Genomic DNA, 60,948 nt, shown 5'->3' with positions numbered 1-60,948 from the left:
TCTCAGCCCATGCCCAGTCAGCCTACATGTGCAGGCCAGTAAAAACAGCTGTGGAAGTAGCTCTCTCCAAATTCATTAACAGGCATTAATTATGCACTCGTCTATGGCATTGCAGTGTCTCAGGGAAACCCGAAGGGGAGGAGGAAGCAGCCCCTGACTTTGGGCAGCTTATCATCATGCGGTAGTGAGGCGTCCATACCCAAAGAATGAGAAGGAAAATCCTGAGATGTTAGATAAGCAAGTGCCTCCTGGAGAGGTAGGGGCTGTACAGAAATGCTGAGGGAACCTCGATTAAGAGAAGGAACTGCGGAAGGAACTGCAGAGATGCAGGGTGACATCATCCCTTCACTTATTAAATTGCCACTAAATCCTTATCCCCTGCCTGCTTCTTCTTGGGGCAAATCATTCTTCTTTGTTTCAGAGAGAAGTTAAGAGCACCTCTGCCCTCCCCTGCCTGGGTAATCCATCACATCAACCACAGAGACCTTAGCTTTCTAACACCATTTGGGGAGATCTGCTTGGCATAAAAAAACATATCTTCCCTGCATGAGATGAGGAGAGATTTCAGCTTTCTTCCCACCTCCTGTGGGGTACATCTGGCCCACAGTCCCTGATCATTGTTTGCAGAGCTTTAATCCAAACGTGTACATTGTTTTTTGAATGGCAAAAGACTGGGCCAACAATAACCACAGGACTTGATCTGCTCCGTTCATCTGGAGGGCAGGGTTATTATATGAAGCTCCCTTCCAGCCAGTCTGATGTGCTCTTTGTTTCCTGGGGAGCCAGGATCATTGCCTTTGAAACTTTGCTTACAGCGCACCCTCCCCTGGAATCCCTTACCCCATTCCTTTCCAAATCCTACCTGTTCTTGAATGCCCTCTTACACGGGTGACTTTGTATCCGCACTGATTTTTTGAAACTTCATTCATATTGAAGTTCATTAGGAATTGCTTTTTTTGTATTATTAGGAATTGCTATTTTGTCTTTCTAACTTATCTCCCGAAATGTATTTTAAGCTTTTTGAAGTCAGAGAACTTGTAGCATGCAGCACAGTTGGCAGGCATAGAGCAAGTTCTCAAAGATCTCAAGAAAGTCTCTTGATTCCAGACTCCTAAAATGACTCATTTTCAATATATACAATTATTCCTATGCTCCAATGAAACATTTCTATATGATGCCCAGGTTGTTGTGGAAATCATACCAAAGAGTGGCTAAGAACATAGGACTGTCTTGTTTATAATGGTTCTAGGAAATGAGCCAGATTTTCCCTTGTAGGAGGTGGATTGCCTCACTAGTGCTTACCTAAACACGGTGCCCCCCCTCCACCTGCCATCGACACTTCCTACCACCTTCTTTCTCATAATAAAATGAGAGATAATAAAATGTCACATCTTCCTCATTTTATATATTTGGAAGCTCTGCTATTAGGTGCATACACATGTGTAATTGTTACGTCTTCCTGATAAATTGATACTTTTATCATTATGAAGTCAACTTCATCTGATATTACTGCCACTTGGCCTTATTATGCGTACTCTTTGCATGGTGTGTCTTTTTCCATTCTTTCACTTTACTTTTGCTTGCAACCTATCTATCTTTACAGTTACAGTGTATCTCTTGTAGACAGTGTGTATTTAGGTCTTGTTTTTTTAAAATCCATTATGACAACCCCTGCCTTTAATTGGGATGTTTAGTCCATGAATACTTAATATAATTTTTCTTATGGTTGGATTTAGGCCTACTATTTTCTACAGGCACACTTCAGAGATATTGTGGGTTGGGTTCCAGACCACTGCAATAAAGCAAATATCATAATAAAGTGAGTCATGCTAATGTTTTGGCTTGTGGATATAAAGGTTAAGTTTACACTATACTGTAGTCCATTAAGTATGCAGTAGCATTATGTCTAAAAAAACAATATATGTACACTCATTTAAAAAATACTGTATTGCTAAAAAATGCTAACCATCATCTGAGCTTTCAGTGAGTCGTAGTATAACATCAGAGATCACTGATAACAGATCACTATAAGAAATATGATAATAATGAAAAAGTTTGAAATATTGCAAGAATTACCAAAATGTGACACAGAGATACAAAGTGAGCAAATACTGTTGGAAAAATGACACCTGTAGACTTGCTCAATGCAGGGTTGCCACCAACCTTCAATTTGTAAAAAGCACAATATTTGCAAAGTACAGTGAAGTGAAGCATAATAAAATGAGGTCTGCCTGTAATAATGACAGTTCATATATTCTTTGCTAGGCACAGTGCTAAATGTTCCACAAGCATGATCTCATTCAGCCCTCTCCAAAACCTTTAAATTCAGTATAACTATTACTCTCATTATGCCAGTGAATTAGTGAGACCTAAAATGATCAAGTGATTTGTCTCTCAGTCACAGAGCTGAAAGTGTATGGAAGAAGGACTAAAGTCTGGATGTGCCTCAGTTTAAGGCCTCTTTTCTTTTAAGCTTAGAGTGGATATGGGTTTTACTTATCCTTCCCTGTAGACAAAGCATGGTATCATAGTTCACAGCCATGTAAATATATACCCTGAATATTTACTTTCCTGATTCCCTTGTCTCCTTCCTAAGTAGAGAGAATATCTAGGTCCAAGTGGCCCCTGCAGTGCCAGGAGCCCAAAATGGGGGGAATCTCTGTGGATGGTGAAGACTTGCTTTCATCTGAGAGACAGGGGGGTCTGACTGCAGCCCTCATTGTTGCCAACTTCTGGTATGAGGTTGGGCAAGTCATTGTGCCTTATTTTTTTTTTTTACCTCTGCTTCCTCGTCAGTAAGTCTGGAGGAACTCTGAGATCTTTCCCTAAACTACTTAGCCTAATTCTCAGGTTTATTTTTGGTGCCAGGAACTAGAAAGAAGACTCTTGGCAAAGTTTTGCTTGTGGACCATGAATTTAACAGTATCCATGGTAACTGTCCTTGATATCTTTAATACCCAGATATCTTCCAATAACTTAAATCATAAAACCAGGATCTCTCATTCTTAATACAGGATTTTTCAATCTCTGACTCCATCTACAGCCTGCCTCCTTCCCACATCTGTCATGTTCCACTTAGTGCTATTGGCCTATCTGTCATTGCTTGGGAGAGCCAGGATCCTGGCTGGGTCACTTTTTGGTTTTCGAGCTCTAATTCTTATAGATGAAGCAAACTTAAGGGTGCAGTATCCATCCGTCTTGGTAGCCTGTGCTCTGGAGTTGAGTGGTTGACCTTTCCACCTAACAGAAAAAAAAATCTACCTGCTTAACCTATTCAGGATGGGCAGAAAAGGTGTTTACTTTTCCAGTTCCCTCATGGGGCTCGGTTTCCATGCCTGCACTTCAGTCACCACTTGCAGCCCTAGACTCACAACACAGTAGGCTGGATGTGGGCCTGTTCTCTGAGGACTTCATCAATCCACAGGTGTTCATTAAGTACATCAAAGAATTAAAATCCTGACTGAAATGACTCCCTGTCACCAGCATTGTGTCAGTTTCTGGAATCAAGAGGCCCATCTCCCCCCTTCCTCACCCCCACATTGTTGTTGTTGTTTTTAAGATTTATTTATTTATTTATTTGTTTATACTTATTTTTGGCTGTGTCGGGTCTTAGTTGCGGCACAAAGGATCTTCACTGAAGCGTGCGGGATCTTTCATTACGGCTCACCGGCTTCTCTCTAGTTGTGGCGTGCGGGTTTTCTCTCTCCAGTTGTGGTGCGCAGTCTCCAGAGTGCATGGGCTCTGTAGTTTGTGGCACACAGGCTCTCTAGTTGGGGCACGCGAGCTCGGTAGTTGTGGTGTGCGGGCTTAGTTGTCCCGCGGCATGTGGGATCCTAGTTCCTTGGCCAGGGATTGACCCGCGTCCTCTGCATTGGAAGGCAGATTCTTTACCACTGGAAAATGACAGTTTGGGCCAGAGCTGGTGGAGGCCTTCGACTTCCTGATCTTTCCAGAAATGGTTCTCATAGGTGGAGTGTAAACTGTACTTTCCTTTTGACTCACTGTGTAACTGTGGGAAATGAATTCAACCTTTCAGTGGTCCTTGCGTGAATGATAGGTGCCCAGGTGTTGCCTCTCATAATTTTGTGACAGTGAAGACCCTTCAGATATTAGGAGAGTCTTAGAGAAAGTGACCTTACAAGGGTGACATTTCTGGTCACTGCTTAAAATGATAACAATATTTAAATAGGACTTTCTGGTTTGTCATCAATTTATGGCCTCAATTTGCTCCGAGCCCACACTCTCCAGGTCATTCTGGGGATGTCTAAATCAGATATTGACATTTTACGGTCTGTGTGCTAGACATGGCAAGGACTGGATTTTCCCACATGAGGGGCCAGGTGTTGCCACTTTTGCTGATGACTTCTAAGTGTCTTTTCCCTCTTCACACTTCTGCTGCTTCCCAGCTCTGATCCACAGTTGCTAACCTAGACCTGCTGGGGGTTGGAGTCGCCAAACAAGAAGAGAAAGCCCTTATCTTGGCAAAACTTTTGAAAAGTTTCCACTTCCTTATCTAAAGAGGGAAAATATTCTTGCCTTAGAAGGAAGACTTAAGCTTTCCCAGGACTGCTAAAGCAACCGTCGGTGAATAATTAAATGCTGTCAAATTCTCACAGCAGGAATTTCCCAGAAGGGCAAAATGTATGCCACTTAACTTCTCTAGGCCTTAATTTTCTCATCCTTAAAATGAGGCAATAGGAGGCACAGGGGATCCAAGGTTCTTTCCTATCTCAACAGTCTGATTCTGTCTTTTTACTATTATTGTGTTCAATTATCATTGTCAAAGCTGGTATACTTAAAATTATTTATTTTATTACCTTTTTTTCCCCCTAAACAAAGTAATCTCCAAGCTCCTCTCCTTCCCCTTCTCACACTTTACTTAATAAAGTACTTTATAAAGTACTAAGATTAGTACAAGCCCATGACTTCTGTCATGTTCTAGGTCAGCAGAAGACAGGAGGATTTCATCCTCCTAGGGAACTATTTCAGGTCTCATCACTGACTTGAGTTTTCCTTGGTATATATAGTATCATGGAAGAATTTTTATTTCTAGCTAACACATCTCCTCTATGCTAAAGACCCACCCAAATATTCTAGCTTTATCTTCTCAACAGAGTCCTATTCTTATATTTCCAGCTACCCATAGGAAATTTTCACTTGAGAAGAACATCTCACTCTAAGTCAATCAACAGGTATTTCTGAGCAGCTATTATAAATCCAACATTATGAGTAATCTAGAAGGTGCATTAGACATCACCCTTGCTCTTAAGGATCTTAAATTGAAAGTGGGGAGAAAAAACTAAAGTACATCCAGTCAGGAAACGCTTGTTGAGGGCCTCTTTGTGTGGGAAAACATGAAGCCTGATGGGTAGTGTGGCAATATATCTCAATTTTCCAGGAACTGTCCTACTTATATATGTATTAGGATAATTATTAATCAACCCTCTGACCTTCCGAAGCATCCTAGTTTGGGTGAAAAATTATAAGCTTGCCTTAATGTTGGGGAATGACAGGGCCTTGGTATCCTCACCCATGGGAGTTAGAACAACAGAGACGACTACCAAAGCAACTGAGAACCGTGAAGATTAGTGCTTTGTTAACACGGGAAAGCCGCTGTCACACCCTGGGCATTTTTTAGTTTGGATGAGGCAGTTCCTTGCATGACCTGAGATATTTGTATAGGCTATATTGTGTTGTTGGTTAATGTAATGCAAAGGGTTATTTTCTCCAGGTTAAAATTCTGCTCAGCATTTATGTCTCTGAGATGGGCTTAACCTATTGCTGAGACGTGTCAGATCTTTTATTTATGGGAAATAGACCAAGAAGAAGCCTTAAGGAATGGGCAAGAAGGAAATGGCAGCAGCTTTTGTACCCACATAACGAAAAGGGGCGTGGGGTCTCATCAGCTCAATTCAATACCACGCCCGGGCATCTACTCCAAGCCAAACACTGGCTTTTACTCAATAGGGCAGAAGGAATTTTATGAGCAAAGCCTAGAGGTAAGAGGTAGTGTGGGGAATGTGGGGACCGCCAGACAACTTGGCATCGGTGGGATGTGAGTCAGCGGGTAGCAGGGAATGTGGCTATGGAGGTAGGCAGAAGCTAGATGCTGGAGAACCTACATCAAGAAGCAAAGTGCTTTTTAAGTTTGGAAATGAAATGGTACCTCAGATAGAGCTCCATCCCTAGGGCTCTCACTGCTCCGGCAGCCACCACTTTTGCAGCAACGTGATCTGGTTTTCAGGGTTTCTGATGATCCCTGAAAACCCTCTCTACCCGCTCCGGGACACTGTTCACATACGTGCTGCTCATATTTTCAGACTCAACAGTGCTGATGAGATTGTTTCTGGAGATCCAGGACAAGCAGTGCTAACCAGGAGGGAATAACCAGCCTGGGGCAGACAGCCCCATGTTTGATGTCACCTCCAAGTGCTACAGTGGAACTGGAGCAGGAAGGACCATTGATTCACTGGGTCAAGGCAGTGGTGTTTGTGTTCTTCCTGAATGTGCCACAGTCGCAGACAGTGCTGGGCTGGCACTGAGGATCCTGCTGGTTCTTCCATGGTTCCTCCAGTTGGTGGACTTGGATGGCCCCAAAGGCCACATGACCCAGCACGGTGCACCACCCCCAAGCTGCTGGAACCTGGAGTCCCTCCCACTCTGAACTGCAGTGTACCAGTCAGGTGATCATATTTACCCTGGCAACACACCTTCTCAGCAGCAGAAGTGAGCAGTATGGTTTGGTGCGTAAACACAGGAAGTTTAAAAAAAAAAAAAAAAAAAAGCTCACACCAGTTTGGACTGAGCCGGTAGAATCCACCAAAAAGGCGAAATGTAAAACTAGCAGGAAGAACTGTCTCCAATCATGTGAGAGAGACACGCCAACAGAAATTTTGTTCAAATAATAGAATTATTAACAGCTAGACGACCAAGAACTTCTAAAATTGAACGCAGATGCTTGTTTTCCAGTTCGCTAGACACAAACACTAAGCATGCTATTTGTAAGAAACCTCCCTTTTAGGTACAGGGGAGGTTTTCCTTAAAGTTTTATGAAACTTTTTCCCTTCGTTATTTCACTTAGACATGTTTCCTTAATTAGTATTTTTTCTTCTCCATTGCAAGAATCTAACCAGTGTTCATTTGGTGAAGAATTAATGATGAACTATGGGAGTATGGAGAGGTGTTCCCTTCCTTTGAGGGCCATATAGATGCCAAGATGGAAACCATCTTGAACAGAGAAAGTCCATGGGGTTGTTGGTACTTGCAGCTTGTGCTGGGTCCCGTGGGTGCTGATCACTTTCATCCAAAATGTTTTGAGGAGTATGTTCTGAGCTGGACACTTGAGAATATATGCTTATGACTATTTTTAACTGTGACTCAGAGGAGAGAACTGCATGGTAACAGCCTGCTTTATGAAGTTTTAATCCATGTTTCACTGTCACTATGACAGTCTCTGGTGACATGAGGGGCTTGGTCCAGAATGTAAATCAATGTACTACTTCCTTCAAGGAGGAAGTCAGGCTTTGAAAAACCCATCAGCTGAACCACAGTGTGCTTCACGAGGTGGTTGATGTGCGGTGTGGCGCAAGCCCCTTCTGATGTGGGAGACTGCACTTTGACACGTGCTGACATACACATTACTGTCACTTAGGTCACCATTTAAAAAAAAATAAATTTATTTATTTATTTTTGGCTACGTTGGGTCTTCATTGCTGCGTGCGGGCTTTCTCTAGTCGCATCGAGCGGGGGCTACTCTTTGTTGCCATGCACAGGCTTATCTTTGTGGTGGCTTCTCTTGTTGCAGAGCAGGGGCTCTAGGTGCGCGGGCTTCAGTAGTTGTGGCGCGTGGGCTCAGTAGTTGTGGCCACGGGCTTAGTTGCTCCACGGCATGTGGGATCTTCCCAGACCAGGGCTCGAACCCGTCTCCTCTGCATTGGCAGGCAGATTCTTAACCACTGCGCCACCAGGGAAGTCCCAGGTCATCTTTCTAATCTATAACTCTTAATCTGTCTTGATAGATTTTTTTGAAGTAGAGTTGATTTACAGTGTTGTGCCACTCTCTGCTGTACAGCAAAGTGACTCAGTTATACACGTATATACATTCTTTTTTTAAATATTCTTTTCCATTATGGTTTATCCCAGGAGACTGGATATAGTTCCCTGTGCTGTACAGTGGGACCTTGTAGTTTATCCATTCTAAATGTAATAGTTTGCATCTGCTAATCCCAAACTCCCAGTCCATTCTTCTCACTCCCTATAACTATTAATCTGTCTTAATTAAAAAAAAATACATTTTGTAACAATTTCAAACTTCAAAAAAGTTGCAAGAATAGAACAAAGAACTGTGTGTCTTTCACACAGACCCTTCCAAGTTTCACTCATGATGTGCTTGGTAGCAAACATACCAGTTCTCCACCACATGATCTAGTCTGTTTAGATCTTGAGTTTCATGCCCTTGACCTGTATGAAGATTACATTTCCTAGAATGACCCTCGGCTTAGGTTTATCCCGTGCTTCTTCATGATTAGCCCCAGGTTATGCACTGAGAGCAGGATTGTCATGAAAGTGACATTGTGTTCTTATTGTACCCTGTCAAATGGCCTGTGATGTCACTTTGTCCCGTTAACTTTGTGTCCCGGTGGTATCTCTGATCATTTGATTAAGAGAGTGTCTGTCCAATTTCTCCACTGGAAAGTTACTTTTTTCTTTTGTAATTAATACATATCATGTAAATATCCCATTACTCATTCCACTTTCACATTCCACTTTCACTTTTTTTCACTTTTCACATTCACACATTCACTTTCACTTCCACTTTTGTTTTAGCACCCATTGATGTTTCTGTGCCTGGATTTATTACCGTGATGTTTGCCAAATGGTAATTTTCTAATTGTATCCTTCTTACACATTTACTAGTTGGCATTCTATTGCAAGGAAGAATTCTCATCTCCCATTTGTAAATGTATCTGTTTATAAACAAATGAGTTATTGTTCATTATAATCTAGTATTCAATGGGTTATTATCTGTTATTTTCATTAATTACTTTGATGCTCAAATTGACCCAGATTTTGACAGTAGGAGCTCTGCAAAACAGGCTTCTGTGTCATTTTGACATGTGCCCATCACTCTTGAGCACTGCCTTCACAACAAGCTGTTCCTGGCTTCTCGTGTACTTTCCCTGCCCCAGCTCTGGATCAGCCAGTTCTCTAAGGAACCTTGGTTCCTTTTCATGCAGAATGATATTTAGAAGCCAAGATCTGGGTGCTAAGTGTGCACAGTGCTACTGGAGTGTTGCTTCTCCCAGGCCCTCCCAGTGGACAGAGCTAGGAAATACATGTATTTTTATACACACACTCAGGCATACACACATATGTATGTATGCATGCATACCTTTCCTTCTTTACTTCTGTCTGTTTCTCTGGGTCCCATTATCCTTAATATGCTTATTTGCTCAATCCACTGTATGTAGCCATCCTCCCTAACTACATGAGGCTGCCTTTCCACGCTGCTCTGATGCTATCCTTGTAAAGGTCATCATTCCTAGCTGTTGCAAGCCACCCTGTCACCTTGCTTTAATACCATCCTTGCCCAGGCCCTGTTAACCTCCTGTTTGTGCCTGCCCAATGATTGTTGGACTGAATTAGGAAGGAAGGGAAGAAAAGAAAATTTTTGTTTGTTTCTTTTTTTTTTTTAATTAAAAAAAATTTATTTATTTATTTGGCTGCACTGGGTTTTAGTTGCAGCACATAGGATCTTCGTTGCCACGTGTGGGATCTTTAGTTGCAGCATGTGGGATCTTCAGTTGCGGCCTGTGGGTTCTTAGTTGTGGCACACAGGATCTAATTCCCTGACCAGAGATCGAACCCGTGCCCCCTGCATTGGGAGCATGGAGTCTGAACCACTGGACCACCAGGGAAGTCCCAAATTTTTGGTTCTTAATTAGAAGAAAAAGTAAGCAAAGGCTAAATGGAAATTATCTGCAACGATTACTTTTTTGTTCACTAGTACACTCCAGGATTTAAGCTATAAGACAGCCCATCTACCTTTATGGTACGACTATTGACATAAAAGGGTCTTAAGTGCCTCTGAGTCTGCTTCAGGACTGTAATTATGAGCAGGAGGTAGGGAAGAGGCAGATGCTTCTGCCTTCTGTGCTCTATTTTGGCCTTGGCTGTAACAGCAGGGATAGGGCTGTCAGCATAGAATGCTTGTCAGCTGGTCTAGGCATGCATCATGCCTAATGAAAGAAGAAAAAAAAAAAACGATTGATTTTTCAGTGGTTCTCACCAAGAGGTTATACTTTTCAGCTTCAAGGTGGCCTTGACCTCTGCTGAAATAAGCACCAGAAAAATGAATGTGTTCCCATAGTTGGTAATGACTGTTACCTAATTATGAGTTCACATTTCCTGTCACTTGGGCAATAAGTAATTGCCATTCCTTCCAAGTTGATTGCAAGCTCCTTGAGGGCAAAGTGCAGGATGGTTACTTATGAAATCTCCCACAGAGACTTGCAGTTAGTGGCCGATTAGTAGCTGATGACTCAAGGTTTGATTCTCCCCACCGTTCACCCAGCCAGACCATTAACCGTAATACTGGGCAAAGACTCACACCTATTTTTCTGTAGTGGTTTCGTCACCTCCATTGTTCACATGTTAGAAATTATTCAAATCTGTAAACTTCTGAACTGATGAGGGAGGCAAAAGCGGAAGTCAGCCCTTTTGAATTTCATCTTCTCATCCTCCCTGCGTCCTCGCCTCCCTCCCTGCCCCCGATTCAAAGGCTGGCAGAAGTTGATGCAAGAATGACCTTGATCTAGATAAGAAAAATGGCTCTGCTGCTGAATTGTGCTTCTTCAAGTTCAGAGCCGGCCGAGTGGCAGGACATCCAGGCTTGGGACCGCAGTCGGAGCCCTGGTTGTAGGCTGGCTTCTGCTGGGCACTCTCTTGTTCAGCTTTCATCAGGTCTCCTAACCTCCCTGGGCCTCATTGTCTGCATCTGTAAAACTGGAGGTTGGATCTCATGATCTCTTTACAGCCTCTGGTTCTACAGTTGTCTTACTCGGGCCTTGTGAAATACTGTGTTTCATGGCCACATCCTGAACGATAGCACAAAGGTAGCAAAGTGACAAGGAAAACTGAGAGTAAAAGTGTAGTTTATGATAACACTAGAAAGACCATTCTCCGAAAACTCAAACCTAAACCTCTTTTTCTCAGTGTGTGTGTATGTATATTTGCTTGCAATTACAGGAAGAACTATAGAAAGCCGCTTACAGCTGTTGCTGGAGATTATTTTTAAATTTATATGGAAAACCAATCCCTAGAATAGCTAAAACAATTGTGAAAAAGAAGAATAACGTAGGAAGACTCACTACCTGACTCACTACCTATTAGGTCTGACCATACAGCTAGAGCGATCAAGGCTGTATGGTATTGGTGGACGGATAGACAAATCCATCAGTGGAACAGAATAAAGAACCCAGAAATAAACCACACAAATATGCCCAACTGCTTTTCAATGAAGATGCAAATTAATTCAATGGAGGGAAGAAAGCCTCTTCAGCCACTGGTGCTGAAACAAGTGGATGTCTATAAGCAAAAAGAATGAACTCTGAGCTAAGCCTCTCATCTTATATAACAGTTAACTCAAAATGAATCATGTATTTAAATTTAAAATGTGAAACTATACAAATTTTAAAGGAAAACATAGGGGGAAATCTTTGGGATCTTGGGCTAGTCAGAGAATTCTTAGACTTGACACCAAAAGCGTGATTCCATAAAAGGGAAAACTGATAAACTGATAAAAAGTAAAAAATTTTGCTCTGGGAGAGTCCATGTGAAGAGGGTGAAAAGGCAACCTATAGATTAAGAGGAGATATTTTCAAACTACACATCTGACAAATAGTAATACCACCAAAATCTGATAGGTTGTGGAGAAACTGGATACATCACCAGTGGCATTGTAAAATGGGGCAGCCACTCTGGGAGACACCTTGGCAGCTTCTCATAAAACTAAACGCGGGACTGCCATCTGACCCTGTAGTTTCACTGGGCATTTACCCCAGATCAATGAAAATTTATGTTTGCAGAAAAACCTGTACATGAATATTCATGACTGCTTTATTCCTAATAGCCCCAAATTAGAAACAACGGAACTGCTCTTCAATGTATTAATGGTTAACCAAACTGTGGGACATCTATACCATGGGATAACACTCAGCAATAAAAAGGAACACATTTGATCCGTGGGACAAGTTGGCTGAATCTCCGGGGAAGTAGGCTGAGTGGAAAAAGACAGTCCCCAAAGATTACATACTATATGATTCCATTTATACAACATTCTCGAAATGACAAAATTATAGAGAGGGAGAACCGAAGAGTGGTTGCCAGGGCCGAGGACCTGGGTGCGGTGAGAGGACGGAGAGGGAAGAGGCGGCATGCCTATAAAAGGACATGAGAGATCCTTGTGGTGGTGGAAAGGTTCTGTTTTGACTGCACCAATGTCAGCATCCTGAGTGGGACATTGTATTATAGTTTTGCCAGATGTTCCTACTGGGGGAAACTCAGTAAGAAGTACATGGGCTCTCTCTATTATTTTTTAAAATTTCATGCGAATCTACAATTATCTCAAAATAACAAAGTTTAATTTAAAATAAAGAAACATTGGCTTCTCTGTCTGGGCTCAGTTTGATACAAGTAAATGGAGTTAAAAAATGTAGAATTTGGGAAAAGAAAAGACTAAAATAACCCTTGGAGGGATTATAAATCACTTGGTGACAGTGATATGTCTTTTTCTTTCTATATTCCCCAGAGTACTTGGCCCCAATCGTAAGCTTACCCATAGAAGCACTCAGTAATGTTGTTTTATGTATCACTGTTAGTATGGAGTAGAAGTTGCCTTGTCAAGCAGTTTAATTTTTGTATGTAAATGTAAGACACGCACGTACCGTAATAAGCAACTTAGATGTGGTTGTGTGTGAATAAGCCGATGATTTTTTGTGAAAGGTGATAATTAACCTTGATAACATAAACAAAACATAACTAAAGTCCTTTTGCATAATATGGGGTTAAATCGTTGTGTTTTCCTCCCATAGAGGGTGTTTGCTTGTTTGTTAGCTTGCTTTTGTTTTATTTTACAAGATATCCTTGACCTACGTTCACTAGCATAGGAAGCAGGGGTAGTGAACTGTGCTCTAAGGCACAGGTTCTCGCCTCTATTTCTGGAGCCCAGGGCTCTTAGGAAGTGTGTCTCAGGAGTCTGGGGTGGGGGGACATGGCTGTGGTTCCCTGCTTCCAGCAGTATCCACCTCAGGCAGCTCTCTCTCTTGTCTATTTTGCAAATTGGGTTCTTGTAAGATTTGGTTTAAGAACAGATTCCAGTGCTTCGTAAAACCCCGTCGTTCGCCGTTTTGCAGGGCTGAGGTTGCAGCTGGAACCCAGTGTCTCCAAATCCCCCTTCTGGGGAGATTGTGGAGAGGCTGAGCAGATAAGGGTGAGAGTGCTGTGAAGGGGTGAAAGCACCAGTGGCATCTGGCATTACTCTTTCTCTCCTGCTGCAGTCACTGCCAGCAGTGTTGTGCATTTAGTGTTGCCTTTGCCCTGGCTGGGACAGAACACACCACCTGCAGAAGCTCTGAGGCAGAAGCTCCCCATTTCAAAGCAGAAAAATGAACCAGTGTGAGAGGGAAGTTTGCAGAGAAAATACTTTTTGATTTTTCTTTTCAGTCTGTGTGTTGTGTATGTGTGTGTGTGTGTGTGTGTGTGTGTGTGTAGTAGAAGAAGTAACACACAAGTAACGTAAGTCATGAAGGACCCAAGGTGTGAGGTCATCGATCAGTTGATGAGAAAAGCAGCTGGGGACTGGAGAAGTCAAACCAACAAATGCTTCTTGCATGCAGAATGTGCAAAGCAGTGTGCAAAAAAGAATTTATGAAAATATTTGGGGGATATTTCAGCATTTGTTTTAATAGGTAATTGATTAATGGTGAATAATGAATATTAAAATAAACTTTAATAAAATGGTGTGATAAGAAGATCAGCAAAATGTCACTTGGCTAATTCCACATTCAAATGGGACCAATATGTCCACCAGAGGGCAACCAACTAGGTGGCCCTGGGAGTGAGCCCAGCAGGTGGGGAGTCATTTTCTGTTTTCAGTGCAGGTTGTGATGTGTGGTGTAGCTATGTTCTCTGAAGAGGGATGAACCCGGGGAAGCTTAACCCACATCTGGTGGTGGAGAGCTCCCCTTGGATGTATCGGGGCTTCGTAAAACTTTTTCAAGTCCCTGCGGCACTAACATTGGGGTCCTCTCCACACTGCCGCCCCTCCTCCAGCACTGGGTGATGGTAAATGCCAGCCATAGGAGGTGACAAAACTTAAAACAAAGAGCATGTGTGTCCACATCACAAAGGTGGCCATCGGGGAGGAAGAGGGGATCTTCAGGGCTGAGGCCTGGAGCATTTTGGAGATGAATTTCTACTTCTTTGGTCTCCTGTGGTGCTTAAGGCCTCTTGAACTTGCTGGGCTGGAGAGAGAGGAGCTGAGACCCTGTAGTTTGCAGAATTCCTGGGAGCACTTAAGTGGTACTTTCTGGGGACTGGGGCTTGGAATACTGCGAGATTCAGCCTGTGTCTCAGTCCACAATGAACAACTTTCTCCGGGAGCTTGGTGATGCCCTATTTTTGGGCACAAGGGTTGGGGTGGAGAGGTAGTAGGACATAAGCCCAAACCATTAATAACCCCTTTCCTTTTAAATTCTCTACTCTTAAGAGTGAATTGGCTGGAGTTTCCACAGGGCTTTTGGCCATCAGTACTACAATTAGGAAACAAAACCTAACCAACAAAAACACATCTAAACCACAGACAAAATCACCACTCTGTTATAACCCATCCACCCAAAAGCACTATCCAGCCAGAACTGATTCTGGCCCATGACTGGCCAGGGCTTTCTGAGCTCCCTGAGGGTCTGAGAAGATCCCAAAGGCCCAGGATAGGTAAGCCCGACAGGCCTGGTACAGTAGGGTTGGCCCAGCTGCTGGTTTACACGAGTGCTCCCGGGTCATTCAGAGCGCCCCTATTCATTCTCAAAAGCATCCCAGTTTGGATGATAAAATTATATGGTCTTTAAACAAACAAACTAAAAAGCTGACTCCAGGCCTCAGCTGAGGGTCTACAAGTCACCTCTGAAGTCTCACTCTTTCTATGTGACCCTTCAATCGGGGTCAGCAAACTACGGCCAGCAGGTCAAGTCCAGCCCTTGGCCTGTTTGTGTATGACCCACAGCAGAGAACGGTTTTTACGTTAAACATTTTTTTTAAAAAGAAGAATATGTGACACAGATCAAATATGATCTTCAAAGCCTAAAATATTTACTATCTGGCCCTTTATAGAAAAAGGTTGCCGAGCCCTGATCTAGCCGCCTGATCTTGCGTTTGGCGTAGAGGGCCAGGGGCCTGGATTATCATTGTCTTTGGCTCCAAAGAAAAGAGTATTGTGTATCCCCATCCTACCTTGGCCAAACTCAAGTCTGGCAGAGGGCCTGGTGCAGGGGAAGTGCATCAGTGTCTGTGGAATGAGTGTCAGCTACCAGAGAACCCCACGTGGACAAGACCTCTGTTGAGATTCCCTGTCTCCTCTCCAAGGGTGGGTGATGGCAAAAGGGGAGGAACAAGGGTTGGGGCGTCCTGTGCTACGGGTGAAAGGCAGTGCTGGCCCCGAATCTAGCCCGTCTCCTTGAACACATGGGGAGCTACGGGGCCCTTTGGTGGTTTCCTTCGTCAATCACGTCCTGCTGTCCAGCTGGGCCCTAGGATGCCCAAATCATTTAACGTTGACCTTTATGCTTTCGTGTGGTCAGTGGTCCTTGCCATGTGCCTTTTGTGTATAAAGATGCGTGTGTTCACCCCTCCCCTGGGGATCGCATCTTTCTAGCCTGAGGAACTTCTTTTCAGAATCACCATTTTAGTCTCAGTTCTGTGAGAAAGACTCCAGTTTGGGGTGACACTTCTTGGAAAAAGAAAAAGAGACCCGCGTGCGCAGTCCTCTCAGCTGTCACCGACTGGCTCTGTGACTTTCGGGAAAACACTGAGGACCTTCAACTCTTCACCCGTAAAAAGAGCTCCCTGACAGCGCTTACAGTGCGAACACTGATGGCTTTGTGAAGTCCAAGCTGTTGTCTGGAATGCTCTTCATTCCTGTGATCCTTACAAAGAATGCAAATAGTGTATGTGGCACTTCTTCCAAGTTTATATTTAGAACTGTTTTAAAAACAAACATGTTGGCCAACTCTGAGAAGTACTCAGGGCACCGCCAGAGCCCCTGGTTACCTTATTCCTGCCGAAAACACTCAGAGCCCCGTCAGAGCAGTTGACAGGGGGCGGCAGGGTCAAGGCCAGAACCCAGGCTTTCTGACTGCTGATACCTCTGGTAGCACCACCCACCACTTTACACGGCTCCCAGAGGACTCACCTGAAACATGTCTCTTACAGGGTTGGGTAGAAACAGCACCTAGAACCAGCCTTGCACACAAGCAATAAATGTTCCACTGAATTATTTGGATATTTGCTATTCTGGGGACATTGCTCTAGAAAAGTGGTTTGGTGGTTTTTTTGTTTTGTTTCCTTTTTACTCCAGACATCTCTGTGATGTCTGTCTCACAAGTTAGAATTATGTAATGATTATGAAAACCACATTGAATCACAAGTAGACATTCATAAAACCAGTGTTATTTTTTTCCCCTTCCCATTTCTGTGGAGGCAAAAACGTGGGCAGTGTTTGCCACGCTTGAGAAAGGCAGTCATGCATGTAGCTCACTTTGGGCGCTTACTGACTGGGTGCTAAGATTTTAAAAGCTCTGACGTTCCACGACAGAACCACCACTGCCTTTTCCGGCGTGGCCGAGACTGATTGGCAGGAAACACATGGCAGCAGTTCACCTCCCCTGCATCCCATCTTCTGAACTTGGATATAAAACATCTCTGAAATCTTACTTAGGGTGAATGTCCTGTACCCAGTGGAGACAGGGCCCCACCAGGAGCTGCGTGGTTTTGCCGCTTGCCGAGTTTGTCTGATCAAGCAGTGCAAAGCTATGAGAGCTGCTTACAGTTTTCCCACTGCTGCGTATACACCAAGTCAAAAATATGCTTCAAGAGCAAGTGACAGGGTAGGAAGAGACCTGCCCTTGGATCATTAAAAATGATTCAGAACAACACGGGCCCCTGTACCACTTCCCTAGCAATCACTCTCTTAGGTGTACCCAGCCTTGGCTGCTGTACAACTTAGAAAGCAATTACCCCCCTCCCTCTGAACCTTACAGCTTTTCTACTTAGCCATTGATTGTGTCCTGTCCCTTTTGGAAACCGGCATTCCAGATGTGGAAATACACAGACTGAAAATGTTCCTCCCCAGCCTCTGACTCTAAGAAGAGAGTCAGTTTTAAAACAGGACACTTTCAGTTTTGTTTTCAACCTTTATTACATTTTTGCATTTGAGATTCAGACAAACCACTCTCTTACACCACACAAAAGGCATCCATTCTTGTGATTTTAAAGTGCATTTCCCCTTTAACTTTGTGTACAAAAATATGTATTTTTTTAAAACCTGTGGAACTTTCTCAACAAGGCACTTTTAGGCATGAAAATGAAGATGAGTCTCCGTTTCTACATTCACATACATAGAAGGAAGAGTGAACCACCACCATCACAGCTGCATTCTTGGAGTCTTCATGGGTCCAGCCAACTCGAGGAACTGATAAACAAGACTGTAGAAACATTCACAACCTTACAACCTAGGCTGCAACGCTTTACAACCATAACAAGGAAAAGCTGCCCGTCAGCACAGCTGTCCTTCCCCGTCCAGAGGTGTCCCGCTTCAGGAAGCGAAGATACGCTGGCAAGTCGTCTTTGATGACCCTGGGAGATCCCACTGTGTGTGTAACTTAGCCCCAATGTCAGTGATCATTTCGGGAGAGACAGGCCATCAGGACCTCCCAGAGCCGACAGCCATGTGCTTTCTCCAGCACACCACATCCATTCGAGGGATTTAACATGTGGAAAACAGGAAAGACACCGAGGTTTTCACTCACTGTCCATTGAGAGGGAAGACCTAGCCAACGGCACTTCTGAAAAGTAAGCAAACACTTTTTTGGTTTATAAACATATATATACAAGCCATTTAATGTCCCAGTGACTACAAGTAACGCTTCTTTTAAAAAAAGCAAATTATATGCAAAGATCAAAACCACAAAACATTCTTTTAGCAGTTCAAGATTTACATCTTTAAGAAACATTGAGAGAGTAATGTTTTGCCACCATTAAAATTAAATCTTAGAGAGAAATAAACTCTGCCTTGACTCTGAAATTGTTTTAATTTCTGGAGAACTACATAACTCCATTGTTTCTCACCAGCTCTCCTATAACAAGAATACTTTAAAAAAGCAAACAAACTCGCCCAAATGCTTCACATCTTCCAAGAAACACTGAAAGCTTATTGTTTAAAATCTGTCTTTAGATAGTCTAGCTTATTTATTGCACCTAATTTGCAAATGCTCCCCAGGACATAGCGGGGAATAAATATGAAACAGAAATGGAGCTGCCTCCCCATCCATGGACAGCTGCACCAGCAGCAGAAGGCTGGTCCTTTGGGGGCAAGTTGGGAAGGGGGCCACGTGTCATCATAACCAAGAGCTGTCTGAGGGTCAAACCTACAGGTCAGGCTGCATTCATATCTCCAACTAAGAAACCTGTCACTTTCCAAGGGGAGGGGGAAGGGTAAGCTGGGACGAAGTGAGAGAGTGGCATGGACATAGATACACTACCAAACGTAAGGTAGATAGCTAGTGGGAAGCAGCTGCATAGCACAGGGAGATCAGCTCGGTGCTTTGTGTCTACCTAGAGGGGTGGGATAGGGAGGGTGGGAGGGAGACACAAGAGGGAGGACATACGGGGATGTATGTACATGTATAGCTGATTCACTTTGTTATAAAGCAGAAACTAACACATCATTGTAAAGCAATTATACTCCAATAAAGATGTTAAAAAAAAAAAAAGGACAGCTGCACAACTCATTGGTGAGCCTATTTTTGGCTAGGTAAATGAATCATGGACACAAACAATATTAAAGTATTTCAGTTGAAAGAAAGCATACAACACATAAACTTGGGGGTAGAAAATGATTGTGGCCTTGAATTATCCACGTGCACAATCTCCTTTGCATGGAAAATTCCCTTTCTCCCTGCTCTTTGTCTGCTGTTGACCTGCTGTTATCAGTTCTGATTGGGTTTTTTTCCCCACCTTTGTTTAGTACCGGTTGTAAGAATTATCAATTGAGTTTCAAGCTGTTTCCACTGGAAGAAAAAAAAAGCTGTTTTCCTTAATTAAAATGGTGACATTATGACCTTGCAAGTGAGAAAAAAAAAAGAAACCGGTCACTTTCTGCAGTGTGTCACCTGTCTACTGCCGGTGAGCTATGAACAAGGAGAAGGCCCAAAGGAGGAGCAGGTCCTGAGGCCATCTGTTGATTTCCTGGGACAGAACCGCCCCAAAAGGAGACAGACTGATTGGTAAAGAGGAGACTATTTTTCAGATGCTACAACCTCACTGCATGACCATGCTGACAGGGACCTCGGGCGGGCACTTGCTTTAGTCAGAGAAGCGTCTTTGCCAGCAGGTGAGGACTTGCCTGGTGGGGTGAGCAACCCAGGTGCACCAGCAGGGGGCTTGCAAGCAGTGCCCCTGGCAGGAAAGCAGGGGTCAGCTGGGAGGAAAGAGGGCTGGGGGAGCGTTTGTGGTGTTTTAAAAGACATACTTATCACTGAATTACCATATTTCAAATTCTGACACGGGAATGCCTTAAGATCCTTATTACTGAAAACCATACAGAAGTCACTTGAGGCATTTTTCTTACGAACAGGGAACGATCTTGATACCTTCGGTCTGTTAATAGGGAAAGGACAGTACACCTTGTACCCTTCATAAACTGGAGGAGGATGGTGGGACTTCCTAAAGCAAAATAAATTCATGACCTATATAAGATCAGTTTTGCTTCCCATGGTGTAGATTTACACTATTACATAATAGTTCTGATCACCTGATTTGTAACACAGGGAGTACTGTCTGTGTACCTGATGTAAGACATGCTTAGATAAATCCCAGTTCTGCCCAATGTCAGCATAAAATAAAAAATGTGACTGTCCCATAAATTATCATGTAACCCCCAGTGCTGCCCACCTAGGAGAGACATAAAAAATAAAGCAGTAGATTGCAGACTAGTCATAGCCAGTTTTAGGAACAAGAACTCCGTGGAACACCACTTAAGAGCATTTAAAAAGTCAAAACTTTTTAAAGTTCAAGAAAGAAAAAACCCAACCACAAAACTTTAGGAGCCAAGACACTCCAGACCTGCTTGATGCTAATTTACAAAGCCACAGAAGCTGGGAGGTCTCTTCCAACTGATCTGGATAATGCAAGTGAAAGAAGACTCTTTGCTTGCAGAGTCCAGGAGCTGTGCCCCCAAATCCAGGTAGTGGGGCATCCCTCTTCCTTCCTCCCTGAGGAAGACCTCACTTTAGTAAGGTCAGGCAAAAGAAAAATGAGGCAGTCATTTAGCTAAGCTCCAAAAACAAAAACAGAACAGAAAAGACCCCAACCTTCTACAAATACACATGTAAAAATATTTTTAAACACCCCCAAGGACCAACCAATTTTGCCCAAGAAAAATCACAGGGTTTGGGGGTCCATCTGACAAGGAAAGTCCCAGGAGTCTCACAACAGTATGAACCAACAGACTTTTAATGCTTTAGTCCAATGTGGTTAAGAACAAATAATATCTGATATTTCAGAGTTGGCAAACAGCGAAAACGACATCTGAGAACTCGGTGAGGTTCTTCTCCCCTATCCCTTTACGTACCCACACACCATAGGTAAGAACAACCAAGTCAAAGTACGTGGGGGCTTGTAAGGTGCTGTTTACAACGTGGAGGTTGTAAATCACAGTCAAGATACAACCAAGCACTTCCTGAAGGTGCCGAGGATACATTTAATCTGCAAATCCAAACGTCCTGAGCACAGCATAAAAGATGACTCTCCAGGAAAAGAGATCCTAAAATCCTTTCATGAAGAAAGAGACACGGGCAAACCAGCTTGGCAAGTTACAGCAAGTCTTGTAATTGAGCCCTCGGGTGACTCAGGGTAAGAGTGCTTAGAAAGTTCCCCCCAGCGCCAAGAGGTGGAGCTAAAAGTGTCCACCTCCTGACTGTCCTGCCTGGCACCAGCCTGCCATGGCTGGTGACAGCGCACAGCAGCCGGTTGACTTTTCATAGCTGGTGTGTCGTCCTCTGCTGGGATATCTAAGTGGGGTCAGCAAAAGGAAATGCCTGTCTGTGTCATGAGCTGATCTGCCTTTATTATCTTTTCCTGAACTGCAGATGAACTGTGGAAGAAAATCAAACACACAGAGATAAAGTGTGAAGCCCACGTAGACACGGGGCAGCTGCAACAGGCGGGGAGGCCCTGGGTGGGCGGGAAAGACCACAGGAAGAGGGGGCCGGGGGGACTGACTTCCCACACCCGAGGGGAGAGGGGCTCCTCGTCACTGAGCCACCATCCTCCGGCCTGGCCAGCGCTCCCTGCAGGCCTGGGTCCTGTCCAGACTGTTTCCAGCACCATCCTGCTCGGACCCTCACTGCCACCACGCGGGTGCCAAACAGACCGCACACCCATCTCCTCTGAGTGTGAACCCAGTTCTGTGATCTAAGCCTGGCTGGCTTGCCTGCTTGAAGAAAAAAAGTGACTAGGATCCTTTTCGAAAACTGTGTCTGATGGCAGTTCAGCTTTTCTCTGGGCTTCCATCTCCATCCTGGGGTGATGCAGCTCGGCTCCTCTGCACCCACTCAGCCCGGCTCCATCCCAGGCCGTCACTAATAGTAGGGCCCAAGCTTCTCGTATCCTAAATAACTAGGCCACTCTGGAAACAGACCATAGGAACACCGAGGGCTTCCAAACTGGTCAAAAGCTATTCCAAAATCTGGTCCATTTGGTGGCTGGGCTGTTCCCTGGGTGGATTTCAACTCTGCCCGGATGATCCTATAGTTTTTGCCTTTATTGCTGTCCCAGTATGTCTGTCCATTGCACTCATAGCACACGGCAAACTCCATCCTCTCATAAGACTGAATTTTTTCAGGCAAGCTGATTTCAAAGGAGAACGTGTCCTTGTCTGAACCTGCGTACGTGTCCTTCACGTACCAACAGGGAAAGTCTGTGAAGCTTTTCCAGGTGTCGAATGTCATTCTGACTTTCACCATCTTCTCAAATGCGAGGTTCTGCACCTTCACCGTGCCTGCAATGGCTCTGTCCTTCAAGACGCAGTTCTCCAGGCAGACGTGTTCGGTCCGAAGCCGATTTCTGAAGTCCAGGTAGTCTGCAGAGGGCTGCGAGAAATCCAGCACAAAGCTCTCGCTCTCCGCTGTTGTCAGACTCACAATGCTGTCCAGGAGCTCGGTGATGTTCAGTGGAATATCTAACGGGTCATCAAACTCGGAGAACACTTTGACCATTGTCAGGGCCAGCCCTTGGTTGTCTGCAAAGGACACCCGCTTCTTCACCTTCTTCTCCTGGACGGTCGGGGCCACCGTCCCACTGGCTTCATTCTTGCCGCTCAGCTGAATACAAGGCCTCAGGGGTTTGCTTGACTTCTGGGAGATCTGGAAGGCAAACCGCTCTCTGCGCAAGGAGGGGGCCATGCAGCTGTACCTGCACTCAATGTCCACAGCCATCACGGGGCTAGAGCAGGCTAGAACCCTGGCCAAGGGGAAGAAAAGAAACAGCAAGGAGGTCAGACAGATGTTCAGGCTCATCCCCCCGACAGGGACCAGCGAACTACATTTGCCTTCATCTTTGCCCACGTGGCTACAGCTCAATATCACCTCAGGTGTGGTCCAGTGTGACCTTGGTTTCAGGGGAGATTAAGAGTGTAAAGTGGGGGGCGGGGGGAAGAGGCCCAAGGTTAAAACAAACACAGAAGTATGGAACCACTGGTTTTAAAACTAGTTCATGGGTTTCCCTGTCAGGGCTTGTCGGGGCCGTCAGTATACTGATGGGCCATGGAGAATAATGAAAACAGCGTGCTGTTTGCCGAATTTCCTAAACTTATCCCAAACAACGAAAGTCTTTTTTTTTTTTTGGTGGAGCACCTTGCTGAATGCAGTTTGGTAAATACTGCTTTCCTCCGATAAAAAGAAATTAATTCCTCCCACAAATATTGATTGGTGTTTGCTATGTGCCAGGCATGGTGCCAGAGACTGGGAATCAGGAGTGAAGACAGACCCACACTTGCTTTCATTCAATGTACAGTAGATTTTTATATTCTAGTATATCTTACTTTTAAAAAGTGCCAGCAATTTAGTATTTTTAAATCTTTCGTATCAGTGAAGAATTGTGTTTTTCTACAGTGAAAGTAGCCTCTATAAAAATAAAAAGCAAAGAGAATCATGCTAAAGATTAATTAAATCTGACTTCATAAAAACAATGTTTTTCTATAAGTGAAAAATATAAGTAAAACCAAAACACCGAAGACTGGGAAAACATTTTCCAAAAAGCACGGCAGCGAAGTTTTAATACTTTTATAAAGAGTTCTTATAAAACAATAACAAAGTCAAATATTCCATGTAGAAAAATGAGCAAGGAGCATGAATAGACAATTCATGAAAAAAATTTAAAAGTGGCTCATAAATATGCAAAGTGTCCAGCATTACAAGTAACTTAAGAAACTTAGATTAGAAGACAATGCCTGTTTTTACCTAGTGAGTTAGGAAAGAATTTTAAAAGATGATACAAATACCTGTATTAGTCTTAATGGTCACAACCTTTCTAAATCATCATTTTCGGTTCTAATATCACATACAGGTATTAATCTTGGAAATAATTAAAAATGCGCGAAGGTTAATGTACTAAAATGTTCAGTGCAACATTATGGAGGGAAAAGGGGTGAGAAAGTAAACTAAATGACCAATAACAGGTATCCAGTTAAATCAAGTGCGCCATATCCATGTGATACAATTTAATATCATTAAAACCATTATATGGAAAAAGACTTAAATGGCATAAAAATTTATAATATATGATTAATGTAGAAAATGGAGAAGATAAATTGTACATAGAGACTAGACTTGTAGGGAAAAATATTACGTATATGCACAGAAAAAAAGACTAGTGATATAATTAAAACTGTCAGAATTTTCCAGGTGATGGGATTTCAGGAAATTTCTGTTTTCCTGCTTTGTACTTTCTAATATTTTCTAAAATAATAGACCTTCTCTAATCAAGAAAACAAAATGAATCTAATAAAACACCTCAAATATCTTAAGATTCTTGTAAGGCCCAAAACCCACCCAACGCTATTGCCTCACTAAAGCCAAGCCATTTTTATTCTAATTACCATGGCAAATTGATATTCTGATTTGACAGTTCCAATGGGCTAACTGAGGAAGTCGGCGATGAAATCAGGATTAAAGTCTCTAGCCTGAGAATCACACAGATCTCGATTAGTTGCGAAACACATCTCCCCTCACTACGGCAGAGGTGTCAGTGTGTGGTGGTGTGCTGGGGTACCAGCTCTCAGGCCTCCCGATCCCTACCCCCGCACCCCCGCCCCGGGAGGTGCTGTGGGGTGATGGCGGTAGTTCAGGAGAAGGACAGGCAAAATGCCGCTCATCATCTGACAAGAGTGGGGACCACTGGTCCAACAAATAGTATCAGTCCAATAAATAATATCTCATTTTCAACTTCTGATTTCGTTTAATCAAATATATTTTAAAAATGAGAAAGGATGAAGACGTATTGGGCTTGATCCCATTTTCAAAAACAACCACCAAAAAACCCAGCACTTCCCCAGGATGCAGGAATCACTTAGTGGTGACCAAGTGGGGAAACACAGACGTTCAGAGACAAAACAATAATAATACAAATACCTGTATTAGTCTGAAAAGGCCCAACCTTTCTAAATGTTCTTATCTTAACTTATAGCCATAATGTAGTTATCTAAACATGCATTTTAAAGGGTATCTTATCCTTTAAATAAGGATATTTAAATATCCTTTAAACATCTTATCCTTTAAATATCCTTAAATAGCCTTATAGTTTCTCCTCTAACAAAGTTAAACAAGTAAAAATTTTAGGAGCAAATTGGCTATTATCTTTTCTTTCGTTTTTTAAATTTATCTATTCTTTTATTTATTTATTTTTGGCTGCGTTGGGTCTTCGTTGCTGCGCGCGGGCTTTCTCTAGTTGCCCCGAGCAAGGGCTACTCTTTGTTGTGGTGCGTGGGCTTCTCATTTCTCTTGTTGCAGAGCATGGGCTATAGGCGCGTGTGCTTCAGTAGTTGTGGCACATGGGCTCAGTAGTTGTGGTTCGCGGGCTCTAGAGCGTAGGCTCAGTAGTTGTGGTGCACGGGCCCAGTTGCTCCGCGGCATGTGGGATCTTCCCGGACCAGCACTCAAACCCGTGTCCCCTGCGTTGGCAGGTGGATTCTTAACCACTGCGCCACGAAGGAAGTCCCTATTATCTTTTCTTATACCCATTCAATTGTTCTGGAAAGGAAAGTTCTGACTGAACTGGGCAAGACAACTTTTTTTAAAAAAGTCAGAGGGTCCAACATAAAAAAACAAAACAAAACCCTATACTTACAAAGTAGTTGAATTTTTCTTTTCCCCTGTTCATTGCAAAACTTTGTTAGAATGCACTGGAATCACATGTTCAGTTCTACTTTTAATACAGGTAGTTTTTGCTTTTTAAATTAAATGTTAATTAAAAATAACCAAACAGCAGGCAAAGTCTTGCATCCCAGCCCCCCACCCCCACTCTGCCCACCCCTGACAACCTGGGTGTGAACTGAGGAAGGAGGGGTTCCTCCTCTGTTGTAGCCGCTTCCTCCCTGCCTGAGTCAGCACAAGGTCAACTGCAAGCTCTCTACGAGTGTCCCGCAGGCCTGCAAACCATCCTCAGGCATGCTTTCCAGAACCACCTTAAAACAGCTCATTAGAAAATGACTGGGAAACTCTCAAGCTATTGTGGAAACAATTCTAAAACAAGGAGATCAGGCAAAGAATCTGCACACTTGCAGTGGACTGCAGTCATTCTCAAGGTCTAATCCTGCAGGTTAGAAAGGCTTAGTTGAAGGCCTTGGTAAAGTTTCAGTGTTTGGACCCAGCAGTATAAACATGCCCCTGAGATCCCTTTTATCACCAAGCTTTAAGAACTGGGGGTGAGGAGGTGAAGCTGGAGTCGGAGCCAGAGGTAATTAAACAATTCCACTGGCACTTTCTGGAGCCGAATTGGTTTTGCAGCATTCTCCATGGAGGGCAAAAGGAAGGTGAACCACCTGGCGGCCCAGGCATTCCTCCCAGGCTCCTGCTCCAGGCCCATTGCACAAGCACCCCTACCCAGAATCCCTTCACTTTTTTGGTGTCACCAGCACTGGAGGGGAGGTCACTAACCCCAGTGGCTTCAGTAGAGGGTGCAATCTGACTCTTGGCTCCCTTGCCTATCCTCACAGGTGCATTCCAGCTTTTATTAACCAGATTGGTCTCCAAGAACTGGTGCACTGAAGTGCTGGTTTGGTGTAAGCCTTCCTGATCATCTGCTCAGAAATTCCCGCATGGACCGTGACAGGGATGACCAACACCCAGACGTACTCCTAGCCACGGAGACATGCAAGGTAATAGTTTCCTAAATCCCTGAAAGGAAGGCACCTGGACAAGTGTTTTGTCCTCAAATGGCATGAAAATTATCAGTTTCAACACAGGACGCATCAGGCTGTACCTCAGGGCCCCTCTTATGACAGACTCTTAGGCCGCTCTGCCTTTCTCATGCCCAAGCCAGGGAATGTGAGTCACCAAGGTTGGTCTGGAGAAAAACCAGAATGAGATGTGGACACACAGTTTAACCAGCACAGCATGACATGGGACCTGGATACCAGTTTGTTGCAGGACCGTGTCATGAGAATGTGAGTAGCTGTTACTCAGACCAGAACGGATTCTCAAAACCTTTGCTTCCAAATAGATGCCTAGGAGATCAATTTTGCCCCATGAGAGACTGGACATGCACCAAGGGTAGATTTCAGTGTTTCTGGTCAAAAGAGGGCAAACCCTAACACGCCATGCAAAGACAGAACATGGAATAGTTTTGCATAAATGCTTTCCGTGTTCCTCTAGTGACAAACAACAGACCCTCTCAGCCAGGGTTAGATATTGTGGTGATTCTTCTCTAAAAACTATCGACTTGTACAGAAAAGAACCCCACGACCTTCACAGTTTCAGGCGGCTGAGCTACTGACTCTCTGGCTGTGCCTTTTATAGGAAGCAAATCTTTCTTTTGTATTGAGGCCAACACATTGCCCCCTCCATTCTCTTGTACTCTGATAAGAAAAGACAGAAAAATCAGACGCACCAAGAACCCAACAGGAACACTGAAACAGCATTAAGTAAGCATTCGCAACCAGGTTACCAGGTATAATTTTTTAAAAGACGCGGCCACTTACTCCTTCGGCATTTCTTTATTCCCTCCCAAAAGGCTTGGCTGCCACAGTATGAGTAAAATTGGCATCTTTCCCTTGGTACTCAGACCATGGGGCCCTTATTCACAGCCCTAGAAGCCACTTGGACTCCTCTATTCTGTCACCATCATCCAAAGCATCTTTGAGATAAATATCTGTGGATGAGGCGGCATATTATAGGAAAGAGATAAGTTAAAATGGCAGTATCTGCCATCTAAAAATGTTCAATGTGAAACACAGTGCACTGGCCTAGGAATACCTGCACATGGCTGTGCCACTTGGGGCAAGTCACTCAACCTCTCTGGGCTTGAGCTTTCTCCTCTGAGATCCCTTCCAGCTCTGACATTCCTGGTTGCTAATACTGCCTGATGGTTCTCTTCTCCCTAACTTTTCCCTAAATACCTCAACTTCACTTTTGTAGTCAGTCCTCCAGCTGTCTTCACTTTAGTCTTGGCTCCTGGATAACCCTGCCAAGTGAACTATTTCCTCTTCTCTGCACCCCAGCCCCCAAAGCCCTAACACTCTCTTCTCCTGGACCCTGGGTCTCCCAAGGAGGCCTGACCACGCAGACCACAGGCTCCAACATCTTCTAGCAACCCTCCAAGTCCTCAAATCTGTCCTCAACTTTCTCCTCCTCTGCGGAAAACAATACCAGGACAGAGCCCAAATCTTCTAGTATGTTCTGGGCCCCCTACCCCCTCTTTTGCACTGAGTCCCTTCCACACCCCTTTCTCTGGATTCAAAAGGGTGGCACGAACAGGACACAGGCCAGAGCGTCCTGCCCTCCGTGTCCTGGTCCCGCCAGGTCCGGGCTGCACCCCGCCCCCAACCCTTCCCCGAGGTCCTTCGCCTGTCCGGAACCCACCTGTTGGGCGGCGGGGAAGCCCCCTTTCCAGCTGGCTCGCTGCATCGGAATGCCCGGAGGGAGGTGGCAGGGGAGGCTGCCGCCACCAGACTACGTGAGCCTCGGTGTGTCCGGGAGGCAGGCCTTGGGCTGGGTTCCCGGAGTTGTGACCGGCAGGGGGAGGAAGACGACGAGGAGGAGGAGCCCTAGTTATCACACCGGGGCGGGGCAGCAGGGCCACCCGAGGCGGAGCGGCGCCACGAGAGCGTCCCCGCGCGGCCACCTCGCCCCCGCTGGCCCGGGACAGCCCGTCTGGGGACCGGGAACCGGAGGTGGCTCTGCTCCGGGAGGCCCCGGCCGCCACAACGTCCTGTGTCCCGTCGCCCTCGGCGGCCTGAGAGATCACCAAGTGTGTTTCCCTACGTTGTACCGGGAAATCGAGGCCGGGGGAGAGACGAAGCGACTTTCCCTTGTGCTGAGACCCCATCGCTCAACTCCGGGGACACTCTCTAGAAGTGTCGGGTCCCAGGTGGAAAAGCCTTGTGTCAGGTTCGAACTCGTCACAATAGGGATTAAGAGTATCTGAAGTCCCAGCCCCCGGGCCGCCCGTCGCGGCCGGGACCCCCACCTCGGTGCATCACGTGGGTCCGGCCAGGCTCCATCCCACCTCTGGTCCCTGGACTGCCCTCCCCACGTGGAAGCAACAGCCTCCTTGAGCCCTTCTAAAGTGTCCCACTCCCAGAGTGTAATTGCAAGTTGGACGGAGAAAGTGTAGGTGGCACGACCAAAGAGGGCGCGCGCCCTCGCCGCCGTCTCCGCGGCCGGGCAGCCGGCCTTGCGGGCTTGGGAGGGACGTACCTGGTACAGCTCATAAGCCCCGAGATGCGGAGGCGCCAGCCCGCGGCAGCATCCGCGCCGGGGTGGCAGGGGCAGCGGCGGCGACGGCAGGAGCGGGGGCCGGGGCTCAGGTCGGCACCCTTCGCGGGCAGCCGCATCCGTCCGTGCGCGAGAGCTGCCCGCCCGCCTCCTCCCTGCGGCCCCTCACACGGGACTCGGTCTCCCAGCCGCCGCACGGCTCCCTTTAACTTTGCGACCACTTCTCTCCACTCGGGATGTTATCCTAGACCCCCTTTCACGTGAACGCCCCCCACAGCCAATGGGCGCGCCCGGGACGCGCGCCGTCGACCAATGGCCGTGGAGCCGCGGTCCTCTAGAGCACCGCCGCGCCACGTGATCGGCTGCGCGCCCGGAGTGATAGGGCTGGCGTCCAGGGCCTGCGAAGAGGGCGGTGGGTCATAATTTCATCAGAAGCCCGAGGACCGGCGCCAGGGGGCAGAGGCACTTTCCTACAGCCTAGCATCCCGTTACAGCAAGAGGGCTGGACGCCGGCGGCTGGCAGAGTTCCCTCTCCCTAGGCAAAGTCCTAGCCGGGCAAAGTCATTCTACACCCGCGGACCTGGTTGCAGTTGCATTCAGCCGTCCCGCCCGCCCCGCCTTTGTCTTACACTTCAGCTACCGGGGGTTCGCAGATGACAGTTACTTCCCCCATCACACGTGGAGCTCAGAGGAGCCCCAAGAGAATGCCAAATGCGTTCCCCTCCGTTTTAGGTGGAGCCTTTTCGGGATCAGTATCCCCAGCTCCAGCGATAGTGTCGAAAGTAAGTAATTACTGAACGCTTGCTTTGTGCCCATCACGGTCCAGGTGTTACTGTGAAAGGAATACAGTAAAATCCTTTTTATGAAGTTGTTATTGGGGCAAAGGACCAATACCCATCTCACAGAATACCGCATGTATAGTTGAGGGTTTCTCAGGTAGGTATATTTTCGAGGAAACTACCTGAATTGAATCTGTATGAACAGATTCAGCCTGTACCACAGGGCCTCAGTGATCTCTGTGCTATGCCTTGAGATCTGTAGAGAATGAGGAGCTTAGAAGAGAGCTTAGAAGCCCTTCCTCCCATATGATATCAATTTAAATATGCATGTATATAGTCATATATATCATCTCCTTGGTGATCAGCTCTGCGCTAGCCACTTTAGGGATGAGAATCCCAGTTTTCCAGTTTTAATGAATTTTGGAAATTAATATAGGATTGCCAGCTTTCTAAGGTGCCAAGTAAAGACACTAAAACAAACAAATCCTACCATCTTCTGTTACCATCTTTTATTTTTAAAAGAAGTACTCTTTAACAGCAATAACAATAAAATGCAGGAAGGGCATAATCTCAGAGTAGAGGCTAGTCCTTCACATTGCATATGTTTAGCTTTATGAAAATTCATTACATTGACTATGGCATATGGGAATTTCTGCAGTAAGAGATTTTAAAGCAGCTTCTAATTTTACTAGGAATGTAAGACAAAAACGCTAGTCCACTACAATAATCCAGTTGAAGCCTTCAGCTCCATAGAGAGCTTCCCCAGACTCAGTCTTCCTGTCTGAAGGGTGATCATTAGTCCTCTTCCTTCTCTTTCAATGGACAAATCTGATAAAGGACCACCTGTGAAATTAGCTATTGGTAGGCGATTGGCAAATAAAGTTTGTGCAATATTCCCTTTGCCGACTCTAAACCCCCTTTTATTAGCTGATGAGTAGGTTGAAGATTTATGATGCCAAGTGCTGGCTACGTTTCTCAAGTGGAGGGAGCATGCTGGAGGAGTGGGCAGAGATAAAAAGCCAACAGGTATTGCAAAATGCATGCAGGCAAAGGGCGATCTGAACCAAACTGGGAAGGAGTTGGGACAAGTAAATACAATTTTAGTGTTAGGTTTTGGAAGCATCTTCCTTACATAGATCTAGGAAATCATCCCTGTGGTTTAGGTGACTATTTCAGTCCAGGAGAGTGGGGCTAAACTTAGTTGTGGCACACCCCAGTCTTGGTAGGTAGGAGTGTAGCGTCTATGAGTTTACAAAGAGCGCAGTCTTTGCGATCAGGATAGAGCTGGGATGCAAGCTCTGGAGAACTGTTCCAGTAGAATTCACAGCAGTCCCGAGTTCCAGAACCTGAGAGCTGGACTGGCCCTTAGACACAGTCTTGCTTCACCCTTTCATGTTATAGCCACAAAGAGGGAAACTGAAAATGGAAAATTTCAACCTGTTAGTCAAGGCATACCAAGTTCCTTTTCTAATATCTGGCTTTGAATTGTAGCCTTAATTTCATTTAATAAGACAACCCTCCTCCCCGCAAAAACCAGGAAGCCTAACAGTGGCTAAGCGTAGCTAATGATCATTTTACCATAAGCTGTTGTTTTTCATGGCTGTTAGTAGCACTGTCTTCTTCTTGCACTTGGGCTCATCTGTGACTTTTTCAGTTCTCTCTTACACATTTGTTCATTCATTCAACAGCACACTATTAACTACCGTAAACCTGGGTGCTGGAAATGGAAAAATGAGTGAAATATTATCTTACTCTCGAGAAGCTCTTAAGCTAATATATAATGATGTGGGATGAATGTGTGAAAGGCAAATCTCTCTTAGGGGAGCTAAGAGGAAGACTGTGCATGTCTGGCAGTGGGGCAGGGGAGGGGAAAGTCTGAGAAGGCTGACCTTTGAGAAGTGACCGTTGAGCAGGATCCTGAAGGGGGAGTTAGAGTTTAGGGGTAATGGGAAGAGAGCATGGCAGGAATTGGAAATGGCACAGAGTTCTATACGTTCCCCCAAAGAATTTCCACGCCATTGATTAAAAATTAGATCCTCTTTCTGGCTTAAACATTGGACGCTGCTTCCTTCTGCATGTGTAAACAGCAGCTTTTTTGCTCATCCAGAAAGTTTGAAAATATATTGTTAATGCCTTATCTCCTCCTCAACTGAAAACATTTCAAAAACAGCTCAAATCATGCAAGATTCTGGAAGAGAAATCTTTTTCTTTCTTTTTTTCTTCTTCAAATTCTAACATTGCTTCTCTTTGAATGAAAGTGATTGCAAAGTGAATCTAAATAAAAATAACCAGCATCAAGTCAGAACTAAAGAAGAGAACATTCTTTTGCTAGATCAGAATAGAAAGTGGGGAAGACTGTTTCCAAACTGCTTAAATCCATTTATATTTAGACGAGTGGAGTTGTTTGCACCTGTCAGAGCTGCAGACGTGCTCTGGGTGCATCATGTTACCTGGGGCCCTCTGCTCCTCTTTCAGACTTGACTGAAAGGGACTTGCTAGGTCATGTTTTATGGGACAGGCAGAGGAATACGAGCCAAGGGATTCTGTAAGCCTCTGTCTATGGAGAATGTGTCCTTAGCATGGGGAGAAGAGCTTGAGTAATTTACATGTCAAAGCTCCTAGAGCCCATCAGTGATTTACACGGTTGAGGGCTTCTGAGTTTCTATATGATGCTGATGTAGGGACCACTCCTTTAAAAGTTACATATACAGAGCAGCTTTTATTCCCTAGCTTTATATCTTGTGCAGTGCTCTGTATGATCCAGATATATCTTTAATTTGTATCGTGTATTATTCTTATGAATATAAAACGGATACAAAATCACTGTAGACACTGTATTTTGTGGAAAATACAGAAAAATATAGAGGTGAAAACAGAATCAGTACCACCCAGCCATAACTACCAGCGTAACTCACTGTCTTTTCTTTCAGTATTTATTCTGTGCATAGTAGTATAGTATAGGATCATAGTATTGATATATATAAAATTTAATATCTTAACTTTTTAATCATGACTGCTCATTTTGAGTGTATTAGTATTATTATAATTTTTCTGACATGCTTTTTAATGACTGCATAATAGTCCTTCATATAAAGAGACTATAATTTATTTTCTTATTGTGGGATACTTAGATTTTTTCCCAAATTTTCTCTATTGTAAATAAACTTTGATAAGATCTTCATATTTAAATCTTTGTCCACAGCCCCGATTATTTCTTATAAGTCTGTTTCCGACAGGGTACAGACGTTCTTCAGACTCTTGATTTGTATCGTCAGACCATTTTTAGGAAGATCAGTATTGACTTTTTATTCACTACTGGAGCAGTTTAAGAGTTAAGTAATCCTAATTAGGTCTTGGTTTGTGGACTTTGGACAAATTATACCTCATCTTACAAAAAAGCCATATGAGAATTTTCACTAATGAATCATATACTCTGTGCCTGGCTGAAAATAGCTACACACTTGTAGCTTTGAGTCTCAAAATACACAGCCAATTTGTCTTATGAATGGGGACTTCATAACCCATATTATTAACTTAAATGATATTAAGTGGTGGCTGGTCAGAGAGAAAGGCAGAGGCTGAGAACATGGGGTACCACTTTGCCACAGGCTTAAAAGGAATTAGGCAGGACCCAGTATGTATTTATATTCTTTGCTGATTCATCCCCCGTTTGTGACTGGTGTGATCATAAATTATATTTGAACATATAACTATATACATGTGATGCAACCTGTACCATCCGGAATATCATGACAAGTGGCATGCGCTTTTGTGAGAATGACATGTCAAGCTGCTTCGAGGGTTACGACAGGCCGCTTGGCCTTGTGTGCCTTGGATCTTCGGCCTGTTCGGCTGCACACCTCCGCCTCAGATACTGCAAGCACTTGGGGCTTTTGTGTAGATAATTGTATTTTGGCTGGTTCCATCCTGATCTTTACAAAACTGCCTGCATTGTCCTCTTAGAAACAGGCAATGATATAATTTGTATAAAGAAAACAGTGACTCACTAGAGGGATGAGGAAAAAAGACTATTTAGGTACAATAATTTCTAAATGTACACACTATGTTTTCCCACAACTTTACATTCCTATCACTCCTCTTTTTGTTTGAAATTTAGAGTCAGAAGCTGAACTGACTTCATGGTTTTCCCTCTGATCATTTGATATCCTCTAGAGAATTACAACTTAAAGACTGCATTCTTCCTTCTCGAAACTCATGGTAACGATCTCTCCACACAGAGCCACAGGCTGCCGGGGCAGTTAAAGCTAGGAAGTCACCACATGTTGAGAATATTCTGTCTCTGCCCTCTGCCTTGCGTGCGTTCCCAAGGAGACACAAATCTCAGGGAGCAGTGGGAGAGCCATCGTCTAACGTTGTTAGTTCACCTACTGCATAATAAAATGCAGGGGACAATAGTGCGTTTGTTGTAAAGGCTACTCAAGCTTGTTATAAAATTACACTTCACCAAAAACAACAACCTGATAACTATTTGTATGTCTTACTTGGCAAGCAGCCAGGACCATAAAATATACAAAGCCAAACTTTGACATCTAAGCCTTGGAAATTGATATGACCATATAGTAAACCTTAGCAAAGATATCTGGCATGATTCCTATTTTCTTCTGTTAATACTTTGGTCGTCTTCAAATGCAGAGCCCCTAATAAGTAGGGTCTCTTGTCTCCTATTTTTCTTATTAATCCAAAAGGTGTAATAACTTAAGCTTTCTTCCCTGATTTTGACCCTGGGTCTTTTTCCTTCCTTCTTTCTTTCTTTTTTGGTATCACTTTTTAGTTTGTAAAAATCTAGAAATTTATCTCTCCTAAGATTAGTCAAGAAGCATTTCTCTTTCTTATAAAGCAGCATTATCCATCAACTTTCAGGAACAATCCAAAGTCATAGGTGATGAGAAGAAGGAACATATTACAAAATATAAGAGAAGGTTTCTGGTTTAACTTCCTGTAAAGATTCCTAGGAAGACGCATAAAAATATAAAAACTCATATAACTCTCATGCCCTAGACACAGTAAAATGTAGTTGGTTAAGAGCTCGGTCATCTGGCGGTCCTGGATTTGAATACTGACTGCCACAATGAGCCGTGGACCTTGGAAAAATTACTACCCAACTTCGTGCTTCTGTTTTCCCATCTGTAAAATGGGAATACTAATGCCTGCCTGGCAGGGTTACTCGGAAGATTTCCGAGAACACTTTATGTGTAACCAGGATGACTCATTGCGCAAAACCCAAGTGCAATGAAAGTCACATTTCTGGATTATTCTAAATACAGTAAAATCTGGATCTGAACCCTCTACTTACCAAGTCCAGTAAGAAGCTTAAATATCGGTTGTTGTGTGCAGCTCCTCAAAACTGGGAACAGGCCCTTTGTTCTTAGGCTCTGTGGTCACTGCCTGCTCCGTTTGCAGCCCACCTGCTGTGGAGGTCACATCCTCACCACCCACCCACTGCAGCTGCTGTTCAGGCAGGCTTCGGTGAGGCCCCCTTGCAGGCCTGGCGTGAAGGTCCTGCACTCCCGGATCTCAGCTTTTTCCCTGTGAGCAGGATGTCAGCTTCCATCACCTGTGGAAACTTCAGATCCCACAGATCCCAGGCTCTGGGATTCACCTCCTCTTCAGGGTGGATCTTTCTGCAAACCCATAGAAGTACCAGGCACTATGCCCTCCCAGTCTTAGACAGTTCTGAACCCTTTCTGTAGGAGCCAGAATTCCCAAACAAAGGTTGTATGGGGGCTATTTCTGCAGATGCTCCTGAAACTCGAAGGAACTGTTAGCACCTTGTTAGGGCTAAGAGTCAAGACTTTAGGGAAAAAAAGACCTACCCTTTTCTCTGGTGTAAGGTGTTGCGATATGTGAGAATAAGCCACAAACGTATATGCTGACATATTTGTAAACTACCAAGCCCATGGTAGATATTCCAAGGACATCACTGGTTTGCCAAATACTCCCTCATTTGAGGGTAGGTGAACAGAAACAACTAAGATATAGCTTAGGAAAAGGGGAAAGGGATATCCCTAAAGACTTGGGAAAGGAGCAGACCTCTGAAACAGGCTTACTACAGGAAACAAAAGAAAAATTTAAGGTATCTTTGATTACAAAAAGACATGGTCTTTGTAAATTACATAAAAAACTCAGATGAAAAGTTACAAGCTGATTTTTTTTTAAATGTGCATTTATCCTGTATGGTTCATTGCTTTCTTAGATAGTTCTGCCATATAATAATTTTTGTAGTAAACCTTTAGTAAAGTATAGCATACACTTTGAAAAGTCAACAAATTTTAAGTGTATAGATTAATGAATTCTCATTATATCCATCCACTAGCACCACAGAAACCCCTTTTATTCCCAATTCTTGTCACTCTTCCCCACAGGGGTAAGAATTATACTGACTTCTAACACCATAGCAAGATGGTTTCTTACAAAGCAAAACATACTTTTATCATGCAATCCAGCAATCATGCTTCTTGGTATTTACCAAAAAAATTGAAAGTTGAAAAATTATGTCCACACAAAAACCTGCACACGATTTTTATAGCAGCTTTATTCATAATTGCTCAAACTTGGAAGCAACCAACATGTCCTGTAGTAGGTAAGCAGGTAAATAAACTATGGTACATCCAGGTGATGGAATATTATTCAGCACTTAAAAGAAATGAGCTGTCAAGCCATGAAAAGACATAGTGGAAACTCAAATGCATGTTACTAGTGAAAGAAGCCAATCTGAAAAGGCTACATGCTAGATGATTCCAACTATATGACATTCTAGAAAGGAGAAGACTATGGAGACAGTAGAAAGGTCAGTGGTTGCCGTGGGTGGATCAGGTGAAATGAAGAGACAGAGCACAGAGCATTTTTAGGGCAGTAAAAATACCCCGTATGACATTATAATAATGGTGGTATGTGATAGCACATTTGTCTAAACCCATAGAATGTACAACACTAAGCGTGAACCCTAAGTTAAACACCCTATTCATTCTGGTTGATTGTACTATGTCAACATTGACTGTACTGTGTCAAATGTACCAAAAATGGGACATTTTTTCATCCTTGGTAAAAAATGTACCATTCTGATGGAGTGATGTTGATAATGGGGGAAGCTGTGCATGTGTGGGGTGGGGATGTATGGGAGCTCTCTGTACTTTCGTCTCAATTTTGTTGTACACCTAAAAGTTCTTTAAAAAAAATAAGATTTTTTAAAAAGTTAATAACATGAGATATGAAGAGAGATGAGATACGAATGGATGGCGAAAATGCAATCAAACAGTTAAACTCCATTGTGGAAGTGGAAATAAGTAAAACTGACAGTGTATAAGATGGAATCAGTGAGGGACTTCCCTGGCAGTCCAGTGGTTAGGACTCTGCGCTTTCACTGCGGACGGCCTGGGTTTGATCTTTGATTGGGGAACTAAGATCCCACAAGCCATGCGGCTCAGCCAAAGAAAAGAAAGAAAAAGGAAAATCGAATCAGTGATTTGGAGGTTAATCTTGACAAGTCTACCAGAATGTATAGGAAAAGAACATTGAGTTAGAAATGATAACAGAAGAAGGAAGAATTGTTGAAAACAGAAATAGATACTATGAAAGAGAATGGGAATCCAATTGAAGAATTATAGCACTATTAACGAAAACCCCAGAACAGTAGAAAAAGAAGTTATAAAAACTTTTCTTGAAGAAAACGTTTCCAAGCTGGAAAGAGACCAGAGTATATATAGATTGAATGGGCTCACATATTTCAGATAAATCAATTTTAAAAGACCCACATCTAGACACATACTTAAAACATTTTTGAATTCCAAGGACAAAAAAAAAAAGGTGCTACAAGTATCCAGGTAGGAAATAACACCCTCTGGAAAACAAATTATTGATGGAAGAAAAAACACCAGACTGACTTCTGACCTCTTTGTAGTAACAATACTAACTGTCAGAAAACCATGAAGAAGCATCTAAAAGAATTTTATACTCATATACATTTTTATATGTGTACATGACCTCTCTTCCTAACACTTCCCAATTTCCTTACCAGATTTTCCCTGACATTACAAAATATACCAATGGGACTGAGTAGTACTCAGAAAGAGTTCTAGCTTATCCACCATGCTGATTTAGTTCCTTGGTGAGGTTCTCACACTACAGGTAAAAGTCTATTTTGTGCCCCTCGCTTCTCCTTGGTTTTAATAATCATCTTATCTGGCAGTGGGAGTGTTATTTGCTGCTGAGAAAAGAGGTCTGTCTCCCAGTGACGTGTTGAACCTTCCCTCTCCCACTCCAAGGGTGGTCTATCGTTTTCCTTACCAGTGGGAATTTACACTTTGTGGGCGTAGTGTTTGCTCAGGTGGAAGAGCTTCACATAAGTCTTGGCTCCTTAATTTCACTCCAAATGCCGAGACTTTCATTTATAAATTATATTGAAAAATCGTAGACTACTGGAGTTAAAAGGACTTTGTGTTTTCTAGTTCAGCACCCTCTGTTTACAGGTGAGAAAGCGAAAAACCAGAAAGGTGCCATCGCTTGTGTAAATTCATACATCCATCTTCTGTTTGACTTGGGCAAACTAGGCTCCTGGTCTCTCTGCATCCCCCTCCAGGCAGACTGATGGGCAAGATCTATTGAAGGGCTCACGTGAGCCAGTCTTTACAATGAGGGAGGGGCTCCTGTAGGCCAGTGGTCAAAGCCCACGGAATGGCCAAGTGTGAAGCTAACGACCACTACTCAAAAGGCCAGTGAGTTTCCAACAATCAGTGGAGACACAACTTCAACATGGCACGTTGAAGTAACCAAAAACCAAAGGTATTCAGTACGGAAGAATCTGAGGACACAGGCGACATGCCTCCAGCCAGTTCTCCGAGTTCTTCCAAGTCTTAACTTTCAAGAGCTGTGGTAACAAGAACGTTTCCTTTCTAAACAAGCAGACTTGACTCATGGTACCTGACATCCTATCTTCAAACACTGACCAAAGTCAAGGGTCAGGATCAGAGCCTGCACTTGTGGATCCCATAGCCTTTCGATTTGGTGCTTGGGTGAGTCAGGAACTCATTAGACTGTACAAGTGGGAAGCCCCACTCCAACTAGCTTAATCAAACAAACAAAAAGAAGAAGTAAATTGGTTCATATAACCAAATACCAGGAAGGCAGGGGTGGGCTTGTTTCTAGGATAAACTCGGCATCATGGGGAACATGCCTGCTGGCTTCTGGGGGCTAACGCCAACCCCACTTAGAGTACGGAAAGGAAGGAGGGAATCTCACCTGATGCCAGCATACAACTGTACACTGGAGGACCCACAACTGTAGTCAGAGAGGTGGCCCAGCCCGGCTCCATGCCCACTTCTCTGGGGAGGAGCATTTTCTGTCACTAAATTAAAGAGAACAGGCCAGAAATAGGTACAAGTCTGATGTAAACAATAGCCATTGTTTCTATCATTACCTGTAGCGGGTTTGAGAATGTGGAGAAGATAGCATGCGCTGTCTTTCTGATGTTACTGCCACCTTGGATTTCCAAGAAGGAAAGAAAGAAATGAGTAATTCCCTTCCTTTGTCGTCCCCTTCACCACCATCACCAAGCGCGCGTCGGGAAGGTACGGGATGCTGTCTCCTGGTCAGGAAGCGCTGCTGAAGAGTGCAGGAGCTCAGCACCTGTGCTGGGTAATGAGCGTCTGCAGGGCTTTGGGGAGGATTTCTATCCTCTAGCAAGAGCCACTTCCAGGGGTCTTGGTGACGCTCTCTCCCCTCCCCCAGATAAGATATTCACCAGCAGGGAGAGCAGGAGAACAGGTTTACTTGGTGCCAGGCAAGAAACAGACTCAACGTGGGGTCGTTTCAGACAAGGCAGAGACATCGACGCTGGAGTTTCCGAGATGATGTCCTTCTGCCTTGTGTGGGTGGTGGTGCAGTCCCGGTGACCCAGGTTAACCCTTGGCTCCATCACCGTCCAGCTGGCTGGTGCAACTCTAGCAAAGTGACAGCTGTGACCTCCACGGGGGAAAGCCTTCTCGCCAGCTCCTCGGCTTCATTTCTGTTTCTTATACTCCACAGGCCCAATCTAAACAGTAAGGACTTTCCTTCATTGAGCATTCCCTCAGTACCAGGCACTTACATACTTTGTACCAGTGTCCCAAAAGGTAGGTAGTTCTGTTATCCCCTTTTTATAGGTAAGAGGCTCAGAGAAGTTAAGTAACTTGCCTAAGATCACACAGCAGCCAATAGCCGAGTCTTGATTCAAAGTCAAATCTGTCTAACTTCCAAAGTCCAGGCTCTTTCCAGCACACCAGGCTGCAGCTCACAGCAACCAGATGAAAGAGGCTGAGAGCCCCACCTCAGGGATTTCTTGTCTTGCTCCCCCAGTCTGCTAAATTGAATTTTAGGGTCTTCACCGGGGCCCCAGCGGAATAAATTGTGAATTTTGCAAGCATAGCCCTTAATTTAATTTGGCCGCCAGGACAACTCCCTCATTCACAGGCAGGCAGTGAGGAAAGGATGATTGGATTACTGTGGCTGGAGGAGGAGAGGATTGCAGTCCCCCTGGCCAGCTACAGCACAGGGGCAGGAAGGAAATCTGGGGAGGTGGGGCAGGAAACCGTAGGGCTGGAGAAAAGAGAGGAAGAGAGGGTACACATGGGGAGGAAGGTTTCGGAGGCTTATGCGGGGTAAAGGGGAAAGGCCACACAATGGAGGAACAGATGCCAAAAATCCCTGTTTTTGGGAAAAAGCCAGACACAGAAAAAAGTTCTCCTACCCCAAACAATTCTCAAGTCCACCCCACATCCTGAGACAGCATACAAAAATAAGTAAACGAAACAAACTGCTAGAAATGCACTGAAGCTAGAAAATTCCATAGTAACCTCGAAGGGGTTAATCTATCTATTCAACCCGGCTTTGTGACAGTTGTTCAGGCTGGGTGACTACCTTGGGGCAGGGCTGCTAGTAATCTGCCAGCTTTTCTGGCTTTGTCACAACCTGGGGACACAGGGCTGCAGTGGGTGAAAGGGGTGTCACACTTGAGTCTGTGGTGTGTGGTTGGGAGAGGAGGCTCCGGGTGACTGACCCCACCCTCTCATCTCTGGGCCCCCTTCCGTGGCTCCCAGCCAGGACTGGCACTTGTCACACTGCATCTGAAATGAGTGACTCTTGCAAGACGTCAAGAGAGGGGTGGTCACCGGGGAGGGGGACAGTTTGCCAGTGGGTCGTCTTGGACATGAGTTTTATGTTCTCCCGACCTTTGTGCCTTGAGGACTCCTGAGATCTGAAAATAGACCATTTTCTCAAGGGGGTCACATAGCCTTAAAGACACCCTGCCAAAACAAAAATTAACTTTAATTCTAATTCACTCCAATTTAAAACATGAATGTGTGCCATCTGGAATTTTTATGAATAAGAAGAAACGTTGTAGAAGCAAGTAATGGAAATTTCAAGGCGCCAAAAAACACTGGGGAGTTATAAGTTAGGGCTATAAGGATTCTGAAAAAACCTTCACTGGGATAAGTGTTTCTAGTGCTTTTCTGATCACTGCCGGCTGTGGAACAACGTCACAGAGGGACTTCCAGACCCTACACTCATGCTGCCTCCTGGCAGGGAAGCCCACCTCACCCTTTCCTGGGGAAGGTAGAACACCAACTGTGATCACCCTCCTTATAACAGCACTCAGGGGCCTGAGATTTCCCAAGCCACTTTCTCTATTTGCCAAACACTTAAAGGTATTTAATTTCATTTTAATTGCAAATGTATTCAATACCTGTTTGTTTAAATCAGACTTTTTGATTAAGGGACAGACAAAACTGGATAGAGGAAAAACCAGGAAAAGAAAATCATTTTATATTTAGGGAAACATTGGAGAAAAAATGTGATAATGTAAAGAAACAGGGCTTCCCTGGTGGCGCAGTGGTTGAGAGTCTGCCTGCCGATGCAGGGGGACACGGGTTCGTGCCCCGGTCCGGGAAGATCCCACATGCCGCGGAGCGGCTGGGCCCGTGAGCCATGGCCGCTGAGCCTGCGCGTCCGGAGCCTGTGCTCCGCAATGGGAGAGGCCACAACAGTGAGAGGCCCGCGTACCGCAAAAACAAAAAAAACAAACAAAAAAAAAAACACAGGAAAACAAAGAAGATATATGCTATTGTTCTCCAAAGTGCCTTGGGTGAAACACTAGTCCCAAGAGAAATTCATCACTAAAAGTTTTCTGGGATCAAACAAATCCGGAGATTTTGACAAAGTGTCACCCTCTTTGGAGATTCACAGTGCTTGGGACATATTGAAGGCTGACAAATCCCGCAGTGCGGAAATCTGGCTGTTTATTTAACCTGGCACTTCCGGAACTGCCCTGAGAGCTCGTGTTTCCTGCAAAGTTGTATTTGACTGTATGGAAAGGAGTAAAGACAAAAAAAAAATGAACATAAGTGAGCATAACTGAAACTTTAGAAAGAAATTCTAACGGAATGGGAACATGTATTATGCGTGATTTAATTCTATGTAATATTAGCCCTCCATCTGGAGCAAGGACGGGAATAGTTCCAACAGACATGCACTGAACCCCTGTTCCTAGAACAGGACAATCAGGATGCCTTCTTTCACCCAAGCACAGAATCAAGTGACTGCAAGAAACAGAACCAGATGGAAGAGATTAAATCGACCAGTTCAAGGCTTATCGGTAAGGAATGAAGGCTTACAATGCAGACACATAAAGACGGGACGCGGGCTTCCCTGGTGGCGCAGTGGATAAGAATCCGCCTGCCAATGCAGGGAACACAGGTTCAATCTCTGGTCTGGGAAGATCCCACATGCCGCGGAGCAACTAAGCCCGTGCGCCACAACTACTGAGCCTGCGCTCTAGAGCCTGTGCTCCGCAGCAAGAGAAGCCACCGCAGTGAGAAGCCTGCGCACCGCAACTAAGAGTAGCCCCCCTCGCCGCAACTAGAGAAAGCCCGCGTGCAGCAACGAAGAGCAGCCCCCCCCCCAAAGAAAGACGAGATGCAGTGCTTCACTTGAGATCAGCCCTAGTCCTAGAAATACAGCCACCCACGTTAATGTTTTGTGTGGGTTTGAAAGGAAAAACTCTTACTTCTTTTAAAAATAGAGGAGTGTGGACAGAAACATAGAAGAGAAGGCCATGTAAAGACAGAGGCAGATATTGGAGTGATGCAGCCACAAGTTCGGAAACACCTAGAGCCACCAGAAACTGGAAGAAGCAGGAAAGGGTCCTCCCCTAGAGCCTTCAGAGGGAGCGTATAACAGCCGACACCTTGATTTTGGACTCTAGCCTCCAGAACTGTGAGAAAATATATTTCTATTGCTTGAAGACAAAAAAGAAAAATAGGGTAGTTTTTATCTTTGTAGCATCAAAATTCACTCATTCATCCATTCATTCATTCAGTACAATTGATTGATTGCCTGTACGTGTCAGTCAGGGCTGAGGATGCAGGGTGAGCGAGTCGGGCTCCCTGCTGTGTTGGCTTTCACCATTGGGCAGAGGAGAGATGGAAACGACTACAGGCCAGTGGGATGGGTTCTTTGATAACGTGATGACTAGGGCTGCTGGACTGAACCCAGGATGCAATTTTAATTGAACCCAGCATATCCACTTTGATCCCTAGAGCAGTTAAATGGTGCTTTCTTTTTTTTTTAATGGTGCTTTCTTAGTGGCTGAAACAACCCAACACATGGTTGGTTGTTTGTAAAACCAAACATTAACTACTGCGCTTGGTAATATATCTCTTCTGCTACAGGCCCTGGAAGCAGATATCAGACAACACTCTGGAAGATGCTAAAAAACATCCAAAGCTAAAATGTGGAAATTAGGATATCAGTTGTTTTTTTCTTAATTTTTAAAAAATTGAAGTATAGTTGATTTACATTTCAGGTATACAGCAAAGTGATTTGGTTATACGTATATGTATAGTCTTTTCCAGATTCTTTTCCATTATAGGTTATGACAAGGTACTAAATGTAGCTCCTTGTGCTATACAGTAGGTCCTTGTTGTTTATGTATTTTATAAATAGTAGTGAGTATATATTAACCCCACATTCCCAATTTATCCGTCCCCCACTTTCCCCTTTGGTAACCATAAGTTTGTTTTCTGTGTCTATTTCTGTTTTGTAAATAAGTTCATTTGTATCATTTTTTTAGATTCCACATATAAGTGATATCATATGATATGTGTCTTTCTCTGACTTACTTCACTTAGTATGATAATCTCTAGGTCCATCTATATTGCCACAGATGGCATTATTTCATTCTTTTTTATGGCTGAGTAATATTCCTGTGTGTGTGTGTGTGTGTGTGTGTGTGTGTGTGTGTGTGTGTGTGTGTTTTATATACCACATCTTCTTTATCCATTGTCAATGGACATTCAGTTTGCTTCCATTTCTTGCCTATTGTGAATAGTGCTGCTATGAACATTGGGGTGTAGCTTTGGCACTGCCCTGCTTCTTAACTTCTGTCAAATATGTCAGATGCCGCGGTTGTTTGTGTGGATCACAGGAGCACTGGCCAGAATGGCAAATGGCTTTCAATTGCTTATTATATAAATGGGAAAATAGAAAACTACTCACGAAACCCCTTTCTGGTGAAGGAAGATTTCTATCAAGTTACCTGTGTCAGCCAAAGATGTGTTTGGGGAATTCGACCCCTTCAGAAAGGGAACATATATAGTCTCCTTGTTCCTGGCCACATTTTAATGTTGGCTGCATTTTAGCCTGTAAAGTTTCTCTACACAAATACTGTCCGTTTTAATACAGCATTAATTGCAGTAATGGGCAGGGCACTTGAGTCAATCCCACCACCACCACTCAGCCTCATCCTCTAAAACAGACAATAAGCTATTCCGCAACCATAAAGTTCTCTGAGTGTGCGTGCTACCCTGAGGACCTGCAGACAACGAGAAGCAGCCTGAGCGTCACCAAGGCACCTCGCCATCCAGCAGCCACCAGCAATCCCTGGGAACTGCAGCTTCAAAGGTTGCCATTTCCATCCATCCACCTCTTGATGGTACTGCCATTAACACATTGGGAGCTGAACCCCAGCCTATTTCTGAAGGACCCAGATGAAGTGTCTATTCTAGTTTAGCGTGAATGTACTGACAAAAGCTGTGCACAGAGCCTGGCAGCCTTCCCCACACTTTTCCTTCCTCTAATAGTATCTTCCTTACCCTCCTGCATTCAACTGAAACGTCACAAGCTCAGAGAGGTCTCCGGACCACCCGACACCCTAGATCCTTCTTGCCCGTACCCTTCACAGCAGTTCTCACCATGTGTAATTATTTCTCTTCTATTTATTTTCTTGTTGGCGCTCTGTCCTCTCCAACTAGAAAGCGAGTCTTAGAAGGGAAAACCGTGTCTCCTCACCTCACTCTGCCTTTCCCAGAGCACAGACAGGGCCTGTTGACTGGATAAAAAAGAATAATGAGACAAAACTATCAGAGACAATTTTGTATGGAAAAGCAAAAGGAAGATTCCCTGCTGGTTTTGTTCACGGACGCTCATGTATTTTTGTTCTCTCTTATCAAACAACTGACAACTTCTGGCTGTAACTGGATCAAAATGTTGGGCAGTCTGCAGCAAAGACAGCCATCTGGGCTCCTGAGTGCCAACCAGAGCCAGGTGGGCACATCTATTTCAGGGAGTGCCTTCCACTTTGCTGTGCTGAACTAGGTGTCAATAGAGAGTCAGGGATGGAATGTATTTTTTAAAAAATAGTAGCTGACAGTAGTGTCACCAGAATCAAGAGGGGCCCAGAGCTGAGGGTAGTCTGTCTGCAAGGCAGGCAGGCAGGGGTCAGGAAGTCTGTGAGAGTTTAAGGGCAGGTAGCAGAAAGCAGAATGCCACACACTGTCTTAAAGATTCTTGGTCCCTAGAGTAGCACTCCCTCCTGCATCTGGGCATCTTCTGGGGCCCAAGTGGCAGGAACTAAGAGAAATGGTTAAGGTCCTCTAGCCGAGAACATCCAGTTGGCCACATTTAGCTAAAGGTAAGGAGGAGATGTGAGCTTAAGAGTGGAGGACAGAGAATCAGCAGCTACAGATGAGCAAATATTTTCATACCCTCAGAAAAGCAGCAGGTCCAGCAACTAGATTAACATCCATCCATCCATCCATCCGTCCAACCATCTGTTATCCAGTTGGTGTATTGTAATGGATCCACAGCATTATGCCAGACCGTGGGGAGAGAGAGGCAACTCAATGTTGCCTTTGAGGAGTTCATGGTCTAGTGGGGGAAACAGGCATTTAAACAGATAAATACAACACGGTGATCTGCACTGTAATGGAATCTGTACCAGGAACTGGGAACACAGAGGAGGAAACTCCTTTCTCCCCACCTGTGCCAAGGAGGTGGAATTTGAGCTGATCCTTGAAAGAGGACGTGGAGTTTTCCAGGAGGAGAACATGGGGTGGATACTTTTAGACAGAGAAAGAAAAGCAGCTAGATGTGGGAGAATCTGTGTTGAGGGATGTACAGACGTGTCATGTGGATGAGATGTGAGGCATGGAGGAGAGCTGTGTGGGGTCAGGGGAGTGGGGGACTGCACTAGGGGTTGGCCTGGTGGTGGGAGCCCTCGTGTGCCTCGCCAGGAAGCTTGAGTCCCATCTTCTGGTCATTGGGAAGTCTCTGGAAAAGAACAGCATGACTAGATTTTGGGTTGTTTTACACACAAGTAGACAAATCTGGGTGGAAGAAAGTGTCTAGACGAACACAGAAATGGAAAGTTGGCTTGATAACAGGTCATGAGAGATGCTCGGCCAAAGGAATCTAGACCAAGCATCCAGATCTCCAGTACCTTCAGAGACCAGATAGTAACACATGTGTGAAGTCTCTGGGTTTGATTGTTCTGTCTAAAGAATTCAAATTCAAAATGTCAAGAATGCGCTTTGCCAAACCAGTCACATGAGCGGTGATACGACTTTGTGAGCCTGTGATCCCTGCTGTGGAGAATGGGGCGTCGGAGATGGCTTTTCACGAGGGGAACTGTAGCAGATGCTGTGGGCGCTCTCTGCTCAGAACCCATTGGTTCACCCTGGGGGTCGTCTGCTCCCTCCAAGCTGATGGCTTCCTGCCTCTTTCTGCCTGAGAGCATCCCCTGGCCAGGGAACCATACCTGGCCACACACAGGGCCAGCGAGAAGTGTCAGGGCGTTACTGCCCCATGAACAACCTTCAACCAGTGAAGGACAGGAGTAGCTAGATAAGCACCCCCCAATTCCTTACTCCTTGATGGGCCAGTGCTGAAGTCTACAGTTTCTCAAAGGGTCCCCAGCAGGACTTAGTCTCAATTGCCCATAGCAGTACTTCACTCATTAATGCCACTTCATTGGCTGTTTCAGGAGGGGTTACCTGGAAGACAGACCCGGAAGTGGAGATCTGCCTGCAGGAAGTTTATTGGGGAATTCCCTTGAGACCGACACCTACGAGGAAGAGAGGAGGCAGGATTGGGTAGAAGGAGGTGTTGAACTGCAGGGCACCTACAGCCTCAGAAGATCCCATAGTCAGCTCCAGAGCAAAGAGAGCCCTTCAGAGTTGACCCACTTGAGATCAGGATGGGGGATGGGCCAGTATATCCTCACATTGACTAGTCAGTGGATGTAGGCTGCCCCCAGGGGAGGATCGGGGTTGCGGCTGCTCTCCTCTGCCCAGAGCAGTTCCCAGGGAGGGACTCAGCTAAGAGCCATCAGCTACCAATCCCCCTAGTAGCTGGGAGGCTGAGCGTCTCAGGCCTGAGGGGGGATCTGGGCAGGGAGCCACAGCGCCCACTATGTCTGGTGTCCTCCCTTCCCTGCCTTTCGTCTCACTCTCTCACCATCCTGAGGTCGTCTCCCAAATCAACCACCTGCACCCAGATTCATGTCTCAGGGTCTGCTTTGAGGGAAACCCAAACAAAGACAGGAGTCGTAGGAGCTGCACATTTGTTTCCGAAACCCAATCTGGTAGCAGTGTGTAAAATAGGTTGGAGGGCTGAGAGACTGCCTACATGGACCAGAGGAAAGATGACATCAGTCATCCATGTGAGGGGGATTAAATTAAGAGGATGCCTAAGGGAAATACGCTCAGTGAAAGTGAAGCTGGCTCAGTGAAAATAACGTATGCAAAGAACGGAATGGTATGCAGATGAGAGAAGTTAATTTGGTTTTGGAAATTTTGCACTGGAGCGGCTGGTGAGCTGTCTGAGTCATGTTGTCTATCAGGCGAGTAGATATTCAGGTCGAAAGAGATAAACAGAAGAGTTGGGTACATGGCAGTGGTGGTTGAAACAATGGAAGATATTGTTAAGGGAGAGAGTATAGACAGAGAGAAACCAACTAACGATCTCTGAGCGTATACAATGTACCAGACGCTATGCTCGGGCAAAGTGCAGATCCGTAGAAAAAACTAACATCTACAAGATTAAAAAGAAGGAGGCAGACAGTTGAGAATAGCACTCAGTGATGGCAAAACAGCAGCTCCACCAACCTCCACTCTTTCTTGCTCCACCTACCGCAGACATCACTCATCGATCACCAGGATTTTCTCCAGAGAGCTTGGATTTGCCTCAGCATCCTTCCCAAGACCAGGAAGCAGCACTCATCAATCAGATTTGACCCTTGAAAGAAAAACTCTGCTATCCTTGACATCATGGAAGCCAAGAGAAGAAAGGCTTGCCCAAAGAAGAGGGTGGGTGGGAGCCATGTTCAGTACTAGAGAGGCAGATGAGAACAAAGCCTGAAAAAAGCCAGCTAAGTGAAGTGGAGGTCCTGAGACTGTGGAGAACAGTTTTAGGAGCAGCAGGGCAGCAGCCTGAGTTCAGGACTCAAGCAGACGCTAGCATTTTCATCTGTTCTCTGCTCAAGGGAGCACAGCACTCGGAGCAGGAAATCATCGAGTTCCTAGTAACCCACTGTGATGCTGTATTCTTTATCTCGAGAAATAAAAGCAATTAGATTTCAGGAAGCAGTTAACAATTACATCTTCTGTCTGGATAAAATTTTACTTAATTTTCCAAACCTGTTTTAAGAATACAATACACCCCTTATTTCTCAGAGACATTAGATTGGCCCATAAGCTGTATGCATTTTGTTTGCATGTTCCATGATTGCATTGGGTGGATGTTGGAAAGGGTTTTAAAAAAGCCCCTAGTGGCTGCTGATGTGGGAAGAGCATTTGTCAGCGATATCTTCTGCTTTCTATATTTATGACATTTGACATAAAACACAGAAGATAAAACCAGAGACGGCGTGGAGATGGCTCGCAGGAGAAAATGAATAAGGGGCTCAGCCCCAGGAATCATCCCAGCTCTGGCTCTAATCTAGGTTTGACCTTGGGCCAGTTGCTTCACCTCTGTAGTCCTTTGTTTCTTCATCTAGAAAATGAGAGTCCCGGCCCCGGGCACTCTAGTTCAGAGAAAGACTATGATTCATCTCTGGCCAACGCACCTTTACCCGCAAATTCATCTGGTGGAGTCCTCATCAATAATTTATACACACCTGCAGGACAGCTCTGCATTATCAAGTTTCTCTGGCTTGTTCTGCTTTCAGCTGAAATAAAACCCCCTGTCCTCTGCCATCTGAAGACACCACCCAAAGTCTGCAATTTTACAGGTCAGAGTTGATGGCATCTAAGGTGCTTTCAAAGTCTGACATTTCTAGGAAGGGACCATCCATATTAATTAAGTGCTGGATTCTCAGGATTCCTTAGTATTCTAAAATATGGGCAAGCTCGCTCATCTGTGTACGCATGAGGAATTTGGATATAAGTGCAGATCTGGTTACTGTATCAATTGGGCCACATCCAAAGGCCACAGTGCTCTGCTGCCTGAAATTCAAGTGTTCTTACACAAAATGTTGATGAATAAACTCCTGGCCAAAACCATTAAAGTCACTGGGTAAACTTAAATGAAAGAACAGGGTATTATGTTGTTGTTAATGATAAATCAGATGTCAGGGTTTCCTGCTGGCCCACGCATTTCTTTGAATCCTGTGCTATGAATCGCTGTGAAAGGATCCAGAGCAAGGAAAGAAGGGAAGCATCTAGGCTTCCTCCAGAGATGCGCTTCCTTCAGAGCTGTGCCTTAGCCCAGGGAGAGGTGAGCTCTCGGCTCCTGGTCCTTGGACTTGTCTTCTGCTTCTCTGCCCTCTCTTTGCATTCTTGTTCCTAGGGTCTGCTTCCTCTGGCCGTCCCTCAAAGGTTGGTTCCTTAGGATTCTGTCATCGCCCTCTTCCTTCATTACGGTGTTACTCTTCCAAGACTCACTCATTTTCTGGACTTAAAATGCCCGTGTTGCTGATGAGACCTGTACATCCTCCTGGTCCCCAAGCATCCCCACCGGGAACACAAGTGGAAAAGCATGAGTTCACCTGCCCTCCACACAACTTGAAATCTAAGCTCTGTGAACGGCACCACCCAGCCTTCCTGTTTTCTGACCTAGAAACCTGAATCCACCTCAGCCTTCTCTCTTAACCTCTAACCGGTGACCGGGTCCTTTCTGAGCCACTTCCCTTCTTTCCGCTGTTTTCCCTCCATGTCAGCTGCTCCTGCCTTGCTTTGTGCTCTCATCATCCCTCAGCTGAGCTCTTTCCCCAGTACTGATTGACCTTGACCTTGAGACACACACACACACACACACACACACACACACACACACACACACACACACACACACACCCGTCCTCTCCATTGGTCAGAGTGAGCTTTGTCAAAAGAAAATCAGATCATGGTCTCCTCTCGCTGTGTCCTTCCTTGGCCCCACAGACAGGATCCTTCATTTCCAACCCCTGGAATGTCTTGCATCTTCCTGTGGCCGTTTCACACCTCTTTGCCTCATCTGCTGCTGCCTCTGCCTGGAGAGCCTGCTCCTTTTTCTGCCTGGTGGGCTGTTATTCATCCCTCAAGATGCAGCTCAAGTTGTACGTCTTCACCCAGCTTCACCGCAGCCCACCCTCTTCTCCACAAGCCACACTGTGTCTCATTCTTGTCTCCAGCACGTACTGGGGGTCCTCATGTGATGGGACTCAGACAGTGGCTGCAACTGGAATCATCTGAAGACTTGCTCACCCCCACGTCTGGCACGTGGGCTGGGAGGTCTCTAACAGCTGGGGCTCCTCAGGAGGCCTCTCTCTCTTTCTCTGTGTTTCTCTGTGGGAAAGTAGTGTGACTTCTTACACGACAGCTCAGAATTCAGAAGGTGTATGGAGAGAGACAGACAGAAAGAGAGAGAGAACCAGGCAGAAGCCAGTGAGACTTTGATGACCCACCCTCAGAAGCCTCACAGCATCACTTCTGCAACATTCCCTTGGTCAAGCCGTCACGAAGACCTGCCCAGGGAAAGGGGAGATGACAGAGACTCCATCTCTTGATGGGAGCATGGCAAGATTCTGGAAGAGCACATGGGTCTAGAAATATTGTTGTCAGCATTTTTGGAAAGTACCATCTACCACACTCTGTTAACAAGACTTCATCCTACTGTGAGTTCTTCGTGGTCGGAATTCCTTTGAACAAACACTCTAGTCACTAACCCTTCTGCGTATCTATGACTGATGGACTTTGATGCTGGAAAATGCCATCCAGAGTCACTGTGAGATACCTGAATAACTGCTGAACCACCAGAGTTCAGAGTCACCCATGGATGCTATTCAGTTGCTCACCACTTGGAACTGAGAGAATTAGGGAGGCATTTGGGTTCCCAGTGGATTTTGCCACAAAGCAACTCTATGGCCTTGGGCAGCCCGTGGGTTGTGGATTCCTCATGTAAAAACCGGAGCCTGACCTACATCCTGCCTGGAACCAATCTGTGGTTTGATTGGTATAAACGTGATTCTACCAAGTCCCAACAGTTACCACAGAGACATTTTCCACTCTGTGGTTCTTTACCTGGATTGTATATGCCCTTCTTTCCTTGTGGGAACCGAAGGAACCAGAGGCCTGCTAACCATGGATGCCTGGCCTAGGCAGAGACAGGGAGAAACCAACCCAAGGAGAGGAGCCACTGGAGGGAGAGGAAAGATAGGGAATAGGCAGGCTGATGACAAGGTTTTTGAAATTGGCCTTGGCTTAGCATCACCAGGGCAGGTGACCTCAGCTGGTCTCGGTAGCAAGATAAGGAAACTTTAATAAACATGGCTTCAGCTTGTCTCTCTTTCTTTTTTCCCCCCAAGACAGGTGTTTCCCCCTCTTCTAGGGTATAGTATTTCACATAAATACACAAGGTTTGCCAAGCCAACTTCTCCCATGGAGGGGAACCTCGGGTGGTTGGAATTAAATCAGAATTTTTGTTGCTGACTTGGCTTCAGTTGATATTTGCCACATCTGGTTGAAATGAGAGGCAAATGTTTTCTGTTGTGCAAATGAATAATGATAACAAAAAAGTTGAAGAATCAAAAATCAACTTTGCATACAAACTTAGGTGGTTCAAAATTCCTGAAGGATTTTAGGAAAAAAGTCATTTCTATGTTGTCACTTTAAGTAGCATCATTGCGTGTTCTTCAGGTTTTACCTTTTTACTGGACAAATGGCCGGGAAAAGAATTATATAGAGAAAGAATCTAATGAAAATAGTTTTAGAAAAGGAGGAGCAGTCTTCTACCAAGTTGGGTTGATTCGTCGAAGTGCTATTGACAAGCCTGGTATCCTTATCTCTTCCTATGGATTATTCATTTCAATCAGCATATTTTTAAAAAAATTTTGTTGGAGTATAGTTAATTTACAATGTTCTGTTAGTTTTAGGTGTACAGCAAAGTGATTCAGTTATACATATATTCATTCTTTTTCAGATTCTTTTCTCATATAGGTCATTATAGAGTATCGAGTAGAGTTCCCTGTGCTATACAGTAGGTCCTTGTTGGTTGTCTGTCTTATATATAGTAGTGTGTGTATGTTGATCCCAAGCTCCTGATTTATCCTCAAACAATATATTTGAATGCTTTCCAGCAGGCCAAGTACTGGGGATGGAACCACTAATAAAATGTTCTCCCCTCCCAAGTTTATTATGTCCCTTTTATATTATAAAATAACACATGTATATTAAAGAAAATTTGGGGAAAAAATCCCCATTCTAATATAATTGCTGTTAGAACGTTGATGTATTTTCTTCCTGGGTACATAAAATATGTATGTGGTTGTAATAATACTGAATATAAAAAATGTCGTCCTCCTTTTTCTGAAAAAGACCATTTTATTAACGCTAGCAACTAGGATGCTAAAAGGCAGAGGGAGGAGTTTCTAGGAACATTCCAGAGTCAGGAGCAGGTAGATAAACGAATGCAAATGAGGGCCTTGGGTGTTCTGCGAAATCCCCTTCAGGGTTTTTTTGTTTGTTTGCTATTCTAAGATGTTCACCACCCCTCTCCCCCATTCTCTGCTACATACACCCAAAGCAGTATTGTCCAGGGTGTCAGAACTGAGGAGATGCTAATAGTTTAGAGGCTTACACCACCCCTTAGAGACGGTTTCTAAGGACTCAGCCGCCTGGCTAAGCACCCGCCCCCTCCTCAGGGCACAGGGGGTCTTGCTGGGTTACAGGCAAAGAGCACCCATCTGTTGCAAGCACTGCCTTCCTCTTCTTTTTCCTTCTTAAGGCTTCTTTAGTGCTGCTCAGGGAGAGCTTGTTCTCGGAGGCACCAGCCCTGCTCCATCATATCTTTCAGGATGATCAGGAGGCAAGCTGCCTCTGCTGCTAAAGAAGCGTTTACCACCTTGTTCGGGTATCAATCGTCAACAAGTAAAACAACAAAAGGCTAAAAATAACTTCTTGCTGTTGGGGTGGATGGGACCAAGTCCAACCCTTAAAATAACACCAGACCCTTTGCGGGAGCGTCCAGAGCCTTCCACGAGACGCACCCCGATGCCTCCGCCCAGAGTTTGTCTTCCCGTGTATTCTCACCTGATTTACCCGGTCACCCGCAGTGGGTCCAGGTTTGTGCGGCCTGGGAGCACAAATATAGAAAAGCAAATAGTGAATACTGTAGAATTTGGTGCACGGTTTTGGAAAGATCCCAGGCAAGTGAGAGCCTCTCACTTAATTTCATTAGTTTCACAGTGAACGCATCCCTGGCTGTCACCTCCGCAGGTCTGCCCTGGGGGAGGTGACCTCCTCTTCCCTAATTTGCCCCAAGTGACAGGGGGTCAGGGTGGGGTGGGAGAACATGCCTGGTCCTGGCCCTTAGCCCTGAACACTTCCTGGCAGATAGGCTGGTATTTTCAAAATGAACATAAGCAAAAATGCCAGGAAGAGTTAGAGGAAACTAAGATGACGTGAAAATTGTTAGGATTCTAAGTTAAAAGTCTAAATGTACATATAGGAGTTGAAGCATGGAAGCAGTTTAAATATTAGCCCTGAAACCTCTTAAACTACAAAAGCTACATTATGGCCCCAAGGAGCTTATCTAACTTTTAATGTCTTGTCCCCTGGGCTGCCTGAACCCATGTGATGAGTAGCCCCTAACTCCGTGGTCTGAGGGAGGAGTTGGCCTGCTGTCTTGTCCTTTCCTGGCATCACTGCAAATTCCTTTTCCTGTTAGAAGTCAGAACATCTATGGATTTAAACTTTACAGAGGTTCTGTCCCTTCAGGTGAGTTTCTGCTGAGATCCGCAGGTATTAAGTGGTCTGGTATAAGTGAGGTGCTTGTAACAGTGCCCGGCACCTAGGAAGTACATGTGTTTGTCATTATTCTTACTAATAGTCCAAGGGTGGCGGGGCTTGGTGATTCATAAAAAGGGCTTTCAATGGATTCCACATTCATCCATTGGCTCTGAGTTTTCTTTCCTACGAAGTGAGAACTATGCTTTTAAATGTCCATCCACGAAGGGTGCAGAGCCCCAGAGGCTGACACCATATATTAACACACAGAACAAACAGTCCAAACAAATGGTCAGGAGTGGAGGTGGTGGTCTTTCAGAGAATCTCTGTTCTTGGCAACACAACCTATGGTCTGTTCTATCAAGGCAATTCCTATAGGTCTCACTTAGCCATATAACATTTGAGATTTCCTCTCCGAGACGATCAGGCTTCTTTTAAACCTAGTGCAACACATTGATTGTAGCATTTACTGAGCTCCTACTATGTGCAGGGCTGTGGGCTAGGGGACAGGTGAGGTATGTGAGATCATTGTAACAAGACCTAAATTACATGTATCTATTAAGTACCAGCTCACTATACCATCAGCTAATTTTATGCTCAGAGCAGTCTTCAAGGTAGAAATGATTAACCCCATCATATAAAAGGAGAAACAAAATCAAAGAGGTTAAATAATTTTTCCAAGGTCATATAGTAATGGCTACTGAAGGTAGGATTCAAACCTTTATCCCCTGGTTTAAACTGCACTTTTCTTCTTTTTTAAACCACTATAGATTTCTTCTCTATCCTTAAGGGGGATCATAGCCTTGGAGAAACAATCAACTGCTGTCTTGTTACTTCAGCATCCCTATGTGTCCTTAATTTGAAAGGTTTTGAATCAAAATAAGTAACTAGATGGTATTATTTCCTGGATTGAAAAGCAGGTGGGATTATAGATATTTCTTTGTTATTTCCGATTGATTTCTACTGAAGAAGCAGTTCATGATCATTGAAGAAAATCTTTCAAATGCAGAAATTTATTAATACAAAAATAATTAGGTAGCCATAGTTGGAGGTAATAATTATTAACATTTTGGTGTATACCTCATCTTATTTACATCTGATAATTTGTTCATTAAGTTGATGTCCTATTGCATTTTTTTCTAACTTAACATTGTATCATAAATATTACCCGGATATATCAATAGTTAAAGAATAGTTTGAATATTTAAATATTAAAACACCATTTTGATGACTTCCTAATATTCCATCATATGGATAGATCATAATTGATTGATCTGTTCCTTAATTTCTTTACTTCTAGGGCCAAGGCCTTGATAGAGGAGTATACATTTTGGTTTTGCACCAGGGTTTCTGTCTGAGGTGGGGGGAGGCTGGAATCCAGCTGGCGTTCAGCTCCCAAGGGCGTGTACCTGCACAGACTGCAGGGTCGGGTGGAGGAGGGGGAGTGAGGCCAGAGAACATCTTTTTTTTTTTTTAATTAATTAATTAATTTTTAAAACATCTTTATTGGAGTATAATTGCTTTACAATGGTATGTTAGTTTCTGCTTTATAAAAAGGGCATCAGTTATACAAATACATATATCCCCATATCTCCTCCCTCTTGCGTCTCCCTCCCTCCCACCCTATCCCAACCCTCTAGGTGGTCACAAAGCACCGAGCTGATCTCCCTGTGCTATGCGGCTGCTTCCCACTAGCTAGCTATTTTACATTTGGTAGTGTATATATGTCCATGCCACTCTCTCGCTTTGTCACAGCTTACCCTTCCCCCTCCCCATATCCTCAAGTCCATTCTCTAGTAGGTCTGTGTCTTTATTCCCATCTTGCCCCTAGGTTCTTCATGACCTTTTTTTCCCCTTAGATTCCATATATATGTGTTAGCATACGGTATTTGTCTTTCTCTTTCTGACTTACTTCACTCTGTATGACAGACTCTAGGTCCATCCACTTCACTACAAATAACTCAATTTCGTTTCTTTTTATGGCTGAGTGGTATTCCATTGTATATATGTGCCACATCTTCTTTATCCATTCATCCGATGATGGACACTTAGGTTGCTTCCATCTCCTGGCTATTGTAAATAGAGCTGCAATGAACATTTTGGTACATAGAAAATATGAACAGACCAATCACAAGCACTGAAATTGAAATTGTGATTAAAAATCTTCCAACAAACAGAGAACATCTTTTTCTAATTAGCACAAAGGCTGCAAGAGGCCAGCGGCAGCCTTGATGGTAGATAATACTCTGCTGAATTGAATACAGAAAGTTCTCAAGTGTTATCTGCTATTGGCAATTACTCCCAGCAGAACTTTCTATCACCTGCATGAACATCTGTACCTCTTTTTTCAAATGAAAAAAGTTAAAAGTTCCTATTACTGCAATTGATTTTTTACTGCTAATTCGATTACACCATTTTTTTCCTTAGAGCTAGTTACTCAGAATCATGGTTCTGCAGGGAATGAGAGGTTTTTCCATTCCCTTTTATTTCCAAAATGCAATGTCATGGGTAGTTTAAACGTGATAAAAAAATATACCCCCATTAAATATCGTTTTTAGCAATGGCAATTATTATTGACTGAAAGTGTACTAATACAGTATACACAGTAATGCCAAATATTCAGGTTTCTGTAATTCCAGGGAATTGATGGGACTTTTGTACCTTTGAGAGATGCGATTGTAATGCCGAACAGTGCAGAACTTTCCCTAAAACTGGTATTGGCAAGGGCAGAGGTCGTTCCAGTTTTAGAGTGTCCTGCTCCATTAGAGATGCTAATGCAGAATTGTAAAGGGGAAAACTAGTGGTGGTTATGATGATTCTTTTTAGATTAAGAATTGAAATGACATTTATTTTGGAAGTGTTTCTCTAGCTGCCTTCGCCACAAGAAACTTGTTGGACGATAAATCACCTAATATGTTTTACGTGTCCCTGAGTTTTGGCTAATGTACCAATCTCTTTATTGAAACATCCATTTACATGATATAAATCAGCTCTGAGCACAGCTTGGAGACCAGAGGCCCTGGTTGGGGTTACTGCCGCTGTCCCAGCTGGCATCTGGGAGCGGACCTTGAATCCTCTGCTTGGAGCAGAAAGGCTACAAGCGTGCAGACAAGGGCTTGGTGCTTACCTGGGGTCAGACACATTTTCAACCAAGAAATGCCAGGGAAATAGAGAAGAGTCATGACTTAATGGGAACGTTAAATTATGGACACTTGCCAGTAGACTGTAATGATAGCAACTTCATCTTCCTTTTCCACTACGGAGTGTGAGTTTCAGACTTTCCTAAAAGTTAAAGAAACCCATGGCAGTAACAATAGTCTGTGAATCAGAATGGCGTCATGTAGTCCTTTGAAGAACTTCAATTTTAATTCAATTTGCACTGCAAGAATAAATGTTGGCCTTCACATAGAAAATTGATGTAAGATAAGCATTCTGAGTGCTGTTCAGTTGTTTTAATAGTGAAGTGTGGTGTGTGTGTGTACCTGTGTGCTTTTCCAATCACAGAAAGTAGAGACTAAGTAACTCACCTTGACTTCCTCCTAAAGTAAAGGTCATTTACTCATGATCAGGAGCAGAAAATCCTTTGTCTATTTCCCTCCTCTGTCCATGGACCATGTTGCCAACTGATAGGACATTTCAGTTGCAATGGAATGTAAATAACTTTTGCTCTGCCCCTGTCCCATCCACGTGGGGATGCAGGAGAGCCAACTCCTATCCCAGAAGAGCCTCCTGGCCCAATGCCCTGCTTTCAGCTTGCCTTTGACCTTGGGAGCCAAGGGCAGTCTGCTTTCTTCCACGCCTCCAGGATCCAAGATGCTGCAGTGTTTTCCCATCACCTGCTGCAATGTCGAATGGGAACGTGTTTTTGAAGTGACGGTTTGGAAGAAAATGTTATTTTCTCCAACCCTGAAAAGACCATCTGAGCCTTCCTAAGCACTTAGAGATAATTGTGTGGATGAATATCAATGTAAATACCGCGTCTCCGATCAAGTAAAAAATAAGGGCAGGGGAGTAAAAGATGAGAACATCTTTCCACATAATAAATATTTTAAAAAACCAAAAACTGTTTGAAAAAAAATGTAAGAAAGCGAGAGTCACCTGCCTAGCTTCAAATCCAGGATTTGAGCTGGAAAATCAATGGTAAGTTTTCCTAGCAACCGTAAGTCAGCCTCCTTCATAAAACCCCTTAATCCAAAATGCCCCTTCTGCTCCTGCCTGTACCGTTTACAGTAAGACCTTTTATTACAATTATGAGCATAGGACACGGGGATGTGTCTTATGTTTGGCAAGCAAAAGTGTAATACTGTACGCAAGAATTCTCTTATTGAAACGCACATGCACGCAGACCTGAGATTTATTGGTCTTTTTTCTGGTTGCGTTAAGTCCTGAAGCTGACTTTTGATATTACTCCTGTGGCATTTTAAAGCTTTGTACTTAAACTGCACATTTTCATCCAAGCACAGATATTTCAAGATGAAGTAGGCAGTGTTTCATGGAATTTCAAAGAGATAGGGTGGCTAGATGATGAATGAACGTATTTACCATGTAACAGAGGAATGAAATGGGCCAAGGTTTTTCTCCTGAAACCAGGCTTTTTTACCCTCCAATAATCTATTTTAATATTTCCTCTTCTTTGGGACAATGTATATATGGCAGACTGTGCTTTACTCTTTTATTTTTCTTGACTTAGGGTCAGAGGGACAACTCATATGAACAGGGTCACCAACCTCGGCTACTTGGCTTTCTGTGCCCTTTCCTGTCTGCTGGCATCTGTGTTACATTACTCCTGGGGACGTTTCAATGGCTTCGTTGAAGTTCTTCCTCTCCTTTTTGTTCAGTTTCCTTCCTTTAGCAGATCACTTGGTAATGGCTTTGAAATCTCTATGTTATTTGTTCTCATCCCTTGACCAGCCTGCAGTGTTTCCGGAGGTTATCTGATGAATTGGCTTGAATAGCTCAATTTGGAGAATAGCTAACAGGCAAGGGAAGTGGTGGGTATCAATAACAGAGATGGCAGAGGCCCCTCCTTAAATCAATATATACAGTGAAGAAGGGGCCAGGTGTCAGGAAACACGGGGCCGCTAGGACTAATGTTGCTGGGTATTAAGTGTTGCCATTCTGAGAACTGAGGCAAGAAGAGGGAATGAGAATCCATGTTGCCGTCCCAGGCCATCTTGTGGGTGGAGAGCTCTCCATTTATTGTTTCACTGTTATTACCCTTGGAAAGAGGAAGTGTTGTCTGTGTTTTGCCTGGTGCTGCAAAATCAAATTAACATTGACCTGAGCCCTGTTACAGGCTACAAGTGAAGTGGAGGTGCATCTAGCGGGGCAGACGAGAGCTAGCTCTGGGTAGAAGAGGTTTAGAAGCAATTGGTAACCACAGTGGAATTTCTAACGCAAAGTAGCCTGTGATCAGTTATCTGAAAAATGTGACCTTGAACAGGCCTTCCGAGGTCAGTGTCAGCAAGGAGGGGACAGAGCTGGGGCCCCAAGGATGGGAGGACTGAGATGGTGAAGGGGGAACTGAGACATTCTGGGTAAGAGGGTGGCAGCAGCAAAGTAGAAGGAGCCCCAGCCAGCGGTTAGGAGACCTGGCTTTTCACCTGTAATCCATGTCTGTGCTCCAGCGTCCTGTGTGGCATGGGGCAAGCTACAGACCCTTCTGAATTTTTGTCTCCTCAACAGTAAATGGAGTAGTTAGGTGATTCATTCATTCAAGGGATATCTTTTGAGCACCTGCTGTGTATCAGACACCGTGCTAAGCACCAGGGGTACAAGAGTGAGCACCATTGTTTCATGCCTGGGGTATGAATGACAAGTCATACCTTCTGGGGTAAAATGACAAGTCATCAGGCACTCAGATTACTGGGAGTTAAGTCCCGTGACTGAGAACAGTTAAGATACAATGGGAATACTAGGGAGAGAAGCCTCCCAGAGGAGGAGGCATTAGAGCTGAGATTGAAACGTAGGTAGAGGTTGGGTGGCAAAGGTGAAATGGGGAAGGGTCTTCTGAACCCGGGAGCGACACTCCTGTTTGACAGGAACATGAAGTTCAAAATGGTAGAAGCACAGAGCTCTGGCGCTCTGGAGTGTGTACAGGATATTGAGTATAGCTCCCTGTGCTATATAGTACGTCCTTGTGGGTAATCTAGTGTGTACAAGATAGTGGACGCTGTGTAATGTTAAGAAGACCCAGCAAGTTCTACCATGAACGGAAGTGCTACTGACTAGCTGTGTGAACTTGAACAACTCTCTCTACCTCGTAAAACCCGGTTTCTTAGTCTGTAAAATGGGATACTAATGGCATGTACCTCACTGGAATATTGTGGATTAAATTAGATGATGTAGGTTAAACTTTTAGCATAGTGCCTGGAATGT

At 44.4% G+C, this 60,948-nt stretch overlaps 1 protein-coding gene across 2 annotated transcripts; it reads right to left on the bottom strand.

Annotated features, from left to right (window-relative positions):
- Positions 1–18,932: 18,932 nt before the first annotated feature.
- On the bottom strand, positions 18,933–29,872 carry PPP1R3B (protein phosphatase 1 regulatory subunit 3B). Of its 2 annotated transcripts, XM_024765133.1 has the most exons (3): positions 29,244–29,872; positions 24,428–24,511; positions 18,933–22,791 (listed from the first exon to the last, which is right to left on the bottom strand). In XM_024765133.1, the coding sequence occupies exons 1-3, from the start codon at positions 29,378–29,380 to the stop codon at positions 21,912–21,914; spliced, it is 1,101 nt and encodes a 366-aa protein (XP_024620901.1). In that variant the 5' UTR covers positions 29,381–29,872; the 3' UTR covers positions 18,933–21,911. The 2 variants fall into 2 exon arrangements, with proteins under 2 accessions (XP_024620901.1, XP_024620900.1); XM_024765132.1 differs by lacking the exons at positions 24,428–24,511; positions 29,244–29,872 and adding an exon at positions 28,407–28,559.
- Between the last annotated feature and the right edge of the window lie 31,076 nt (positions 29,873–60,948).

The sequence above is a fragment of the Neophocaena asiaeorientalis genome, unplaced genomic scaffold (genome assembly GCF_003031525.2).
Source record: "Neophocaena asiaeorientalis asiaeorientalis breed wild unplaced genomic scaffold, Neophocaena_asiaeorientalis_V1.1 scaffold14, whole genome shotgun sequence".
Lineage (NCBI taxonomy): Eukaryota > Metazoa > Chordata > Mammalia > Artiodactyla > Phocoenidae > Neophocaena > Neophocaena asiaeorientalis.
Note: the sequence above shows the minus strand (reverse complement) of the source record. Positions and strands in the feature narration are given on the sequence as shown.

Coding starts and splice junctions, on each gene's coding strand:
- PPP1R3B (XM_024765133.1), bottom strand. CDS start 29,380: ATGCGGCTGCCCGCGAAGGGTGCCGACCTGAGCCCCGGCCCCCGCTCC. Junction 24,512..29,243: donor GGGCTTATGAGCTGTACCAG/GTACGTCCCTCC, acceptor TGTGATTCTCAG/GCTAGAGACTTTAATCCTGA. Junction 22,792..24,427: donor CAGAATATCAATTTGCCATG/GTAATTAGAATA, acceptor CCCCTTGGCCAG/GGTTCTAGCCTGCTCTAGCC.